Source organism: Marmota monax, unplaced genomic scaffold (assembly GCF_021218885.2).
Source record: "Marmota monax isolate L192 unplaced genomic scaffold, Marmota_monax_Labrador192_F-V1.1 WCK01_AAM20220418_F8-fsc00037, whole genome shotgun sequence".
Lineage (NCBI taxonomy): Eukaryota > Metazoa > Chordata > Mammalia > Rodentia > Sciuridae > Marmota > Marmota monax.
The window spans coordinates 5404271-5476359 of NW_026693245.1; positions in this window are offsets into that span (position 1 = coordinate 5404271).

Here is a 72089-nt window from a genome sequence, read left to right on the forward strand (position 1 = left end):
ATTGCTGGCCTGGGGAAAATAAAATCTTACACAACAACTTGAAATCTGAATTTCACTGGCTTAGGTAGTGGGACAATGTTTTCCCAAGACACTGTTGAAAACAATGAAGCAAAAAGGCAGTAATTAGTATATATTAGTAGGTGGATGTGAGCCAGAAAAGATACAGTCAACAAGATCCCTGTAAACCCAGTTGCATTGAAAGTGACCGTGGACTTACTCGAAGCTGTAGCCTCTAAATAAGACAGATGCAAAGAAATTAACTCATAGACATACTACTATATATAATATAAATGCTGAGAGTCAAAAACCAGGAGTAAATCTTAAATCTTGAGGAAAATCAGAAACTTACTGTAGGATGAAAAATATTCTACTAAAATACTTAAGCCATTTAATAAGCACATAAATGAGCACGTAACTATGAAGAGCTCTTGACAGAGGAGTGGTACCAGTGCCTAGAATTACTATAATATATTGTTTAAATGTCCATTTTGTAACAAAAAGTTATGAGATATGCAAAGAAATAAAAGTATAAACTATGTACCAGAAAAAAAGCAGGCAAAAGAAACTTGTCTTTCAGAGTTAACGGCAAATTTAAAAGAAACAGCTTTCAAAGTATCCACTATCACTATGTTCAAAGTGATAAAGAAATTAATATGCCAATATCACATTATAGAAATATCAATAAAATATGTCATAATAGAGAAGCAACCTATAAATTCTGGATTAAGAAACTGCAAAAACTAAGATAAAAAGTTATTAGATAGGCTCAATGATACATCTTAACTGGTAGAGCAAAGAATTGAACTCAAAGATAGACTGAAAGACAAAGACAAACAAAACTGAAAACAAACTGAAAGACAAACAAAAAGAATAATGAAGAAAAATGAGTAGAGCCCTAGAGAAACACAGAATACTATCAAGCAACCCAACATAGGTACCACATGATTCACAAAAGAAGAGAAAATAGAAAAAGGAGCACAAAATTATCAAAGAACTAATAACTCTTTTCCCAACTCCTTTAAAACACATACACATCCATCTAAGAGTCTTAACAAATTCTAAATAAGATGCAAAGAAAGTAACTCATAGACATACTACTATATATAATATAAATGCTGAGAGTCAAAAACAAGAAGTAAATCTTAAAGCAGAAACAGAAAAATAAACTCATCACTTAACAGGAAACTCCAATATGTCAGTTTTTGTCACTGAGATCAAAATACCTAAAAAGAAAACCTGAGAGGAGGCAAAGTACATTTTGGTTCACTGTTTCAGAGGTTTCAGTCCATGATTAGATGAATTCATTGCTCTGCGCCTAAGAACAGGCAGAGTATAATGGCAGAAGAGCATGGCAAAGAAAAGCTACTGAGTTCAAGATGGCTGGGATAAAGAGAGAAAAAGACAGGGAAAAGATATAGTCTTCAAGGGCATGCTCTCAGAGATCTTCTTACTCTAGGCATACCCTTTCTACCTGGAGTAATCAACAATAGTCCTTTTATTTTTTTTTAAATTTATTTCTTACATACATGACAATAGTGGAGTGCATTACATTCATAATTATCCATTCACAGCACAATTTTTTGTAACTCTGTATATAAAGTTATGTTCATGCCAAATTATGCCATTATATAGGAGCTCTCTTATTTTTTTTGCATACAATTCTTAATACACCTTTATACCACAATTTATCATATCTCTTGTTTGTATATAAGGTATAGTACCTTTAAATTTTAATCCATCAAATAAATTAATCCACTGATGAGGTTGGAGCACTAATCATTGCTTAAAAGCCCCACTTCTGAAACTTGATGCATTGGAAATCATGTTTTAAGACATGAGATTTGGAGTGAGGGGGTCTTTCTGAACTAAACCATAATACCCAACAAGAATAATAGCTGACTTTTCTGCAGAAACAATGGAGACCATAGAGAAGTGCGATAACATATTCAAATGGCTCAAAGGGGAAAAAAAAAAAACAACAACCTAAAAACACAAACAAATGACAACAGCTGTCATTAATATTCTATCCATGAAACTGTCTTTAGAAAAAAAAATACCAAATTAAGCATTCCACAATAAACAAAAGCTGAGAGAACTTGTTTTTAACAGAACAACTTTACAAGAAATACTAAAGAAAGTTCCTCAAGCTAAAAGCAAGTTATTTAAGAAGGTAATTCAATTTGATAGATACACAAAACAAAAACACTAGTAAAGGCAATTATATAATTACAAAGCACATTAGAAATACATTTCTATTTTTTCTTAAGTTATTTTAGAAAGCATTTGTATAAAATAATATGTATACTATGTGCTGTTGGGCCTATAATATATTTAAATGTAATATATTTAAAATATGTTTGTCAATAACAGTACTAAGGAAGTGGGTAGGAAGAAAGCTGTATAGGGCTAGAGAAAATCATAGCAATGTAATATTGAGTTTGTAACATTGATATGTGTTATCTATATAAACATCATGTCTCAAAACTGAGAAAATCAAATAGAGATTTATAAGTATGTTTTTATATCTCTGGAAGTAAACTAGCATAAATATAAACCTGTTTCTGTCAAGTTAAAATATATGTGGTAAGCTTTAGAGCAACCATAGAAAAATAATTTTAAGAATATAGTGAAAAAGTTATTAAAAATTTAAATCCACTATTAGAAAATATTAAGGAAATCAGTAAAGAAGGAATAAAACACAATAAAAACAAGAGATACAGAGAAAATAATAAAATGGAAGACAAACCAAGTTAGAAATGATATTAAACATGAACAGATTATTCACTTAAAAGGAGTTCCCATATTTCAAAGGCAGAACAGTACTCCATGGTGTATATGTACCATGTTTTCTTTATTCTTCTGATGGATAGCCTGATTCCATATCTTTGCTATTGGAAGTGATATTGCAATGAACATGGGAGTACAGGTATCACTTTCCATAATAATTTGAAGTTTTATTAGAATACATACTCCGAAGTAGAATTGCTGAGTTACCTTATAATATATTTTGGCTTTTCAGGAACTTCCATAGGTTTTCCATAATGACAATATTAATTTGTATTTATTTTTTTAAAATTTTTGTTGTTGGTTGTTCAAAACATTACGTAGTTCTTGATATATCATATTTCACATTTTGATTCAAGTGGGTTATGAACTCCCGTTTTTACCCTGTATACAGATTGCAGAATCACATCGGTTGTATTTCTAACAATGGTGATCAAGGGCTTCCTTTACTCTGCCTCTGTTATAAATACTTGTTAACTTTTCCCTTTTTGATTACAACCATTGAACATGTGTGAGAAAATACTTAATTAAAGTGTTAATTTGCATTTTCCCAATTATTAGCATTTTTGTCATTTATCTGTTGCTTATTTGTATATTATCTTTTGAGAAATGGCTGTTCAGGTCCTTTCCCCATGTTGTAAATGAGGATATTTTGCTTTTTATGCTATTGCGTTTTTTAAGTTCCTTGCATATTTTGTCTATTAGCCCTTCACTTGATGTATTACTTGAAAATACATACCATGTTGTTTGCTGTCTCCTCACTTTGTTGGTTCCATTGCTATATAGAAGTTTTAGTTTGATGCAGTAGCATTTGTTTATTTTTGCCTTTACTGTCTTGAGTTTTGTGGTGTCAGACCAATGTCATGTAGTCCTTCTTCTTTGTTTTCTTGTAGTATTTTCATAATTTCACACCTCACATTTAAGACTTTCAACCATTTTGAGTTGATTTAAAAAAAATTAAGTGCTTTAAGCTGGTATACAAAAACAAAATTTGTGCGTATTAATGAACTACAATGTAATATTTTGCTAATATATAGTGTAATGTTTAAGTCACGTTAAGTACATCTATCTCTTCAAAATTTGTTTTAAATTTCTTTGTGGTGAAAATTTTCAAAATTTTTTCTTCCAGTTCTTTTTTTTTTTTTTATATACAGTACATCATTTTGTTATCTATAGTAAGTGCACAGTGCAATAGCATTGTAGAGCTTCTTGTTACCATCTAACTGTAACTTAATCTTTGCTGATCAACTTTCTTTATCCATCTTTCACCCCACTCTACCCAACCTCTGTAACCACCATTTAATTCTCAGCTTCTATAAGATCTTATTTTAAATTCCACATATGATTGAGATCACATGGTACTTGACTTTCTTTGCCTGGCTTTTTTCACTTAACATGGTGATCTTCAGTTCCGTCCATGACAGGATTTCTGTAGATAAGGTTTTAATTTCACTTTTATGCATATATATATATATATATATATATATATATATATATATTGACTATATGTGTGTGTGTATGTATATATATTCAGTTGTCTCAACACTATTCATTGAAAAGACTGTGCTTTCTTCACTATGTATTCCTGTAACATTTGCTTCAAAATCGATTGATTATAAATAAATGTTTGGATTCATTTCCGGATTCTCTTTTGTGTTCAATTGGTCACTGTTCCACTTTATGACAGTATCATGTTATTTTAAGTATTTTAGTTTTGTTGAATAGTTTCAAGTCATATAGTGTTATGCCTCTACCATTGCTATTTTTGCTCACAATTGTATTTGTTATTTGGTATTTTGTAGTTTTGCATAAAGTTTAGGATTATCCCATTTTTGTGAAATAACATTGGAATTTTGATAGGGATTGCATTTAATTTGCAGATTGTATTAGGGAAAAAGGACATTTTCATAATATTAATTCTTCCTATTCATGAACAAAGGATACTTTCCATTTTTTTATGGTTTTTTCAATTTACTTCACTAGTATTTTATAGTTTTCAGCCTACAGATCTTTTACCTTCTTGATTAAATTTATTCCTTCATATTTTACTTTCTTGTGGCTATGGTAAATGGGATTGTTTTCTTTATTTCTTTTATGGATATGTAATTTTTAGTTTAAAGAAATGTTAGCGGACCCACCGGCAGAAGAGGAGCAGCGGCCTGCTGAGAGGCAGAGCCGCCCCCTCCCCCGGCGCCGGCAAGGTAGAGGGAACTGTGATCACCCACAGAGCAGGCCCAGCGGCCTGCTGAGGGGCAGAGCCGCCCCCCACCCCCCGCGCCTGCCAGGTAGGCGGAACTGTGACCACCAACAGAAAAGGCCCAGTGGCCCGCGGAGGGGCAGAGCTTCCAATCACTCCTGCAAGGTAGGCGGGCCTGCGACCCACTGGCAGAAGAGGAGCAGCGGCCTGCTAAGAGGCAGAGCCGCGCCCTCCCCCCGCGCCTGCAAGGTAGACGGAACTGTGACCACCATCAGAACAGGCCAGACCTGCAACCGACAGACAGAACAGGCCCAGTGGCCTGAGGAAGGGTAGAGCCGCCCCCCCCCCCCGTGCCTGCAAGGTAGGCGGACCTGCAACCCACTGGCAGAACAGCCCCAGAGGCCTGCAGAGGGGCAGTGCCGCTGCCTGCGCCTGCAAAGTAGGCAGAACTGCGACCACCGACAGAACAAGCCTAGCGGCCCGCAGAGGGACAGAGCCGCCGCCCACGCCTGCAAGGTAGGCGGACCTGCTACCGACCGGAAGAGCAGGCCCAGCAGCCTGCCGGCGTGGTAGGCACATTGCCCCAATTGGAGGAGGGGCAGAGCCGCCGCCCACGCCTGCGAGGGAGACTTTGCAACTATACAAGACCAATATAAATATATAGGGGGAAAATTCAATAGCACAACAGTTTCACCAAGTAGAAAGGAACGCAAACAGTATGAAGAGACAAGGAAAGAAAGGACCACAAGCAATGCAGTTCAACTCAACGTTAGAAGAGGTAATAGCTGCAGCAGATGGAATGTCAGATAAAGAATTCATGATATACATGCTTCAGATGATCTGGAGTCTCAAGGAAGACATCAGACAGCAAAATCAGACAATGAAAGATCACTTCAACAATGAATTACATAAACAAATCCAAGAAGCAAAAGACCAACTATACAGGGAGATAGAGGTTATAAAAAACAAACAAACAGAAATCCTAGAAATGCAGGAAGCAATAAGCCAACTTAAAAACTCAATTGAGAATACTACCAGCAGAGTAGAACACTTAGAAGATAGAACATCAGACAATGAAGATAAAGTATTTCAACTTGAAAAGAACATAGAGAGCTCAGCAAGACTGTTAAGAAACCATGAGCAGAACATCCAAGAAATATGGGATAACATCAAGAGACCAAATTTAAGAGTCATTGGGATACAGGAAGGGACAGAGTTTCAAACCAAAGGAATGAGCAATCTATTCAATGAAATAATACGAGAAAACTTCCCAGACTTGAAGAATGAGACAGAATCCCAAATCCTAGAAGCCTACAGGACGCCGAATGTGCAAAATCATAAGAGACCCACACCTAGACACATTATAATGAAGATGCCCAACATACAGAATAAGGAGAGAATTTTAAAAGCTACAAGAGAAAGGAAGCAGATCACATTTAGGGGTAAGCCAATCAGGATAACAGCTGATCTTTCAACACAGACTCTGAAAGCTAGAAGATCCTGGAATAACATATTTCAAACACTGGAAGAAAATGGGTTCCAACCAAGAATTGTGTTTCCAGCGAAATTAAGCTTCAGGATGGAAGATGAAATTAAAACCTTCCACGATAAACAAGAGTTAAAAGAATTTGCAGCTAGAAAACCATCTCTTCAAAACATCCTTGGCAAAACATTACAGGAAGAGGAAATGGAAAATAACAATGAAAACCAACAGTGGGAGGTAGGACAGTAAAGGGGGGAAAAATAATCAAAAGGAAAACAAACCATGTTTAGTAACAGAAATAAACAAATATGGCTGGAAGAACAACCCATATCTCAATAATAACCCTAAATGTTAATGGCTTAAACTCACCAATCAAGAGACACAGGCTAGTAGATTGGATCACAAAACAAGACCCAACAATATGCTGCCTACAGGAGAGGCATTTGATAGGAAAAGACATACATAGGCTGAAGGTGAAAGGTTGGGAAAAATCATATCACTCATATGGACTTCGGAAACAAGCAGGAGTGTCCATACTCATATCAAATAAAATAGATTTCAAGCCAAAGTTAATCAAAAGGGATAAAGAGGGACACTACATACTGCTTAAGGGAACCATACACCAACAAGACATAACAATCATAAATATATATGTCCAAAACAATGGTGCAGCTATGTTCATCAAACAAACTCTTCTCAAGTTCAAGAGTCTAATAGACCACCATACAATAATCATGGGAGACTTCAACACACCTCTCTCGCCACTGGACAGATCTTCCAAACAAAAGTTGAATAAGGAAACTATAGAACTCAATAACACAATTAATAACCTAGACTTAATTGACATATATAGAATATACCACCCAACATCAAGCAGTTACACTTTTTTCTCAGCAGCACATGGATCCTTCTCAAAAATAGATCATATATTAGGTCACAGGGCAACTCTTAGACAATATAAAGGAGTAGAGATAATACCATGCATCCTATCTGATCATAATGGAATGGAACTGAAAATCAACGATAAAAGAAGGAAGGAAAAAGAATACATCACTTGGAGAATGAACAATAGGTTACTGAATGATCAATGGGTTATAGAAGACATCAAGGAGGAAATTAAAAAATTCTTAGAGATTAATGAAAACACAGACACAACATATCGGAATCTATGGGACACATTGAAAGCAGTTCTAAGAGGAAAATTAATTGCTTGGAGTTCATTCCTTAAAAAAAGAAAAAACCAACAAATAAATGATCTCATACTTCATCTCAAAATCCTAGAAAAAGAAGAGCAAAACAACAGCAAAAGAAGTAGAAGGCAAGAAGTAATTAAAATCAGAGCTGAAATTAATGAAATCGAAACAAAAGAAACAATTGAAAAAATTGACAAAACTAAAAGTTGGTTCTTTGAAAAAATAAACAAAATCGACAGACCCTTAGCGATGCTAGCGAAGAGAAGAAGAGAGAGAACTCAAATTACTAGCATACGGGATGAAAAAGGCAATATCACAACAGACACTTCAGATATACAGAAGATAATCAAAAATTATTTTGAATCCTTATACTCCAATAAATTAGAAGATAGTGAAGGCATAGATAAATTTCTTAAGTCATATGATCTGCCCAGATTGAGTCAGGAGGATATAGACAACCTAAACAGACCAATATCAATTGAGGAAATAGAAGAAACCATCAAAAGACTACCAACTAAGAAAAGCCCAGGACCGGATGGGTATACAGCAGAGTATTACAAAACCTTTAAAGAGGAACTAATACCAATACTTTTCAAGCTACTTCAGGAAATAGAAAAGGAGGGAGAACTTCCAAATTCATTCTACGAGGCCAACATCACCCTGATACCTAAACCAGACAAAGACACTTCAAAGAAAGAAAACTACAGACCAATATCTCTAATGAACCTAGATGCAAAAATCCTCAATAAAATTCTGGCGAATCGGACACAAATACATATCAAAAAAATTGTGCACCATGATCAAGTAGGATTCATCCCTGGGATGCAAGGCTGGTTCAATATACGGAAATCAATAAATGTTATTCACCACATCAATAGACTTAAAAATAAGAACCATATGATCATCTCGATAGATGCGGAAAAAGCATTTGACAAAGTACAGCATCCCTTTATGTTCAAAACTCTAGAAAAACTAGGGATAACAGGAACATACCTCAATATTGTAAAAGCAATCTATGCTAAGCCTCAGGCTAGCATCATTCTGAATGGAGAAAAATTGAAGGCATTCCCTCTAAAATCTGGAACAAGACAGGGATGCCCTCTCTCACCACTTCTGTTCAACATAGTTCTCGAAACTCTGGCCAGAGCAATTAGACAGACGAAAGAAATTAAAGGCATCAAAATAGGAAAAGAAGAACTTAAATTATCACTATTTGCAGATGACATGATTCTATACCTAGCAGACCCAAAAGGGTCTACAAAGAAATTATTAGAGCTAATAAATGAATTCAGCAAAGTGGCAGGATATAAAATCAACACGCATAAATCAAAGGCATTCCTGTATATCAGCGACAAATCCTCTGAAATGGAAATGAGGACAACGACTCCATTCACAATATCTTCAAAAAAAATAAAATACTTGGGAATGAACCTAACAAAAGAGGTGAAAGACTTATACAATGAAAACTACAGAACCCTAAAGAGAGAAATAGAAGAAGATCTTAGAAGATGGAAAAATATACCCTGTTCATGGATAGGCAGAACTAACATCATCAAAATGGCGATATTACCAAAAGTTCTCTATAGGTTTAATGCAATGCCAATCAAAATCCCAATGGCATTTCTTGTAGAAATAGAGAAAGCAATCATGAAATTCATATGGAAAAATAAAAGACCCAGAATAGCAAAAACAATGCTAAGCAGGAAGTGTGAATCAGGCGGTATAGCGATACCAGACTTCAAACTATACTACAGAGCAATAGTAACAAAAACAGCATGGTACTGGTACCAAAACAGGCGGGTGGACCAATGGTACAGAATAGAGGACACAGAAACCAATCCACAAAACTACAACTACCTTATATTTGATAAAGGGGCTAAAAGCATGCAATGGAGGAAGGATAGCATCTTCAACAAATGGTGCTGGGAAAACTGGAAATCCATATGCAACAAAATGAAACTGAATCCCTTTCTCTCGCCATGCACAAAAGTTAATTCAAAATGGATCAAGGAGCTTGATATCAAATCAGAGACACGCCGTCTGATAGAAGAAAAAGTTGGCTACGATCTACATACTGTGGGGTCGGGCTCCAAATTCCTCAATAGGACACCCATAGCACAAAAGTTAATAACTAGAATCAACAAATGGGACTTATTCAAACTAAAAAGTTTTTTCTCAGCAAAAGAAACAATAAGAGAGGTAAATAGAGAGCCTACATCCTGGGAACAAATCTTTACTCCTCACACTTCAGATAGAGCCCTAATATCCAGAGTATACAAAGAACTCAAAAAATTAGACAATAAGAGAACAAACAACCCAATCAACAAATGGGCCAAGGACCTGAACAGACACTTCTCAGAGGAGGACATACAATCAATCAACAAGTACATGAAAAAATGCTCACCATCTCTAGCAGTCAGAGAAATGCAAATCAAAACCACCCTAAGATACCATCTCACTCCAGTTAGATTGGCAGCCATTATGAAGTCAAACAACAAGAAGTGCTGGCAAGGATGTGGGGAATAGGGTACACTTGTACATTGCTGGTGGGACTGCAAATTGGTGCAGCCAATTTGGAAAGCAGTATGGAGATTTCTTGGAAAGCTGGGAATGGAGCCACCATTTGACCCAGCTATTCCCCTTCTTGGTCTATTCCCTAAAGACCTAAAAAGAGCATGCTACAGGGACACTGCTACATCGATGTTCATAGCAGCACAATTCACAATAGCAAGACTGTGGAACCAACCTAGATGCCCTTCAATAGATGATTGGATAAAAAAAAATGTGGCATTTATACACAATGGAGTATTACTCTGCATTAAAAAATGACAAAATCATAGAATTTACAGGGAAATGGATGGCATTAGAGCAGATTATGCTAAGTGAAGCTAGCCAATCCCTAAAAAACAAATGCCAAATGTCTTCTTTGATATAAGGAGAGTAACTAAGAACAGAGTAGGGACGAAGAGCATGAGAAGAAGATTAACATTAAACAGGGATGAGAGGTGGGAGGGAAAGGGAGAGCGAAGGGAAATTGCATGGAAATGGAAGGAGACCCTCAGAGTTATACAAAAGTACATACAAGAGGAAGTGAGGGGAAAGGGAAAAATAATACAAGGGGGACAAATGAATGTCAGTAGAGGGGGCAGAGAGAGAAGAGGGGAGGGGAGGGGAGGGGAGGGGGGATAGTAGAGGATAGGAAAGGCAGCAGAACACAACAGACACTAGTATGGCAATATGTAAATCAATGGATGTGTAACTGATGTGATTCTGCAATCTGTATATGGGGTAAAAATGGGAGCTCATAACCCACTTGAATCAAAGTGTGAAATATGATATATCAAGAATTATGTAATGTTTTGAACAGCCAACAATAAAAAATTAAAAAAAAAAGAAATGTTAGCAATTTTTGTGTGTTAACTTTTTATCTTCAACTTTACTGTATTTGTTTATTACTTCTCAAGTTTTCTTTTGAGTATAATGTTATCTGTGGATTTTGTGATATATGGCCTATATTGTGTTGAGGTAAAGTCCTATACCTAATTTGTTGAGAGTTTTTGATGAGAAAGAATGTTTAATTTTTTCAAATGCCTTTTCTGAATCAATTGAGATGATCACATTTTCCCCCCTTCATTTTGTAAATCTGGTGAATCATATTTTTAGATTTACATTTGTTGAAATTATCTTTGCATCTAAGGAATAAATCTCACTTGATCATAGGAAATGATACTTTTAACATGCTATTCAGTTAGGGTAGCTAGCATTTTATTGAGTTGTTTTACTTCTGTGTTTAACAGGAATATTGACTTTAATAAAATATTCTTATCTTGTAATGTTATTGGCTGGTTTGGTTTCAAGGTCATGCTGGCTTGATAAAAATAATTCAAAATTACTCCCTTCCCTTTTTTTTATGGAAGGGTTTGAGAAGGTATGGTATTCTTGAAATGTGTGGTAGAATTCACCCCAAAATTTTCAGCTTCCAGGTTTTTTTCTTTTTATTGTAGACTTTAATTATGGATTCATTCTTCTTATTCTTTATTGGTCTCTTTAAGCTACAAATGGTTTGTTATTGATTTAATTTTGGTAAGGTTATATGTGTCTAAAAATTTATCCATTTTTTAAACTTATTCTAATTTTTAATGTTTAGTTATTCATTGTAATCTCTAGTGATCCTTGAATTTCCATGGTAGAAGTTGTGATAGTTCTTTCCTTTTTAGTTTTATTTATTATTGTCTTCTCTTTATTTCTTAATCTAAGTTTGTTGATTTTGTTTATATTTAAAAAAACTTCAGATTTATTGATTTTTTCAATTGATTTTCTATTCTTAATTTCGTATATTTTTGTTTTGGTTATTTATTGTTATATATTATTGTTATTTCCTCCCTTTTGCTAACTTTGGGCTTATCTTACTTTTTTCTTAGTTCCTTAAGGTATAATGTTATATTGTCATACTTGAGATATTTCTTCTTTTTTGTTATAGGCATAAAGTCCCTCTGGGAACTGATTTTGCTGTCTCATACAGTTTAGTATATTGTGTTTCCATTTTATTTGTGTTAATATATGTATTTTTATTTCCATTTTATTTTTTCTTTGATCCAATAGTTGTTTAATTTCTACATATGTGTGAATTTTCCAACATTTTTACTGCTATTAATTTCCAGTTTCATACTAAGTGATCAGAAAATATACTTGATATCATTTCCTTCCTCCTAAATTTGTTCAGACTTGATTTTATGCAATCTGATTTAAATATTACAATGCACCTAGGTATAGAATTTTTGGTATATATCTCAGTTGGTGTGATTGGAGTGTTTGAGATCTGTGGTTTAATGCCTGTTATTAGTTTTGTAAAACTTTCAGCCATTTTTATCTTCAATGTTTATAATACTTTTACTTTTATTTCTTGTAATACTATTATGCATATTTAATACCCTTATTATTTGTTCCACAGTTCTGGGACATTTTAGACTTTTTTTTTTCTTAGTTTAACAGTATTTATGGAAATATCCTTAATCTTGCTAATTCTTTTCTTGGCTATGTTGAGTCTACTGATGAGTCTACTAAACATTCTTCATTTACTTGCAGTGCTTTTGATTTTGGGCTTTTCTTTTTTTTTTTTTTATTCTAAGAGTTTTTTTCTATTAATTCTTTAATGCTGTATGTTTTTTCCACTAAAATCCTTGGCATTATAATTTTTAATTTATTTTTTTTAAATCCTCCACATCTGATTATTCCAAAGCCTCTGCCATAGCTGAGTCTGATTCTGATGCTTAGTATGTAGTTTTTTTTTTTTTTATTTTTTTTTTATTTTTTTATTTTTTTTTTATTTTATTTTTTTTTATTGTTGGTTGTTCAAAACATTACATAGTTCTTGATATATCATCTTTCACACTTTGCTTCAAGTGAGTTATGAACTCCCATTTTTAGCCCATATACAGATTACAGAATCACATCAATTACACATCCATTGATTTACATATTGCCATACTAGTGTCTGTTGTGTTCTGCTGCCTTTCCTATCCTCTACTATCCCCCCTCCCCTCCCCTCCCCACCCTTCTTCTCTCTCTACCCCCCCTATTGACCTTCATTTCTCCCACTTGTATTATTTTTCCCTTTCCCCTCATTCCCTCTTGTATGTTCTTTTGTATAACCCTGAGGGTCTCCTTCCATTTCCATGCAATTTCCCTTTTCTCTCCCTTTCCCTCCCACCTCTCATCTCTGTTTAATGTTAATCTTCTTCTCATGCTCTTCGTCCCTACTCTGTTCTTAGTTACTCTCCTTATATCAAAGGAGACATTTGGCATTTGCTTTTTAGGGATTGGCTAGCTTCACTTAGCATAATCTGCTCTAGTGCCATCCATTTCCCTGCAAATTCTATGATTTTGTCATTTTTTAATGCAGAGTAATACTCCATTGTGTATAAATGCCACATTTTTTTAATCCATTCGTCTATTGAAGGGCATCTGGGTTGGTTCCAAAGTCTTGCTATTGTGAATTGAGCTGCTATGAACATCGATGTAGCAGTGTCCCTGTAGCATGCTCTTTTTAGGTCTTTAGGGAATAGACCAAGAAGGGGAATAGCTGGGTCAAATGGTGGCTCCATTCCCAGCTTTCCAAGAAATCTCCATACTGCTTTCCAAATTGGCTGCACCAATTTGCAGTCCCACCAGCAATGTACAAGTGTACCCTTTTCCCCACATCCTCGCCAGCACTTGTTGTTGTTTGACTTCATGATGGCTGCCAATCTTACTGGAGTGAGATGGTATCTTAGGGTGGTTTTGATTTGCATTTCTCTGACTGCTAGAGATGGTGAGCATTTTTTCATGTACTTGTTGATTGATTGTATGTCCTCCTCTGAGAAGTGTCTGTTCAGGTCCTTGGCCCATTTGTTGATTGGGTTGTTAGTTATCTTATTGTCTAATTTTTGGAGTTCTTTGTATACTCTGGATATTAGGGCTCTGTCTGAAGTGTGAGGAGTAAAGATTTGTTCCCAGGATGTAGGCTCTCTATTTACCTCTCTTATTGTTTCTTTAGCTGAGAAAAAACTTTTTAGTTTGAGTAAGTCCCATTTGTTGATTCTAGTTATTAACTTTTGTGCTATGGGTGTCCTATTGAGGAATTTGGAGCCCGACCCCACAGTATGTAGATCGTAGCCAACTTTTTCTTCTATCAGACGGCGTGTCTCTGATTTGATATCAAGCTCCTTGATCCATTTTGAATTAACTTTTGTGCATGGCGAGAGAAAGGGATTCAGTTTCATTTTGTTGCATATGGATTTCCAGTTTTCCCAGCACCATTTGTTGAAGATGCTATCCTTCCTCCATTGCATGCTTTTAGCCCCTTTATCAAATATAAGATAGTTGTAGTTTTGTGGATTGGTTTCTGTGTCCTCTATTCTGTACCATTGGTCCACCCGCCTGTTTTGGTACCAGTACCATGCTGTTTTTGTTACTATTGCTCTGTAGTATAGTTTGAAGTCTGGTATCGCTATACCGCCTGATTCACACTTCCTGCTTAGCATTGTTTTTGCTATTCTAGGTCTTTTATTTTTCCATATGAATTTCATGATTGCTTTCTCTATTTCTACAAGAAATGCCTTTGGGATTTTGATTGGCATTGCATTAAACCTATAGAGAACTTTTGGTAATATCGCCATTTTGATGATGTTAGTTCTGCCTATCCATGAACAGGGTATATTTTTCCATCTTCTAAGATCTTCTTCTATTTCTCTCTTTAGGGTTCTGTAGTTTTCATTGTATAAGTCTTTCACCTCTTTTGTTAGGTTGATTCCCAAGTATTTTATTTTTTTTGAAGATATTGTGAATGGAGTGGTTGTCCTCATTTCCATTTCAGAGGATTTGTCGCTGATATACAGGAATGCCTTTGATTTATGCGTGTTGATTTTATATCCTGCCACTTTGCTGAATTCATTTATTAGCTCTAATAGTTTCTTTGTAGAGCCTTTTGGGTCTGCTAGGTATAGAATCATATCATCTGCAAATAGTGATAATTTAAGTTCTTCTTTTCCTATTTTTATGCCTTTAATTTCTTTCGTCTGTCTAATTGCTGTGGCCAGTGTTTCGAGAACTATGTTGAACAGAAGTGGTGAGAGAGGGCATCCCTGTCTTGTTCCAGATTTTAGAGGGAATGCCTTCAATTTTTCTCCATTCAGAATGATGCTAGCCTGAGGCTTAGCATAGATTGCTTTTACAATATTGAGGTATGTTCCTGTTATCCCTAGTTTTTCTAGAGTTTTGAACATAAAGGGATGCTGTACTTTGTCGAATGCTTTTTCCGCATCTATCGAGATGATCATATGGTTCTTATTTTTAAGTCTATTGATGTGGTGAATAACATTTATTGATTTCCGTATATTGAACCAGCCTTGCATCCCAGGGATGAATCCTACTTGATCATGGTGCACAATTTTTTTGATATGTTTTTGTATCCGATTCGCCAGAATTTTATTGAGGATTTTTGCATCTAGGTTCATTAGAGATATTGGTCTGAAGTTTTCTTTCTTTGAAGTGTCTTTGTCTGGTTTAGGTATCAGGGTGATGTTGGCCTCGTAGAATGAATTTGGAAGTTCTCCCTCTTTTTCTATTTCCTGAAGTAGCTTGAAAAGTATTGGTATTAGTTCCTCTTTAAAGGTTTTGTAAAATTCTGCTGTATACCCATCCGGTCCTGGGCTTTTCTTAGTTGGTAGTCTTTTGATGGTTTCTTCTATTTCCTCAATTGATATTGGTCTGTTTAGGTTGTCTATATCCTCCTGACTCAATCTGGGCAGATCATATGACTTCAGAAATTTATCGATGCCTTCACTATCTTCTAATTTATTGGAGTATAAGGATTCAAAATAATTTTTGATTATCTTCTGTATTTCTGAAGTGTCTGTTGTGATATTGCCTTTTTCATCCCGTATGCTAGTAATTTGAGTTCTCTCTCTTCTTCTCTTCGCTAGCATCGCTAAGGGTCTGTCGATTTTGTTTATTTTTTCAAAGAACCAACTTTTAGTTTTGTCAATTTTTTCAATTGTTTCTTTTGTTTCGATTTCATTAATTTCAGCTCTGATTTTAATTATTTCTTGCCTTCTACTTCTTTTGCTGTTGTTTTGCTCTTCTTTTTCTAGGATTTTGAGATGAAGCATGAGATCATTTATTTGTTGGTTTTTTCTTTTTTTAAGGAATGAACTCCAAGCAATGAATTTTCCTCTTAGAACTGCTTTCAATGTGTCCCACAGATTCCGATATGTTGTGTCTGTGTTTTCATTAATCTCTAAGAATTTTTTAATTTCCTCCTTGATGTCTTCTATAACCCATTGATCATTCAGTAACCTATTGTTCATTCTCCAAGTGATGTATGCTTTTTCCTTCCTTCTTTTATCGTTGATTTTCAGTTTCATTCCATTATGGTCAGATAGGATGCATGGTATTATCTCTACTCCTTTATATTGTCTAAGCGTTGCCCTGTGACATAATATATGATCTATTTTTGAGAAGGATCCATGTGCTGCTGAGAAAAAAGTGTAACTGCTTGATGTTGGGTGGTATATTCTATATATGTCAATTAAGTCTAGGTTATTAATTGTGTTATTGAGTTCTATAGTTTCCTTATTCAACTTTTGTTTGGAAGATCTGTCCAGTGGCGAGAGAGGTGTGTTGAAGTCTCCCATGATTATTGTATGGTGGTCTATTAGACTCTTGAACTTGAGAAGAGTTTGTTTGATGAACATAGCTGCGCCATTGTTTGGGGCATATATATTTATGATTGTTATGTCTTGTTGGTGTATGGTTCCCTTAAGCAGTATGTAGTGTCCCTCTTTATCCCTTTTGATTAACTTTGGCTTGAAATCTATTTTATTTGATATGAGTATGGACACTCCTGCTTTTTTCCGAAGTCCATATGAGTGATATGATTTTTCCCAACCTTTCACCTTCAGCCTATGTATGTCTTTTCCTATCAAATGCGTCTCCTGTAGGCAGCATATTGTTGGGTCTTGTTTTGAGATCCATTCTACTAGCCTGTGTCTCTTAATTGGTGAGTTTAAGCCATTAACATTTAGGGTTATTATTGAGATATGGGTTGTTGTTCCAGCCATATTTGTTTATTTATGTTACTAAACATGGTTTGTTTTCCTCTTTGATTATTCCCCCCCCTTTACTGTCCTACCTCCCACTGTTGGTTTTCATTGTTATTTTCCATTTCCTCTTCCTGTAATGTTTTGCTGAGGATGTTTTGAAGAGATGGTTTTCTAGCTGCATATTCTTTTAACTTTTGTTTGTCGTGGAAGGTTTTAATTTCATCTTCCATCCTGAAGCTTAATTTCGCTGGATACACAATTCTTGGTTGGAACCCATTTTCTTTCAGTGTTTGAAATATGTTATTCCAGGATCTTCTAGCTTTCAGAGTCTGTGTTGAAAGATCAGCTGTTATCCTGATTGGCTTGCCCCTAAATGTAATCTGCTTCCTTTCTCTTGTAGCTTTTAAAATTCTCTCCTTATTCTGTATGTTGGGCATCTTCATTATAATGTGTCTAGGTGTGGATCTCTTATAATTTTGCACATTCGGCGTCCTGTAGGCTTCTAGAATTTGGGATTCTGTCTCATTCTTCAAGTCTGGGAAGTTTTCTCGTATTATTTCATTAAATAAATTGCTCATTCCTTTGGTATGGAGTTCTATACCTTCCTGTATCCCAATGACTCTTAAGTTTGGTCTCTTAATGTTATCCCATATTTCTTGGATGTTCTGCTCATGGTTTCTTAACAGTCTTGCTGAGCTGTCTATGTTCTTTTCAAGTTGAAATACTTTGTCTTCATTGTCTGATGTTCTATCTTCTAAGTGTTCTACTCTGCTGGTAGTACTCTCAATTGAGTTTTTAAGTTGGTTTATTGCTTCCTGCATTTCTAGGATTTCTGTTTGTTTGTTTTTTATAACCTCTATCTCCCTGTATAGTTGATCCTTTGCTTCCTGGATTTGTTTGTGTAATTCCTTGTCGAAGTGATCTTTCATTGTCTGATTTTGCTGTCTAATTTCTTCCTTGATACTCCAGATCATCTGAAGCATATATATCCTGAATTCTTTATCTGACATTCCATCTGCTGCAGCTGTTACCTCTTCTAAAGTTGAGCTGACCTGCATTGCTTGTAGTCCTTTCTTTCCTTGTCTTTTCATACTGCTTGCGTTTCTTTCTTCTTGGTGAAACTGTTGTGTTTTTGAAATTTTTCCCCCCCCTATATATTTATGTTGCTCTTGTATAGTTGAAAATTCTCCCTTGCAGGTGCGGGCAGGGGCTCTGCTCTGCCCCTCCTCCAATTGGTGTGAGGTGTCTACCACGCCCGCGGACCCCTGGGCCTGATCCGCTGTTCTGTCGCAGGTCTGCCTACCTTGCAGGTGGGGGCGAAGGCTCTGCCCTGCCCCTCCTACCACGCCCGGGGACCGCTAGGCCTGATCTGCAGGTTGGTCGCAGGTCTGCCCACCTTGTGGGCAAGGGTGTCAGTTCCGCTCCGCCCCCACTCCAATTGGGGTCACTTGACCACCACACAGGCGAGCCGCTGGGCCTGATCTGGGCGCGGGCTAAGGCTCTGCTCTGCCCCTACTCCAGTTGGGGTGAAGTGTGTACCACGCTGGCAGGCCGCTGGGCCTGATCCACAGGTCTGTCGCAGGTCTGCTTACCTTGCCAGCGCGGGCGGTGGCTCTGCCCTGCCCCTCTTACCACGCCTGCAGACCGCTGGGCCTGATCTGCAGGTTGGTCGCAGGTCTTCCTACCTTGCGGGAGTGGGCGGCGGCCCCTCTCCTCGCCTCTGGCTCGACGACAAAGCGAGAGAGACTCGGGTATCTGTGACTCACCCTCCCTACCAGGGGACCAACTGTTTCCGTCGCCGCTGGCACCGATGAAGTTTTCTCCTCGGCCGCTCTCCGATGACATCAGATCTCTGCCATGCTGGCATCCCCTGTTCTATGGCTGAATCCCATTTTCTTCTCTTCCAATAGGCGGAGCTGTGCCCTCTGAGCTGAGCTTCTGCCCTCTATGTGCTGACAGAAATCCCTGTACGGTGGCTCCTGGGAGTCTCTCAATCCTGTTAGTCCAGAGCCCTTTCACTTATCCGGCCCCTCCCCCTGTTCCTCCTCCCAGCCAGCCAGCCAGGTCCTGTTCACCAGAGGCGGTTCCCCAAGGATCTGATTACACTTGCAGCCCCACCGCGTGTCCTATATCCCGAACGATGAACACCCTCTCTGTCATTCAATTAAGCCCCAGTGCTGTGGTGGGGTGATCTGGGAACCAACAGTTAAATTTTTCAGGACCCCTTTGGTGGGCACGCCCCCAGAAACTGGCGGCTAAGATCTTGGGTGTCGCCGCTGGTGTTAAGGGGAGGTGGGGATCTGGAGTCCCCTCTGCTTCCCTACAGACACGCCCCCGGTGGTTTCCTGGCTGCTTGTATCTGGAGGGGGTGGGAGTCACACACCTGCTAATGTGGATTCCGCTGGGAAGGAATTCTGTTGGCGGAACTCTGGTGATGTCACCACTCTGCTATGGCAGGCCCCAGGCTCCTTGCTGGAGTGTCCGAAGGGAGGGGTGGGACTGGTCTGTCTCTGGTTGGTTTCAGCTCCCGGTTTGCTATTTCATGAAGGCTTGGCGAGAGACCTCTTCCTAGAGTCCCTGCACCGCTCCTGCTGCGCTGCGCTGCGCCTCGGAGGCTATCCGCCCTGAGCGGGCCGCGTGCAGGCAGCCGACAGTCGCCGAGTCGCGCGGGCAGCGGCTGGCGGGTCTGGACCTCTGCGCTGCGTGGCAGAGATTCACTCGTCTAGCGCAGACTGTCACCTCCAAAAATCCTTCCAATTCCCGGCCGGTCTCTCTTTAGTGGAATTTTGCTAGGAGTTTCTCAGCAGGTCATATCTAAGCGTATCCATGCGTCTCTCTGACCCCTTTGTTGAGGAGGTACTGAAAGCGCTGCCTCCCCTCTCGCCGCCATGTTGGATCCTTCCATCTAGTATGTAGTTTTTAAGTAATTTTTCCCCTTTCTTTTTCTTTCTAACATATCTGGTAATTATTTCTTTGTAGAAACCACACAATATGTACTGGTTAAAGAGAACTGAGTTAGATATGACTTTAGTATACAATTTTACATTTTTCTGGCTAGGAGTTATACTGAGTTGACTATTTGCTGTATCTGTGATGTCAGAAGTTAAAAATTTTGTCTGGTCTTAATTTTTTTTTTTTGTCTGTTTGCTTATCTTTGATTTTTCTAGAGACTCCTTCAATATGACAGACGCTTACAGATTTTCAGGTATATTTTTCCCTTGTTATTATATAAGAGTCTATTGATGAGGTTAAATTTATAGAAACAGAAAAAAATGTTAAGGATTGCCAGGATCTGTGGTACGTGATGAGTAGTGATGACTAATGGATACAAGATTTTTGATAGGTGATTAAAATGCCATGAAATTAGATAAAAGTGATTGCCCAACTCTGAATTTATAGATAATCACTGAATTGTACATTTTAGTGAGATAAATATTTTGGTATTCGAATTAGTCTTCATTAAAACTTTTATTTAAATAAGTGAACTCATTAAATTTGTTAGTAGGGAATATTGGAATTATAATTTTTTCCAACATTATGCATAGTTGGAGAAAATTGAAATATTCTAAATTACATTATACCCAAATTACAAAGTTTTATGCAGTAATTGAGATTAAGTGACCAGCTAGGAACAGTGAGGCATGCCTTTAATTGTTGTGACTCAGAAGGCTAAGGCAGAGGGTCATGAGTTCAAAGCCAGCTCAGCAATATAGGGATGTCCTAAACAACTTAGTGAGACCCTGTTTCAAAATAAATTAAAAATAAAATGGCCTGGGAATATGGCTCAGTTGTTGAGTGCCCCTGGGTTCAATAACTCCTAGTACCAAAAAAAAAAAAAAAAAAAAAAAAAAAAAGATTATGTGTTATGTGACCAAAACACATTGCAAGTTAAGTGAAAAACCCCAAGAACAATTAGATAAAATTAGATACATAAGGTAATTATAAAATACATTTCCTCTATTTGTATATATTTCTGCATCTATATTTAAGTTTTCATATTTCAAAAAGAAAATTGAATAAAATAATTTATCTTCCTTATCCAAATTTTCTCCATTCTTCCCACATTCCCTGCCCCCATTATGGATCAACATCACTTACCAGAGAAAACATTTGGCCTTTGGTTTTGGGGATTTGGATAGGGCAAAGGAGAGAGAGGGGATGGGAGGGGACATGAGGGGAGGAAAGATGGTGGAATAAGACGTACATCATTACCCTAGGTACATGTATGATAACTCGAATGGTGTGACTCTACATGAGAAATTGTGCTCCATTTGTGTACTATGAATAAAAAAATAGGAAAACTATAAAAATATTAGTTCATTCAAAGATTTTATCTTAATGTCAATTGCATTATGTTTTGGCACTGGGGATTTAACCTAGGGGCCCTAAACCACTTGAGTTTTTATTTTTTATTTTGAGACAGGGTCTCACTAAGTTTCTTAGGTCCTCACTAAGTTGCTGAGGATGGTTTTGAATTTGAAATCTCTTGCTTCAGCCTCCCAAGATGGTGGGATTACAGGTAGGCACCACCATGCCTGGCAATAGTGTTTATTTTTGAATGGCAATATTATGAATAATGATGTTCTATTATTTTTCATTATAAATTTTAAAATTTTCCAAATTCTCTATAATGAGTATGCATTGCATTTACAATTATAACACACATATTGATAAAAGATTTTTACTTTTAATTCTGAAATCCATAGAATATGATAAAAAGAAATTAATTATTTGATTAATTATAGTTGATGAATTAATATATATTATCCAATTTTTATTCCACTTAACAAATTCAGTGTTGTTTTTTTCCTCCAATACTGATAGAATGTTCAAGCAAAGGAACATAATGACATATGTGACTTCTGAGTTTGCCTTGTGCAAAATCCATTTGGGATGAGAAGTTTAGCAACACATTACATGGTGAGGCAAGGTAATTTATAGCACACCTTTGAAACTTAATTATACAATCATTTCAGAGGTAACATTTACAAAATTCCATGAAGTCCATTCAACAATTTAAAAAAATGCCCTTTTAGGTGCCTCTTTAGTAACCAATTGCAAGATATATGGTGGTAAGGCAAAATTTATTTGAAAAAAATAGAAAAAAGCTGAAAATTTATGAAAAATTCTGAATAACGATAATAATTATATGTATTCCTCATAATGATTTCACAAAAACCAGAACAGGAAGAGGCAGGACTTATTAAAAGATGCATTAAACAAAGCACTAAATGATTAGACTTGCACACTACCATATCTAGAAGTCTTGTTACCTTGCAGACATGTAAAATATTAAGAAATGTTGATACAAACTTAAGAAACAAAATATTCCACCTGGAACAATTTTCTCAAAAGTTATTTAGACTTTGCTACATGGCTTAAAAGCAGTTCACAGTATGTTAATAGGTCCAAGTAAGCATTTTAGGTTATAGGGCATATGATACGCATAGTGGAGCAGAGGTTGAAATATTTTTAAGCAATTGGTTTTCTTAATTTGTTTTATTGATGACCTAAGTAAGTCCTAATAGCACACTTTTTATAAAAGTAAAACTGCACTTAGAGCTTCTATCAAATATTCTGAATTTCATTATACATTGTTCTTGTTGATTATGTGTTTCTTATTTGAAATGAAGTTCCCCTGTGGAAAGAACTGTGTGTTCCATTTTTTATATAATTTTCCCAAGCACCCAGAACTGTTCTGAGCAATAATTAAAGAATATGTGATCTAATTTTGCAATGTTGGTCTTATTATCTAAAAACCCCTGTTTAATTGGACTCACAGAGTTCCCCCCAAGTAACTGTGAATGTAAGTAATACCTTGTCATATTGTCATATATTTTCTGTAAGTTCCTTTCTTCATCCATCCATTTATTCAACAAACTATTTCAAACAATTTTTCTTTACTACAGGCCTTAAGCACTTTTTTCTCTAGCATTCCAGAAAGCAAGTATTTTAGGCACTGTGCTCCATATGGTCTTTGTAACAGTTACTTGACTCTGCCATTGTAGCAGAAAAGCAGCCAAGAAGGTAGAGAAACAAATGAGTGTGGCTGGGTTCCAGTAAAACTTTATTTATGAAACTGAATCACACGCTGAATTTGGCCATGGGCATAATTTTCAGATTTCTGAAATCTGTCCATTTTCTTTCTCACTCAGAAATTTTCCATATATACATATACATTCAAAGTGCCACAAACTCTTCTAGAAATGATACCACTCTACTAATAATAAATTTTCAGTAGTATTAATGACATTCTTAATTTGATTTTTTAAAAATGTTTTGATTTCTAACATCACTAAACATTTGCTAGTCCACATAAACATGCTAGCTTTGCCTCATGTTCAGAGAAGCTTGAGCCTTTCCCACATATCAGATTTATCTACACCATTTTATTGTTACTAAACTGTCTCTCTATATTTTTTAGGAGCCATTTCTATCAAACTTTGAAAAGCCACTCTTTCCCTGAAAACCTAGAAGATGACTACTTACTAGTGATGTCTATCTATATAATTCATTTATTTGTGTGATTCATTGATCCTTCTGTCTTTATTTTACAGCTTATCTGTTGTTAAGATCAATTTTATTTTAATTCTCTTATTTTATCATCTTGTGTTTCTAATTCAGCTACCAATTCTTTTTTTTTTTTTAAATTTTTTATTGTTGGCTGTTCAAAACATTACATAGTTCTTGATATATCATATTTCACAATTTGATTCAAGTGGGTTATGAGCTCCCATTTTTACCCCATATACAGATTGCAGAATCACATCAGTTACACATCCATTGATTTACATATTGCCATACTAGTGTCTGTTGTATTCTGCTGCCTTTCCTATCCTCTACTATCTCCCCTCCCCTCCCCTCCCCTCCCCTCCCCCTCTTCTCTCTCTACCCCCTCTACTGACATTCGTTTGTCCCCCTTATATTATTTTTCCCCTTCCCCTCACTTCCTCTTGTATGTACTTTTGTATAACTCTGAGGGTCTCCTTCCATTTCCATGCATTTTCCCTTCTCTCTCCCTTTCCCTCCCACCTCTCATCCCTGTTTAATGTTAATCTTCTTCTCATGCTCTTCGACCCTACTCTGTTCTTAGTTACTCTCCTTATATCAAAGAAGACATTTGGCATTTGTTTTTTAGGGATTGGCTAGCTTCACTTAGCATAATCTGCTCTAATGCCATCCATTTCCCTGCAAATTCTATGATTTTGTCATTTTTTAATGCAGAGTAATACTCCATTGTGTATAAATGCCACATTTTTTTTATCCATTCATCCATTGAAGGGCATCTAGGTTGGTTCCACAGTCTAGCTATTGTGAATTGTGCTGCTATGATCATCGATGTAGCAGTGTCCCTGTAGCATGCTCTTTTTAGGTCTTTAGGGAATAGACCGAGAAGGGGAATAGCTGGGTCAAATGGTGGCTCCATTCCCAGCTTTCCAAGAAATCTCCATACTGCTTTCCAAATTGGCTGCACCAATTTGCAGTCCCACCAGCAATGTACAAGAGTACCCTTTTCCCCACATCCTCGCCAGCACTTGTTGTTGTTTGACTTCATAATGGCTGCCAATCTAACTGGAGTGAGATGGTATCTTATCAAAAGACTACCAACTAAGAAAAGCCCAGGACCAGATGGGTATACAGCAGAGTTTTACAAAACCTTTAAAGAGGAACTAATACCAATACTTTTCAAGCTACTTCGGGAAATAGAAAAAGAGGGAGAACTTCCAAATTCATTCTACGAGGCCAACATCACCCTGATACCTAAACCAGACAAAGACACTTCAAAGAAAGAAAACTACAGACCAATATCTCTAATGAACCTAGATGCAAAAATCCTCAATAAAATTCTGGCCACTCGGATACAAAAACTTATCAAAAAAATTGTGCACCATGATCAAGTAGGATTCATCCCTGGGATGCAAGGCTGGTTCAATATACGGAAATCAATAAATGTTATTCACCACATCAATAGACTTAAAAATAAGAACCATATGATCATCTCGATAGATGCAGAAAAAGCATTCGACAAAGTACAGCATCCCTTTATGTTCAAAACTCTAGAAAAACTAGGGATAACAGGAACATACCTCAATATTGTAAAAGCAATCTATGCTAAGCCTCAGGCTAGCATCATTCTGAATGGAGAAAAATTGAAGGCATTCCCTCTAAAATCTGGAACAAGACAGGGATGCCCTCTCTCACCACTTCTGTTCAACATAGTTCTCGAAACACTGGCCAGAGCAATTAGACAGACGAAAGAAATTAAAGGCATCAAAATAGGAAAAGAAGAACTTAAATTATCACTATTTGCAGATGACATGATTCTATACCTAGCAGACCCAAAAGGGTCTACAAAGAAACTATTAGAGCTAATAAATGAATTCAGCAAAGTGGCAGGATATAAAATCAACACGCATAAATCAAAGGCATTCCTGTATATCAGCGACAAAGCCTCTGAAATGGAAATGAGGACAACCACTCCATTCACAATATCTTCAAAAAAAATAAAATACTTGGGAATCAACCTAACAAAAGAGGTGAAAGACTTATACAATGAAAACTACAGAACCCTAAAGAGAGAAATAGAAGAAGATCTTAGAAGATGGACAAATATACCCTGTTCATGGATAGGCAGAACTAACATCATCAAAATGGCGATATTACCAAAAGTTCTCTATAGGTTTAATGCAATGCCAATCAAAATCCCAATGGCGTTTCTTGTAGAAATAGAGAAAGCAATCATGAAATTCATATGGAAAAACAAAAGACCCAGAATAGCAAAAACAATGCTAAGCAGGAAGTGTGAATCAGGCGGTATAGTGATACCAGACTTCAAACTATACTACAGAGCAATAGTAACAAAAACAGCATGGTACTGGTACCAAAACAGGCGGGTGGACCAATGGTACAGAATAGAGGACACAGAAACCAATCCACAAAACTACAACTACCTTATATTTGATAAAGGGGCTAAAAGCATGCAATGGAGGAAGGATAGCATCTTCAACAAATGGTGCTGGGAAAACTGGAAATCCATATGCAACAAAATGAAACTGAATCCCTTTCTCTCGCCATGCACAAAAGTTAATTCAAAATGGATCAAGGAGCTTGATATCAAATCAGAGACACGCCGTCTGATAGAAGAAAAAGTTGGCTAAGATCTACATACTGTGGGGTCGGGCTCCAAATTCCTCAATAGGACACCCATAGCACAAAAGTTAATAACTAGAATCAACAAATGGGACTTACTCAAACTAAAAAGTTTTTTCTCAGCAAAAGATACAATAAGAGAGGTAAATAGAGAGCCTACATCCTGGGAACAAATCTTTACTCCTCACACTTCAGATAGAGCCCTAATATCCAAAGAACTCAAAAAATTAGACAATAAGAGAACAAACAACCCAATCAACAAATGGGCCAAGGACCTGAACAGACACTTCTCAGAGGAGGACATACAATCAATCAACAAGTACATGAAAAAATGCTCACCATCTCTAGCAGTCAGAGAAATGCAAATCAGCTACCAATTCTTAAAGAAATGTGTTAAACTTATAAAATTTTCATCTAACATTTCATCTAACACAGTGATTATCAAATTGTAGATGTTTACTATGTTCAATTTGATGGCTACAACTATGAAGAACTCCCCTCAATAGCATACTCCTTAAAATTTCCCAAGATGATATGGTAGGTGGCAATTGATGATTGAAAAGTTTTTCTGTCTCAGGGAAAATTAAATTTCTGTGGGGTAAACACACAATTTGGGGTAAAATTAACAATTTTAGTAGTACTTCTATTTAATTCTGATTGTGACAAAAATATTAGTACTATACATATAAAATAATTTATCAATAACTATCAATATTATAAATATTTGCTGAAAACTAATAGTATTTGACCTTGTTACCAAGTATTCAACAAAACAATCTTTCAAAGCTTGTAAAAGATAAATAAAAGAAACACATTACATGGTATATAGATATAAATATACCTATGCTTGTTTTTCACTGGAATGAATATATATATATATATATAGTTTTTTTTTCCTTAAAAGGGAAATGAATGAAGTTTCTACATGATGGCTACTTATTTAATGCACAGTCTGAATGTAGAAGGAATATTTTTTTGTGTGTGTGAAATTCCAGTTATTAAAGTAATTCCAGTTATTAAAATAATTTTTTAAATTAGAGCTTTATAGTTACATACAGTCATTGGGTTTATCCTTACAAACTCATGCATGCATGGAAATTGATTTCAGATCATGATTCCCTGCTTTTCCCTCCCTCCCTCACCCCTTCTTCTTCCCCTACTCTATTAGACTTCTACTTCTACTAGACTTCACTGATCTATTTGTATTTGCTGGGTTCTTTCTGTTATCCTATTCTTCCCTCTCCCTTTGTTTTATTATATTCTAATTTTTGCATATGAGAAAAAATTGGACCTTTGAGTTTCTGAGTTTGGTTAATTTCACTTAGCATGATATTCTCTATTTCCATCCATTTACTGGCAAATGCCATAATTTCATTCTTTTTTTTTTATGGATGAGTAAAACTCCATTGTGTGTGTATGAGAGATATGCTATATATGGCATATATACCATATGTGTGTGTGTGTGTGTATATATATATATATATATATATATATATATATATGAATGTGTGTATATATATATATATTCATATATATATGAATGAAACAATTCTTAATATATTCATCTATTGACAGACATCTAAGTTGATTCCATAATTTATTTAATGGGAATTGTGCTGCTATAAACATTGAAGGGCTGTTATCACTACAATATGCTGATTTTATGTCTTTTGAGAAATTACCAACGAACGGGATAGCTGGGTCATGTTTTTTGTAGACTCTCCCTACTGCTTTCCAAAGTGATTATACAAGTTTGCAGTCAACCAACAATATTCAAGTGTACCTTTTTACCCACAACCTCACCAGAATTTATTATTTTTCATATTCTTGATCACTGCCATTCTGACCTGAGTGAGATGAAAACTTATTATAATTTTGATTTGCATTACCTTATTGCTAGAGATGTTGAACATTTTAAAAATATTTTGTTGACCATTTGTGTTTCTTCTTTCAAAAAGTTTCTGTTTGGTTCTTTTTCCCGTTTATTGATTGTCCAAGAGGTAACTGGCCAAGATTTTTTTCCCATTCTGAAGATTCTCTCTTTACACTCTTAATCATTTTCTTTGCTCAGCAGAAACTTTTTACTTTGATGGCACACCATTTATTGATTGTTGGTTTTATTTCATGAGCTTTGAGGATCTTGTTAAGGAAGTCAATGCCAGCATCTTTGTGATGGGTGTTTTTTTAAAATGTCTTTATTTGTTCTTTTAAATTATATATGACAGTAGAATTTGACAGAGCATATATACCTGGAATATATCTTCCCATTTTTGTAGTTGTACATGTTGTGGATTTACAGTGGTTGTGTATTCATATATGCAGAGAGGAAAGTTATATCCTATTCCTTCTACTGTCTTTCCCATTCCCATCTCCCCTTCCTTCCCTCCACACCACCCTGTCTTATCCAGTGAACTCCGCCTGCCCCCATCCCAGTTCCCTGGGATTGTGAGTCAGCATCCACATATCAGGGAGACATTTGGCCTTTGGTTTTTGGAGATTGGCTTATTTCACTTAGTGTGATGGAGTTTGACCCTATGTTTTCTAGCAATTATAAAGTTTGTGGTCTAATTCCTAAGTCTTTGATCTTTTTCAATTTGTATTTTTTGCAGGGTGAGAGATAAGGGTTTAATTTCACTTTCCTACATATAGCTATTCAGTTTTCCCAGCACCATTTGTTAAAAAGGTTGTCTTTTCTCCAAGTTATATTTTTTACAACTTTGCCAAGTGTCAGATGGTTATAGGTATGTGGATTTTTCTCTGTGCTTCTATTCTATTCCATTGGTTTTTGTGTCAATTTTAATGTCAATATCATGCTCTCTTTTTTTTTTTTTGTTTCTAAAGCTCTGTAGTATAACTTCAGATCAGGTATTGTGATGCTTCCTGCTTTACTTTTTTTGCTTTGTATTGCTTTGACTATTCTGGCTCTCTTATTCTTCCAAGTGAATTTAACAATTGTTTTTTCTAATTCTATGAAGAATGTCATTGGTATTTTGATGGGGATTGCATTGAATCTGTATATTGCTTTGGGTAGTATGGCCATTTTGACAATATTATTTCTCTTTATCCAAGAACATGGGATGTCTTTCCATCTTGTAAGGTCTTCTTCAATTTCTTTCTTCAGTGTTCTAAAATTTTCATTGTAGAAGTATTTTACCTCATTGGTTAGATTAATTCCCAAACATCTAAAAATTTTCAGAGGTTATTGTGAATGGGATGGTTTCCTGGTTATTTTCTTGACTGAATCACTGTTAGAGTATAGGAAAGCTATTGTTGATCTTGTATTATGCTACTTTGCTAAACTCATTTATAAGCTCTAGAAGTTTTCTGGTGGAGTTTTTTTTTTTTTTTTTTTTTTTTTTTTTGGAGTCTTCTAGATACAGAATCATATTTTTGGCAAACAAAGATAATTTGGCCTCTTCTTTTCCTATTTGTATCTCTTTGATTTTAAAGCAATAAAACAATGCTTTATAGTTTGCAAAATACACATGGAATTAAATTTCATGACAATAAGAGAAATGTCAGTGAAGAAGGGCAATGAAAATATGAGTGATAGCATTTATTTGATTATAATAAGAATGATAATAAGTCACAAAAGAAAAGCAAAAGAATGGGTAACTCATGAGTTAACAGAAAGTCATAAAAATGTGTCTAATAAGTAGAAAAGGAAGAATAAGGAAACAGAAGTCAGATCAAACAATTAGAAAAAATATACAATGATAATATAGACTAAAATATATCAATACTGTATGAATATAAATTTAATAAAATTTACAGTTAAATGTCTGTGATTTTTCAAGCTGATTAAAAACAACATTATCTGACCAAAGACATACTTACAAAATAAGGACAGAAAGAAAAAGAAAGACAATGTAAACCTTAAGAGAAAGTTGATCTTGCTGTGTTAAAACCTGGAGCATTTGGCTTTTAGGAAGACATATCACTAAATTTAAATAGTAAAATTTCACCATGAATTAAGTGTAAATGCATTAAGGAGAAATTTTACACTGACCTGTACCTAGTAAATGAATAATATCACTCATCTGTGAATTTGCAAATTAGAAAGATTGGAAGAAATATAGGCTACATTTAATTCTCCTAATGAGACTGAAAACTAAGTCTCACCCTCATTTTACAGCTAAGAATTGCAATTCTAAGAGTAATTACCTTGTCCAAAATTACTAATTTTTCCAGAGTAATAAATGACAGCAGAACTAAAATGTAAATTTTGTTGTTGCTATGTTTTTCATGTAAGTCTTACAAATGAGAGAAATAGGACCACAGTCAGAGATGGCAGGAAGGTTGAATGGAGGTTTTTGTTTGGTTTATTTATTTGTTTGTTGTTGCTTATTTATTTATTTATTTATTTTTAATACAGGAACTTGTGAATTAGCCAGTGCAGAGAAAGATATGAAAATTGCCATTTAGACAGAAAGGAAAGAAATAATTGTGGGAACAGAGTTCTATGGAATGAGGGAAGAATAAGTGCTTAATAAAGAAATTTAAACTCTTTCTTTGCTCCTTTAAATAATAGCTCCAAACTAAACTACTTACAGAAGTCAGACTAACAAAGTAGATGTCTGAAGCATGATGGGTATATTAGTTTCCAAGCGCTGACATAACAAATCACTACAATCTGTGTGGCTTAAAATGAGAGAAATTTATTCTCCCAATGTTCTGGAGGCTGGAAGACTGGAACCAAGGTTTCAGTGGGGCCACACTCTGAGGGCTCTAGGGAAGAACTGCTCCTGCTGGTTCCCAGGGGGGTGGTTACCAGCAACCTCTGCTGTTCTTTGGCTCACAGCTGCATCACTCCACCTCTGCTTGTGACGTCATGTGGCCTTCTTCCCTCTGTGGGTATCTGTGTCTTCCCTCTCTTCTGCTGAGAACCATAGTCATTAGACTTAAGGCCTGCCCTGATTCAGAGTGACCTCCTCTGACACCTCTTTTGTTCTTTCATTGTCTAACCATTCACATCTGTAACTATTGTATTTCCAAATAAGTTCCCATTTCAAATTGCTGACAGGACTAGAACATCTTTTCATCTTTTTTGGTGAAATTTTCTACTTTCACTGACTAAGTCTTGTCCTAAACCTGATAAGATTTAATACCTACATATAGCTGTAATATCTGCAGCTGGGAAGTTGCAGGGGTTATTGATTATAAAACTACTCAAATGTTTCAATCTGCAATTCCTAGGTTGGCCAATTTCACTCTGAACATTAAAAAAAATATTGGTGCATTATAATTATACATAATACTGGGATTCATTATGCCATGTTCCCATAGGCACATGACATAATTTACTTGATCTGCCCAAGTACCTTCCCTTCACTTCCCTCCTCCTGTCCTCCCCTGATTTACTTGTTCTAGTCTACTATGACAGTTATCTTCTCCACTATCTTTGCTCCTTCCTTACCATTAGATTACAGATTCTTCTGGAGCAATAAAACATTTTCCTCTCGTCTCCTCTCACTCCCTATTGTACATACTGGTCACTTATGTACAATAGGGAGTGAGAGCTTCAAAATACTTCTTTTAAAATTGAAGTTATTCAATTTTATCACCATAGAACTATTAATATGAAATTATAACAAAACATATTTTTAAGAAAGGACTACATAGGAGAATTAAATTGTTATTAATCATCTACTAAACACCAGGTTAAAGAAAGTGAATTATTTGTGCTTCTGTTGAATTTTATATTACAACTTTTCTAATACTGCCCCTGGAAGGAAATTCATTTATTATTTGATAATTCCCATTTCATGAACTACTGAATGGAGTTTACTTTGAAACTTGGAAGGATTTTTCTCTTACCTGGAGCAATGAAATAAACTTATTATACTTATGTCTTAGAAGAAAAAAGTTACAAATTCTGAAAAGATTTAGCTCTTTGGGGATTGCAATATTTCAATTAATGACACTCCTTCAAATCTCTTAAATCCTGCTTCTTTGCTCAAAATTCTTTCTATTATCATAAATTTATTCTCTTGTGTTAGGACAAGTCTAAACTAGCAAAATGAAGTAGAAAATGGAGCCAATTATTTAGATAATTGTAGTAAAATACTTTTTTATCATTACTGTATATTTCAGATAAAATCTTTTTAAAAACCTGATTATCAGAACTACCCCAGTTCCTTTCTAATAGTTTGTAAGGTTAGATAATATTATTTAAAATTTCTAAGACTTGTGAACTTTTTGACTTTGACAGTCTACGTAGGTAAATAACTCCATTAGCAGGGCTAAAATATGCCTGGGGAATTGAGTTAGAAGTAAAATGTTAGACTTTGATTAATGAGTGTAAGGTATTAGAAAATTTACCCAAATAGACATATGAAATTCTCTTCCTTAGAGTCTATGTCCAAATCAGTGAATAAAATGAAGAATCAAAGTAATTGTCTAAATAAATAAATTACAAAACTAATCTCTTCGTTATAAAGTATAGAAGTTCAAAAAAAATTTATGATTGAAGCATTCAAATTTGCCCCCATTTTACGTACTTTTTTTTTTCATCTAAAACTTTAAGATACAATGATGTTTTCTGGCATGATATAAAGGAGAAAAAACATGATATTTGCTCCTTAAAACTGAAGTCATCTATTAATTATCTAGAATATTATGAACTATATTTTCCCCTTTTATATACTGGAATTATCCTAGTATGTTAGTTTATTTTGGTTTCTAAAATATTCTTTAATTGCCTATCTTATTGTGCTGCTAAAATTTTACCTAGGTCTACATGTATGATGATATGGGTACTGCTAGCTCATTGTACTGAAAAAAGAAGTTTGTTAATTACATAAAAAGGCATATTTAAGGTGAATTAAACAATTAAATGTGCATAAGTAAAAATATAAAGAATAGAACTTTGTGGTGAGGTATTTCTTAAATGAGACACCAAGAGACATACCATACAACAAAAATGAAGAGACTGAACACATCACAATTAAGGACTTCTGTTAATAACTGGACAATGTTGTATCACAATGCATTACTCCCATGTTTGGGGTAATGCGGGCAAAAATAAGCCTACTGTGTTGTCGGACCCATAAAAGTATAGCAACACAATTATGTGTAGTTCCTTATACTTGATAATGATAGTAAATAACTGTGTTCCTGGTTTATATGTTTACTATACTTCATCATTGATTTTGAGTGTACTACTATTTAATAAAACATTTGCTGTAAAAAAAGGCAGCATTGAATATTTGACTAACAGGCTGTGAGAAAACAAGACTTAATACCTACATATAGCTCTTGTAAAACAATAAGATTGAACAAAACATAAAAACGAGAAGAAAAATTATCAGAGGAAAGAAAAAATTCAAATGGCTCACAAATACATGAAAAGAAGATTAATTTCACATCAAGCCAAATAAATGTAAATTAAAACTACAAATAGATATCTATAAGCATCCAACTTTTGAAAATTAGAAATTCAGTATCAATATTGTCCAGGATTTGGGAAAAGACAATTTATTATGCACTATTTTTGCATATAAACTGATGTAATTCTTCACAAGAAATATTTTTCAGGTTTACATGAAATAGTACATATATAATTTATGACCCAATCTCTTATCTAGAAGTAGTAAATTCCACTCCTGGATATTTACCTGAGAGAAATTCTTGCATAGCTCATTGTTGCATTTTTTTTTTGAGCTAACAAGTATATGGAAGCAAATTAGAAGCCTGTCATTATGGAAATGGAAATGCAAAAAGGAGGTAATTGGATATCTCCTATTAGAACACCTCTGTTAAGAGCAATGGGCCTTAAGAGAGCAAGCAGGAGAGTCAGGATATATTCAACAGAGCAAAAGGATAACATTTTCAAGTGCTTTCTTGCTGAGGACTTGCTGTTATCATAGGAACATGTGACATCTTCTTTAGGTCAAATTAATATGTTTTCCTTTAATTGAAAAAGAAACTGAGTAGGATGTTGCCAGTGGAAAGCACATATTGATCCTGGATTTCCATCCCCAATAGAAAATGCCAGGCATCAATTTCCTGCCTCACTGGTGTAGGGCTGGATGTGGCTTATCTAGAGTCAGGACTAGAGTCAACACCACCCAACAGTGATGAGAGCATCTCAATGGTGTCAGTGCAACTCATATTGCAGGAGAAATTGAGAACCTCCTCCCCAATTCACAATAGCTAGACTGTGGAACCAACCTAGATGCCCTTCAATGGATGAATGGATAAAAAAAATGTGGCATTTATACACAATGGAGTATTACTCTGCATTAAAAAATGACAAAATCATAGAATTTACAGGGAAATGGATGGCATTAGGGCAGATTATGCTAAGTGAAGCTAGCCAATCCCTAAAAAACAAATGCCAAATGTCTTCTTTGATATAAGGAGAGTAACTAAGAACAGAGTAGGGTCGAAGAGCATGAGAAGAAGATTAACATTAAACAGGGATGAGAGGTGGGAGGGAAAGGGAGAGAGAAGGGAAAATGCATGGAAATGGAAGGAGACCCTCAGAGTTATACAAAAGTACATACAAGAGGAAGTGAGGGGAAGGGGAAAAATAATATAAGGGGGACAAACGAATGTCAGTAGAGGGGGTAGAGAGAGAAGAGGGGAGGGGAGGGGAGGGGAGGGGAGGGGAAGGGAGGGGAGGGGGGATAGTAGAGGATAGGAAAGGCAGCAGAATACAACAGACACTAGTATGGCAATATGTAAATCAATGGATGTGTAACTGATGTGATTCTGCAATCTGTATATGGGGTAAAAATGGGAGCTCATAACCCACTTGAATCAAATTGTGAAATATGATATATCAAGAACTATGTAATGTTTTGAACAGCCAACAATAAAAAATTAAAAAAAAAAGATTGGAGAGAATAAGTGGAGGCCTGCTGAGGAGCTGGGATCTCTCACTCTGTTAAGCAACAATTAGCAGCTCTCCTCTTGTGGGTATCTGTGGAGGCTGAGAGCTACCAAACTGCTTTGCAACAATTCCCCGGCACTCCTCAGTTCCCCTGCACCTATATTTTAAAGGAAGCCTGCTAAGGTAGATATTTAAAGGGGATCAAGAGTTTCAGAATATACCTCCCCAAATGCTCAGGTTTCAATTTCAATTCACTCACTCTACCATAAATAAGGAAAATCTCAAATGAAATGAGAAAAGAAATAAAAAAGTCAGCACTGAGGGAGGAAAAAAAAAACATGGGCTAGAATGATCTGACAAGTATTTTAAAACAGTTACAATGAGAACATTCATTAAGTAATTAGGCAAGTATCTAAATAGATAAAACAAAGAAAGAAATCCTAGCCAAAAATTAAAATAAGAAAAATAAAAACTCAAAGAAGAACTAAATGAAAATTTTAGAACTGAAAAATACCCAAATAAAACAATACAACAACAAAACTCTTCAGCACATGAAGCTCCATAACTGAATGGAAGGGACAGAAGAAAGAACAATGAACTTGAAGACAGAACAATAGAAATTACTAGATATAAACATCAGAGAAAATACACGGAAACAAAACTGTTCCTCAGGAATGTATTAAACTAATACTGTTGTCCTCAGAGTCCCTAAAGAAGGATAGAAGGGGGTGGCACTGAAAAATGTCAGATAAATAATAGATCAGAATTTTCAAAATTTCCAAAAGGCACAAATCTACAGATCCAACAAACTGAGCGGACACCAAACAAGATAAAAGGAAATAGATGCAAAGTTGCATCGTAATTAAACTTCTGAAAAGTAAAGGAAGAAAATACCTTGAAAGCAGTAAAAGAAAAGTGACCCCCTTTTTTATATAGAAAAGACAATTTGAATGGCATATTTGTCATCAGAAACCATGAGGCTAGAAGGAAATAATGGTACTTGGAATATATTAAAGTGCTGAAAGAAAAGAACTATCAATCCCTATTCCTGAAAATGTTCTTTGGGAATTAAGGAGAAAAGAAAAATCTCAGATAAAATAAAACTAAGAGAATTTATAGGGAGCAAATTAAATTTATCCTGAAAGGGTGGATAAAAAACATCATTTAGTACAAAGAAAATGATCAGAATGATCAGAAAAGCAATACTGAAGCATTAAGAAGAAAGACTAAAGAGTGAAAATATGGATAATTATGATAGATTTTCCTAACTTTTTTGAATTTTTGAATTATTTTGAAAATTATCATATTGTCTGATATGATTCTCAACATATGTAAAGAGTAAAATTACATCTAGGAAAGTAACACTTTTTCCTTTTTTTTTTTTTTAAAAAAAAAAACTTTTTAAAACATAATAAAATGTAGGTAACAACAGAAGTGATGTGTATGTGTGTGTGCCTATGTATAAACACACATAAATATTTACTTATTTATGTATAGCTTTTTACATATTTATGTGTGCATATGTATATATACATTCATATATATCATATGTATACCTATATACATATATTATAGATAAAACATTGTATGTACATATATAAACAATACAAAAAGATGCACTCACCACTTAGATAAATCATAATAAGTCTTAATCAACTTTCAAGCATCTCACAATACAGGAAAAAGAATAAAAAAGTGAAATAACAGAAACCATCCCTAACATATCAATCTTTTTACAAAAGGTAGTTTAAATACAAAATTGAAAGGCAATTGCACATTAGATTTAAAAAGATCACCCAACTTTTTATTATTTATAAGAAAGTTTCTTCAAGTATAATGATATAGGTATGCTGAAAGGACAAGGATGTCTAGTAGATAATACAATGCAAGTATTAACCAAAGAAAGCATGAACAGCTACAATAATGCCAGTTATCATAGGCTTTGAAGCAAAGAAATTAATCAGAGATGGAGACTGATGTTACATAATGATCAAAGTGTCCATCCACCAAGAAGACAAAACTGCCAAATGTATTTGAACCAAACAATATTGCTGCAAAAATATGAAGCAGAAACTGATAGAAATGAAAGCAGAAGCAGACCAATTAGTAATTACAGTTGGAGCCTTCAACATGCCTACTTCAAAATTGGTAATACAACTAGGAAATACCAGGTTTATTGGAAGAGAATACAAAAATTCTAGTGTGGGAGAAAATGTTTGTAAACTATATGAAACATAGGACTCATATCTACAATGTCAAAATATTCTCAAAAGAGAACCTTAGAAAGCAAATAATGCAATTAAAAATTGCTCGAGACATTTTGCCAGAAAAATATATGTATGGTAAATAATCATGTTAAAATATCTTAATAGTCGCCTGTAGGAAAATGAAAATTAACTACAGAATGCTATTATACCTGTGAAAGCAGCAAACATTTGTTAAAAAGTGAAAATATCAAATGCTGGTGAGGATGCACAAAAACCCCTGGATTTTTCAGACATAGTTAAGAGGAATGTAAAATGGTAAAGAAACCCCAGAAAACAATTTGCTTCTTAAAATTTAGATAACCCTAATCTTGGCAGTTCTGGGCATTTACTCCAGAGAAAAGAAAACTTATGTTTATACAAAGTTATGTACATGAATGTTCATAGAAGTGTTATTTAAAATAGCCCCAAACTAAAATAAAACCATCCAAATGTCTTTTCATTGTAACTGTTTAAACTGTGGTATTCCTATACTATGTCACAGTTTAGATCTCAATGGCATTAAACTGAATAAAAAATGGGAATCTCAACGGTCATAGGCTACATAATTCTATTCTTATAACATTCTTGAAATTACAAAATTATGGGCTGGAGATGTGGCTCAAGCCGTAGCGCGCTCGCCTGGCATGCGTATAGCCCGGGTTCGATTTTCAGCACCACATACAAACAAAGATGTTGTGTCTGCAGAATACTAAATATATATATATATATATATATATATATATATATATATATATAAATTACAAAATTATAGAGATGAAGAAAAGATTGGTGATTACCAGGGTCTCAAGATGATGAGGGTAAAAGGGAAAGAGGTGACTGTGAATGTGAAAGGGCATCATGATAAAATTGTTCTGTACCTATCTTCTGTGTGTATGTATGTACTGGAGCTTATACCTAGGGACTCATGCATGCTAAACACACTCTACCACTGAGCTCCACCTCCAGCCACATCCTGTATCTTGATTGTGGTAGTGTATAGCAACCCAAGCATGTGATAAAATACATAGAACTATGCATTTACATTTTGCCAATGTCAATTTCCTGGTTTAGCTGTATAACATAGGTTTAATCATTTGCTATTTAACCATTTGATATCATTACATAAAAGTAAACCTTTGGGGCTCATTGGGTGAAAGGTAGGGGGAATCGATAAACTATCTTCACTATATCCTGTGAATGTTATCATTTTAAAATAAAACTTTGAAAGGAGATCACCCTAGAATATAATACATTCTTTCATTGAAATTTGGTGCATTGTTAATACACATTTCCCATATTGCATACCTTTGAGTATTCAGAAATGTAGTGATTTGTGGTGAGCCGCTTCTGCCGTTTCTGCAGACTATGGTCGCCATTACAAGATGGCGCTGGCTCCGCTGTGGTCTGTGACAAACAACTCCTTATTTGGGAGAGTTGGCGCATGGTTTTTCACCACCCTATGAGAAAGCTCCACGTGGCAGCTTCGCATTGGGGCTTGAGATGCTTTATTAAGGCTGGGAGGGGCATCCGAGGGGGAGAAGAAGAAATATCAAGGGCCTGAATAAACTGCTGAAAGAAGATTCCTGAGTTGCGTCTTCCTTGCGGGCAAGGGGTCGCGACAGTGATTATTTTATATTATGAGTAGGATTATGCAGAAATATTGAACAGTGTATGACCTGTGGTTGGTGAATACCAGAACACTAAGCATTTTTAATAGTTTAGAACACAAAAGTAAGAGAAATTAAGAAAATAAAAATTAATGTAAAAGCATCCTTCAGAAATATATGATAAATTTGATTTTCCTTGTTGTTCTATGAGATATGTTCTCTTATCAGAGTTTTATCCAATTGAATTTGTTTCCTTCCTTTGACAGTTGGCCACTCTCCAATCTAATTTTATCCATTGCTTAGACTTTCTTAAATGACAAATATAACAACTTCTGCCACATATTTATTGTATATTATTTTACCTTAAACATTATTATTTTATTATCTCTTTTAAAACCCAAACAATTATAAAATATATGAATTATAATTGCAAACATAGTAAAGAAATAAAGAAGTTTAATAAACTTATATGATTAAAATCAATTTATTTTTACTTGCAAAGTGAAACTTTGTGTCTATAATCTAAAGAAAAAAAATCTGTATGACAATTCTTAAATATTGATTGGTGCTTACTCTCGAGTTGGTTAATTTGCAGTATTTCAGATATATCTAGTAGTTCTTAGAATAGAACACAAAATTGTGCACTTACTATTATCATGGAAAAACTGACATTTATTGCTAGTAAACATATTTAGTGATATAACATCTTAATGTGCACATTAAATCAAATATTATGATGTCATTCATCTTTTCATGTTTAGAAATTTTAAGAGCATTACATGCAATTTTCTTCTAAAAATTTTTAAAAGATGTTAGATTGACAATTCAGAAGAATATGAAGATGTTCAAGGATATATAAACACCATTTATGAGATGAAACAAAATTGTTGGAAGAGTGTAGTTCATAAAAGACCAAGTTTTGCAAGGGTATTCATCAAGAAAATAGAGCTACAGCAACTTCTTCCCAAGAGAGATGAAGGGCATGTGTCTTCTACACCTCCAGAAGTTTAAGGCATGTGGGTGGTTTAAATTCAGCCTTGCTTTAGGCCAAGCACAGTCATCAGATAATCTCTTAAAATGTATTATTTTAGGGCTGGGGGTGTGGCCCAGTGGTTGAGTGCCCCTGAGTTCAATTCCTGGTACCAATTTTTTTTTTTTTATTATGACTTCTTTTAGTAGACTGAACTAAGGTTTCAGTACATATGTCCCATTACATTAAGTAAAGTAAAACAGAAAATCCAAGTGTGCTTCTGGCAATTACCATGGCTGACTTCATCTCTTTTATAATCTTAATTCTCTTTTTTAATTAAGGATTTATCTTAATGATCAGTTTTAAGAGAATTTAAGCATGGTATTAGTGTATTTACCTCCAACTTCTGTTAAGCAAAGTCAGAGCACAAGGTAATGGTGAGAAAGCACAGCACATTCTCCATTCAGGTTTCCAGCCATAATTTTGTTGTCTACTCTTAGAATACGGCATGTGCAGATCTTTCTATCACTTTCTAAAGCTACCTATGACTGCAAAGTGGACTACAAAGAACACCCACAGTAAAGAAAGTTGATCTACAAGTGTGAGGGTTTCATACTCACTGTTAACTGTTCAGATTAGTTAGTCTAAAATAATGATGCTTAGACCACTAGTTTTGTCTTATTAAAGAGTTTTCTGATGACAAGTATAGATTAACATGATGGAAATTTTTGTTGTTGTTGTTAAAAAAGCATGATAAAGTGCATATTGTTACATAAATCTTGGAACCAATTCTTAACCATTCTTCTACTGCACATAAAAATCGTGTAGTGAGAAATAGGAGGGAAGAATGACTCTTTCTTCATTATTATAGAAGTTGAAATCCCAGGGGGGATTTGTAATTTGTTGAAATGATGTCACTTAGGAAAGAGCGATTGGTTTTGGAGCAAATGCAAAGGGACTGTGGGATATTGGAAATATTGTAGATTTGAAGTTAAGAAAACTGGAATAAACTCTTGGTTCTGCTCATATTAATGAACAAGTTAATCTCTATCTCATTTTTTTCCATTTATGGACTGGGAATAATACTACTTTATGATGAAATAGTTTGTTAATCCACTAAAAAACGAATCTTGATTTTATTGGGTAAGAGGGAAGTTTTTAAGGTTATATGTATTTAATTTTCTTGTCATTAAAATATGAATATATTTCTTATAATAATAATAAAAACAAAGTAGGAAGTCCTTGTTAATGTGGCACAAGGTATGATTCATCAGCATAGTTACTCTTCATATACCAATCAGTAAAAAATTTTCAAAGTTTGGTGTTGCTCAACAATAAGCTTAAACCTCCAAGCCCTCACGTGGACCTGTATTTACACACAGATGCACCCACCTCTCAAAGTAATCAGGTCTAACAAAGCATTGTTTATATGTTTCATGCAAATTGATTTGAAGTGTTGCTTAGACAATCTTATTATGTTTAAGAATAAAAACTTCCATCAAGAAATTGTACAAAAGAAAATGGACACACCAGCTGGATTAATCTATCATATGTAGGGGGTGGGCAAGCACTTTTAATTAGCTGAGTGAATGCAGTTTGCTAAACGCAGAAAGCACAGCCTCAGTCATATTAAAATGTGCCTAATTTTCTGTGAAAAAGTCCCATCTGAACAGGCCTGACCACAGTCAATCATACTAAAAGCCACTGGTGCTTAATTTGATTTACCAATATAAAATGCAAATTAGGTTATTAAGTGGAGTGGTAGACAGAGTAGGGCCCCTTTCAAACCATCAAGTTAAATGCAAGCAGACAGCAAACTGGCTGTGCAAAGAAAATTTTAGCATATTCGTTTGATTAGTGCTACAAAAATTTAATTAGGTTGGCTAATTACTTGACAAATTGCTCTACACCAGAGAAAAGGCAGAGGAGGTTTTTTTTTTTTCCTTCTTTTTCATTGCAAATATCCTGTGTGTATTTTAGCCCAAATGCTATTTGCCAATTTGAAAAAGCCTTATTAAATGAATAGAAGATGGTCTCCAATAGCAAATTGTATAATGCATATAATTAGACAAAACTCACACAACTATATCCATATGCCCATACTCTATCATGACTTAAAGTATATGACACAGTATTTATATGTAACTTTCATCAAAACAATTATTACAAAGCAGTCAGTTCTTAGGAAAGAAAATATTGTGCACGATATAGAAAATAGATATTTGTGAAATTTTTACCTCCTTGGAGGAGTTTGTTGTCAACTATTAAATGAGAGCAATGGTGACATGCTGAGGTTTATCATCACAGGATGGGCCAGTCACCCAAAACTAGCTGGCTGAGGTTGGGGCTAAACTGGAGTGGAGAACATTTTCTTCTTGAGATACATGTGAAATATAAAATCAGCAAAGTAGAGTCGAATGACATTTTACAAAACAAAATTCATTTTTTTCTAAATGCTATTTATTAGCCTTTGTTCCTTCCTCTGTCTTTCATCAATCATAACATAGAATCAAGCATTTATGTTTGGGAAAAACATGCAAGTGTGTGATCACAGAATGGAAGAAAATGTTCAGCTCTTTGTCAATAATTTCTGGAGAGATTGAGAATGGCCTTGAGTAAAGGAAAGTGTCCTTTTCCATTCAAAGAAAAATGTGTTATTTTTTTAAAAAAGAGAAAGCATATATTTACATAAATATTTAAGAGAATAAGAAAAGGTGTTTTTATAAAATCACAGCATTATTTGGAAAATTACAGATTTTTTATTTAGATGCTTGGTTCGGTATTTGTTAATTTTTATCAGAACTAAGAAGCCTGTTCTAACTCATTCACTTTGATTTTACAAATAATCACTTTGCCTGCCCAAGTGGAAAATAAAAGTATCATATTCTATAAACATAACCCTTTGTAATTAGTAATGAGATACTGTACTTAACCTGTTCTAAAGCAACATCTGAGGTAAGCACAAACTCTAAGAAATATTTGTAAGTAATCAAGGCTTAAAACGTCACATATGATGAAGGCTCAATCTTTGTAGCCAAAGAGAGTTTCTATAAAACACCAGAAATGCAAATTTAAATTAAAAAATTCTGTCATATTTTAATATAAGTGAACTATACCAACCACTTGAGTTTTTCCCTTTAATGTATTTACTAATTTCTTTAATCTCTCCCCTGTTTATTTTTATTTTAAATTCAAAATTTAATTGGTGCATAACAATTATACACAATAATGGGATTCATTTTGACATATTCATACATGCACATAACATAAATTGAAATATTTTTAAAAATCTGGCAGACATGATGTCTTAAAAGAGTTGGAATCTGAGACATTTTATTGATAGCATGGGTATAAAATAATAAAAATTACTGTCTTGCAAATATACTTAAGTGTTTTTAATGTGTTAATATTGAATATGATGCTTAAATATTTAATAATTTCTAGTTTTAATTGCTGAGAAAACAAAAAATCTTTGATTTTTTTGTGATTTGCTTGAAATAAATTATATGCATGTATAACAACAGTAGTTCCCTTTTAATGAGCCTCTATTATATGAATTTACAGGTTTGGTGTTTACATATATTTCATCATCAAATTCTAATAAACTTAAGGTGTAAGCATTATTGTCCTCATTTAAGGATGGATGAGATTGAGGCTGAGATAGTTTAAGTAAAGAATTGAGGATCAAAAAATTACCAACTAATAAATATATCTAAATTTAAATAATTTTTTTCTGAATTCTTAAGAATAGATTTGGAAGTGCATTTTTAAATGTGATTTCTTGTATGTATGTTTGTAGGTATGTATACATGATATATAGTTGATGTGTATGTGTATAGTTTGAGATTTACCACTGTAATTGTATACAGTTGAGATTTAAACCACCGTTTGTGATTTCTCTATGTGTGATACATACATCATTATGCTATATATGTCCATTTTATATTTTCTTGCCCTATTATTAAATATAATATTTTAATAAAGCATGATCAAGCATGGCCTTTGATATATTTCAAAACTCCATTGTTCTGATCAGTCTGATTATGGATATTCAGAGTTTCAAATCCCATGGATTTCAGCAGTTTATTATCAACTATAGTGATTCATGCTTATAAAAACCTTTTGAAAAATCTTATTTAATAAATTTGTATAACTGAGGCATATTATCTGCTTACTTAAGTCATCAAAAGAAACACCAAAAAGGAAGATAGGTATGGGATTGGATTAGAAAAATCAAATTTTCCATTTATAATGACAATGGAAAGTATTGGAGAGAAATACACCAGTTTGTAAAAACATAAGCTTAAAATCAGCTTTAGTCTATTAAAAGACTTCATTACCTTTCAGTACTGCTGTTTTGTGAGATTTTTCTTTTCAGTCATATTTGTGGTTAAATTAAAGGCTTGTTTTAAAACTATATGACTATGAATATTAAAGAGTGATCAGTCATCAGTTTTTTCATGTTAGTGACATTCCTGAATTTTTTGTTTCAGAAGCTTGGTAGGCAAGAAATAATTTTTCAAATAGAAATATCATTCCTATTGAACTAGATTTGAATGAATAATAAGAATTCCCAATAATATTGCAGTATAGAAATAACACTTCAGGAAATATCAGTAGAGCAGAGGAAAGGGAACAGGAGGAGGGAAAAAGGGAAGAAAAGGGAAGAAATTGCAGATTGAATCAGAGCGAATATATTTCATGCTTGTATAGTTATGTCAAATGAACCCTAGTAATATGTATAGCAAGAATTAACTAATAAAAAATTGTGAAAATAAAAACAGAAAAAAATAACACTTTATATTTTGAATTGATTGATAATATAAATGATTCTATATTGCACAACATTATGAAAACTTATTTACACATTTTTAAATTTGCTACACTATAAATTGCATGGTGTTAGTTTAGTCATTAATATATAATAAGTCATATAACATAATGAAGAAATATTTTTGTGGGTATAGATGTATCAAATTCATACTTCTGTAGCTAGAAAAAATCTGTTCATTTAAGTTGAAGTTATAGTACTTTAGAATTAATAAGTGATTTAATATTTTAGACTTAATCATTTCCTAGAATCTGGTTGAATTTTTCAAATGCCTAGACTTAGTCAGACAACAAACTCTCATATTATAATGAATACAGCCTTGCCGAGTATGAGCTCCACCATCTATTGTGTCCAAGGAACTTTTCTCTCTGCATTCTGTAAATTTCCCTCCTGGGCAAGTGGCCATTTGTGCATCTGACTTTTCTGAGCATTATAGGGAAAAAAATCAGTCTATGACCTGTTGTTTACTATTACCATGCACGACTATATACATCACTTGGATGCAAAATATAAACATAAATGCTGACACATTGGAGAGAAATAGGTGCCTGTACTTTTGAGTTGCAAATACAGCAGAAGAAAAATGTACAATCTTCCTTGATAATTTTATAACCAGAAAAAAATTTCCCTGAAACACAAATGCATAAATAAAAAGAAAAATAGAGTTGCTATGAAAGTAAATTTTAGACATTACAAATAATCCAGTTAAATGAGGACTAATTTATTTATATTTTCAATCTAGATAAACACAATAAAGCACTCTAACAAAAATGAAAGAAGTAGAATTATTGCAGATCAATTTCAAAACCTCAAATGTTTGAAAATTAAGATTATAATGTAACTGCTAAACATAAAGACATGTTTTATTTGTTGATGGCTGAGTAGATTGGATATCAAGGAGATGAGACAATAACAGATAATTCTGATGTTCTCTAATTATGTGGCTTTAAAATAGTTTACTATACCAGGAACTTCATTTTAACACTTTAACAATTTAATAAACCCTTATACTTTGCATAATAAAAACATGATTTTCTGAACTCCTTATTAGTCAATAGGTATATGTTTAGATTATGAGTGTCTGTGGTTGCTTTTCCATGTGGCATTTATAGTCATAGGTACAATAAGAATTATTGAATATTTGTAAAATTTTAATGTTTTGGAAAGAAATTTTAGACTGGCTTACTTGCTAGCAGAATGGTCAATGTATCCATATTTTTATGTTTTAAATCTAGAATATTTTTGTCTCCCATATACTAAATCACTTTCTGAAAGTATCTGAAACTGTTCTGCGTAGCACTTCATATGCCTGATACTGAGGAAGAGCAGTTAATTTCCTTGCCTTAATTGTCAGTCCTGTTTAGTATTTAAGAGATTTAGATATTAGGAGCAGAAGCCACTAATCTGGATTGTCCAAGTTCAATCCCTAAGAGCATCTCTTTGCTTCACTAGTTGCCATGTTGGTAACAACAACATAAATTAAACTCATGCTAAGTATGTGCAGTGCTCTGAGGAGCTAAGGTACTTGGTAACGTATGATTGAATTGGCTTGGCTGTGCAGTTTAATTTATCACTAAATACTAATTCGTGGGTATGATCAAATGGATAAAAACTGGTTTGGGGAGGGCAAAACTAAAGTATCATTTTCTATTAAAACTCTAAATCCAGCAACATCTTTGTTGCAGAAGAAATAATTTTCCCCGTCCTTTTTCATTTTTTAAATAATCAATTTCCAATAGTAATTGTTTCCTTTTTCCCCCCTAATGCTGGAGAAATTATTGCCTAAGCTTGAATAGTACAATCTGTTCATCTGAAAGGATTATTTTTTCTTTGACAGATCCAAGTATCTTTGAATTTTAGCGAGTTTGTAGATTCCCACGAGGTTTTTGTTGCTTTATGGCTGATTTTGTCTTTGTTTCTCCCAAGATTTAAAAAAGAGTTGGTACTAGTCACATTAACAAAGGTCCGCCTGTACTGAGATGCTAAAGAGAAATCCAGCTAGGTTTACTGTTATCATATAGGGCATGTGTTAATCAGCATGATCTTTCCCTGGCCTGAGAAAACAGCTTTCTTTCTTGAAGGTAATAGCCAAGGACAGAATGTCTTAATGTGACTCATTAGGAAGGTCCCTCTGTAAAACAAAAAATTCACAATCAACTGCAAACTGTCTCTTTTCCTTTAAAAGTAAACTGCTGTAGGAAATACTTGAGGATAATATTGTATATACAACATGTCTTCTATAACCTGATCAATTGTTCACTTCTGAAAATGTAGTCTCCTTACCTGATAAGGTACTGGCTTATTTTATTTCTTAATATTTCCTGAAGTATTGGTTACACATATGTGAAACATTCTTAGTTTATCATGATAGCAGAAGGCTAATATTACAAACTGTGAATATGTTATAGGTACCTGAGAAAACAGGGACAATGTGCTGAAAGACCATTTGACCATCTTGGTCTCAGTAAAGTTTCCGTGTAAAGATAGAAAAAAAAACTTTGAATCTTGCTTTAGAATGCCATCAATTTTTTTCCATTTTCCTTTTATAGGAAAGTGTTATTAAATGTCAAAAAGAAAATAAGTCAAATAATATCAAGATAAAACAAATCAACAGCCTTGCCAAACTTTTGACAATTTAAAACTATTTGATTAAGAAGCTCTTTTCAAAACCAAAATAATCAATCTGCTCTGGCATCAAATTTACACAAAAGCTTAACTCTTCTTTCTCTATTGAGCTGACTAAAGTAATTGTAAATACTAATGTTTTTTAAAGCCTGAAGCTAAATCCTAAATGCATGTTTTCTGTATTTGCTGTATAAAAATGGGTAAGAAGAACTTTTAAAAGTCAAACTTATAATATAATCATAGATCAGTTTTCTCAGTAAACTCTTTATGAATTGTTTTAACTTGTTACCTTGCCTTTTCTTCTAAGGATAATTACTCCGTTTTAATACCTAATTATGAAGATCTTCTCGTATGTTATTCTTATCTGCCACTACAACATATAAGAAATTAGCACAAATTTTAGATATTCAAGGTTTACTTCATTTTATCTAATACATTTGTAGAAAATCAGGTTTGTATATAAAAATATTCTTAAAAAACTTTTCTGATAATCAAATTAATAAATATAATACAAGTTAGAGGAAAATATACAAGAAAAATTATTTAAAATATTATAGGATGGAGATGTCAAGCTTCTAAAAGAATATTTCATTTTAATTTACATTTTTAAATGTTTGTCTTTCACGTATTTTCCCCATTAAAGATAAAGTATTTTTGAGAATCATACATATCCATAGACAAAATGGCTTTTGTGTTCTTTAGTTTAAAGCAGTTGTTTAAATAGTTAAGTACAATAAATAAATAATTAAATGAGAATAAAATACATAAAGTATTAAATAGTGTAAGTAGTTAAGCATTAGGTAAAAAGAAATAGACTATTCCTTTTTATGATCCAACAGTTTCAAAATTCTAAAACTCATTCTCCTTCTATGAAGACATACTTTTGGGAGTCATTTGTAAAAGTTGAATCTTAGGAGAAAAAAGTGGTCAATACATTCAATAATGTTGTTTTTTTGTTTAATTATAGTTCTCTCCCTTATTCTCTCTCTCCATCTATGTATATACATATACATACATATGTATATATGTGTATTATTTTTTTTTCCCAAATGGTGGAATAATTAGACTCTATTTTCCTTACCTTCAAAGGCACTGAATAGAGGGTAATATTGATGTCTTCTATTACCACAAAGTTCCCATTTTTTTCATTATTAATTAATTATTCTTACAAACTTTTATTCATAAATTCATTTATTACAGAACTTTTGTTGAATATATGAGGCAATGGGGAGGTGTTTGGTGAATATTACTATAAAATAGTATAAAAATATGCAGAATTTTAGATTATGCCTAATAAATAGGTAAGAGCAGTAATAAATAGATAATGCAAAAAAGCAGACTAAATAATTCAATTCTGAAGTCTATCTCTTCCAAATATGTGGGTTTACAATGTGTACAATGAGGAACATATAAGAAATACAGGCTATTTCTATGTTGTCAAGGAAATTACATAAAGATTTAGTATTTATCTGGGAAATGTGAATTTTGAGTGGAGACATTTCTGACAGTAAGAAATTGCCCTCCCAGGGGGCAAAGGAAACCAATCTCTAAAGACTTTCTAATCTGGCTTGGGCAGCCTTTGGATTTGCTTGGCCCAGGGACTTCTTGCTCTCAAATACTCCTTGAGCACCCATCAACACAGAGATAGACCTTTATTCCTCAGGTGGTTATATGTTTATTGTTTTAAAACTTCCCTGCAGCAGATAATGAGTACAGCATTAAGCTTCACAGAATTTCTCTTCATAAACACAATAGAGCTGTCAAAAAAGCTATGATTAATATTTCATATGAAAATTCATGGAAAATAACTAGATGCAATTAAAAATACTAAAGAGGAGAACATTATTTCTTGAACACTTAAATAAACAAACACACTTATAGAATAAAAAAATATTTTTGACAATTTGTTTAAAAATAATTAACATATGTAATGTTGCCAGAGGGTGATTATTAGATCTAGTGATGAAAACTAGTGAATACAGAGATACATATTTGTTTAGAAAATTTTTCTTATAGTAGCAGGGAGAAAAGCAGAAGACAGAGTAAAAGAAAGCAAATGCATTTGGTGGGCAGGAGACTATAATTTTGCTGCAAAAAACACATTATGCCATCATAATTACAAACCAGGAATCCAAATTCTATTCCAAATAGAATGAGAATATATCATAGGAACCTTCAATTTACTGTGTCAGAATACATTTAACTACTTCCTTAATTGTGATTGTTTTGCAAATCAGGAATTATTTATATCATTTTCTAGTTTCCTTTTCTCTTGGGATCTTTTCCTCTTCTTGTTTAGTAATAACACACATCTGGGGGAGTGTAAGAGCTATGTGGGTAGGTGTTTAATCTATCATTCCTTCCTTGGGCAGAGGGAAAACACTTGCACACACCGAAAACACACTGCTCTTTTAAAGAGACATGAATCATTTTTCCTTGAAACAACCCTTATTACTTTCCTTCACTTTAGTACCGCACGTGTATCTTTCAGCCTGCTCCTTCGGAACACTGAATAGCTTTTTGATGCTTTTATGACAACAGCTACAAATGAATCATAATTCCAAGTAGATAAGCATCAGTGTTCTTAGGTCAAGACTTGAGTTCAACTGGAGTTATGTACTGGAAGCTCTAAATATGGGCTTCTCTTGTTATATAACTTCACTTTTTCTTCTACTGCTCTATTTGTAGGCTTTTATAAAGCATAGGAAATGGTTACTTTCTGGCGAAGGGGAAGTAACTTTCTCTAATAGAGGACAGACTTTATATATAATCACTCACATTTGAAATGGTTTTGTTTTTTACAATTTTGAATTAATGAATATTTAATTATAGAAACCTGGAAGTAGTAGAAAAATAAAAACCCTGCAAAATTAGAAATAAAAACAAGTAAGTGTCGGGCTGGGGTTGTGACTCAGGGGCTGGGATTGTGGTTCAGTGGTAGAGTGCTTGCCTAGCAAGTTCGGGGCCCTGGGTTAGATCTTCAGCACCACATAAAAATAAATTAAAAATAAAGGTATTGTGTCCAACTACAACTAAAAAATAAAAATAAAAAAAAAACAAATAAGTGTCATTATTCAAAAAGGTTATTAACATTTCCAGATATTTTGTCAATATTGGTGAATTTTCTCCTACTTTTTAATATTTACATCATTTATATGTATATATATCCTGCTTTATTCACATTCATCATGAGCATTGGCCATGTTATCAAATATTTAAAAACATAATTAGTAATGAAAGGATGATATTCAAGAAGTGAAACATCATAATTTAGTTAAACTAGACTTTTTTCAACATTATTCTTTTACAATTATATGAGCATTTATGTGCATAAAGTATTGGGGCCATTTCTGTTTTGTCTTCCAATGGATTTTTATTGAAAATGTGATATATGTTCATGGCACAAAGCATTCCCAAAGACCAAGTAGGTTTAAAGCAAATTGGTGTTTTCTCCTCAACAGATGTCTGGTTTGACTTACAAACATCCCCATTATTAGTAGATCTTAAATGTACTTTTCAGAATATTTTTAAATAAGAACATTTTGTACATGTTGTTCCTGGCTTTTTAAAATTTTCAAAACAAAACATTTTAATCTGTGATGGGAGTTTTTCACATTTGGATACAAGTAGATAATTTAATTTCTATACATGTTTATATAATGTTCTATTTATGCATAGTAGGACTATAATAGTCATTCCTCAGATAGTCATTGAAGTTCATTCCAGTTTTTTAACCTATCAAACCATGCTACAAAAAATAATCTACTGAATGTATCTTTTGTTTGGGGACCAATACCTATAAAATAAATTCCTAAACCATAAGAAAATAGGTATACATTTGAGTGTTTAACAATTTGGTTAATTATTTTAGATCATCCTTAAAATTATGCTAACATACACCTCTGAAAAAGGTAAGAGTAATTTTACACTTTTAAAATTTTTTCCATCTGATACAAATAATTTTTTTAAATAGTGCACTGCTTTAATAATGAATAAGGCTAACCATTTATTTTACATATTTTTTTTGGCTATTTGCTTGCTCTCTGTCCTTCTTTCTTTCTTTGATTTGTGTAACTCAGCTAACATTATCTATGAGCACTTAATTTCTCTGTTGTTCGTGTATGTATATGTATATTAATTTATGTTTAACTACATATACATTTAGATAACATAATAGGCACCAGAAACATTTTAGAAGTAGATGAGTTAATTAAATCCTCTTTTTAATAGTGCATTGTGCCAAAGTTTTAAAATTCACATAAAGACTCATTGGTCAGATTTTTCATTTATGGTATCTGGGTTTCAGGTCATAATTAGAAAAATCCTTTTTTTTTAACCCCCAAGATAATATTTTTTAGTTTGTTTTTAATTCCATAGGCATTTAAACAAATTTCCCCTGTGATTACTATTACATGTACAGTCAAATATATTTTTGGAAATATTCTCATAGGTATCAAAATAATAAACAACTGTAAGAAATCAGGTCAAAATTTGCATGGAAGAAAAAAATCATAGGGGTAAGAACATTTTATCTTTTTTTATCCTTAAAAAGTGGAATCCATTTTCCAAAGGAAGACAAAAATTGAAATTCTGGACCCACTCAAGTTGAGACTTCCTCTCTCTATTCTGCAGGAAACTGGATTGAATTCTGAGCAGAACAGGAAGGAAGGAAAGTCCACAAGGTGTTGTAATGATTAGCCAATCTCTGCAAGGATTTTCCACAAAAGTTTCTCTCTTTCTCTCACCTGATTTGTTTAAAACACCTCATGTCATACATTTGAATTTTTCCCCCAGCTGATACTGACTCCAAGGGCCTAGCATGAGGACACTCAAATGGCTTCTGGAAGAAAGAACCTTCATCCTATGATAAAGTAACTTTGTAAATTAATTGAACTCAATTAAAAAAAAAGAGTTTTAAGCAAATCAGATATGAGGCTTTTCAGACACAGAATAGAAAACTATGCTTACCAGAAAATACATCCAATAACCCAAAAACTATGAGTCTCTATGACATTTGAAAAACAGTCCAACAGAATTCTAGAAACTATAAGAATGAGATAATTGAAATTAAAGTTGTAATGATGATCTGTTTAATAGTATATTAGCTGTTATGGATGATAGATTAATAGAAACCCATTAGAATGCATCACAGAAAAAATAAATATGGAAAACAAAAAAGAGAGATTAATAGATGAGAAGTGTACAGTGAGATATTCTAACAATCTAATCACAATTCAAGAGAGAAGGAGGTGGGGTGTGACAGGGCATGCCTGAAATCCTAGCAGCTCAGGAGGCTGAGGCAGGAGGATTATATATTTAAACCCAGGCTCAGGATGTATAACCAATGTGATCCTGCAATCTGTACACGTGGGAAAATGAGAGTTCATACCCTATTTGAATCAAATGTATGATATGACAAGATCATTGTATTGTTTCGAACAAGTAATAAAAAATAAATAAATAAACCCAGGCTCAGCAACTTAGTGGGGCCCTAAGCAACTTAGCAAGACCATGTCTCTAAATAATAAATATAAAAAAAGGCTGGAGATGTGGCTCAGTGGTTAAGCCTCACTGCGTTCAATTTCCAGTACCAAAAAAAAAAAAAAAGAAGAATGTGAGAGTTAGTATCTCTTCAGTGATAATAACTCAAGAATATTTGTATTATACAAAGCCAAAAATCCCAATTTCCAAAACAAGAAATATAAAAAATGCAGCCTATAGCAAAATACTATAAAATATGAAATAAAAAGAGACATTGAAAATAGCCAGAGAAGATTAATTAACTTCAGAGAAGCAAATTAGACAACAGACTTCTCAACCACTACAATTTAAAAGTAAATGCAGAGTAGCTCATTGCTATAGTGCTTGTTTAGCATGTATAACAGCCTAGGTTCTATCTCCAGCACTGCAAAATAAATAATAAGTAAATAAATAAATAAATAAACAAACAAACAAATAAAAAAATACCAACCTTCAAAATCCCACAATAAACAAAATCATCTTTTAGCAATGAAGACTACATAAAAATTAGTCCACCAATATCCCAGGTATAAGACATTCTCAAGTTTGTACTCCAGGCAGAAGAAACATAAATCCAGATTAAAGTGTGACATATAAAAAGTAGAAAGATAAACAAGTGTCACATGCCTAAATAAAATTTAAAATACAAAATATAACCCACTGAAAGAATAATAATATACAACTACTATAAGAGACAATGACCAAAAATATGCATTTTACCAAAAGGAAATGAAGTTGTGCCCCAATCACATACTATATCAACAAAATAATTACTAATGTATTACCAATATAAACATAAAGGGCAGAACCATTAGAATTTAAGAAATAATTTGGGAGAATAGGTGTTTCATCTCATGATGGCAAAGGATTTCTTAAAATATAATAGGAAGCTTGATAAATTAATAATTTCTATTCATGAAAGTTGACATATATTGAAAATTTGCAAAGTATATAATATTTACAGACTATGTACAATAATTATATTTTTGTATTCAGAATATAAAGAACTATAACATATTAATTCATTTATTAAAAGGCAAAAAATTCAACTTAATATAAAATGTTTATACAAGCATTTAAAAAACAAAAAAAAAATTTGCAGGGAATTTATTTCCTTGGTAATTATAGAAATTAAAAGCCACAGTGATGTATCATTATAAACACCGTTTCTTAGGAAAGAGCAAAACAAACTTGATAGTCCCAGGTACTGGCAAATTGGATATATTATTGTACAACAGAAATTCTCCTACTATTTGTTTGGTAGGAATGTGAATAAGTAAATGTCTTTGGATAGCAGTTTGTTAATATGTAGAATTTTTTCTCTTTCTATACACTCCAGAAAAACCCTTGTCAATGTGGAGATATGAGCAAGAATATTCATGGCAATATTATTCATGATAACCCCAACCTAAAGAAACCCAAATGCTCACAAACGGAATAGACACATAATTTGTGATACATGTACAGGAAGAAATATTATATAGCACATGTTAAGTCTAAGAGCTATGCATACAACAGAAGGGAACTGTAAAAAATATTGTGAAAAAGAAATAATCCATAAACAAATGTATTGTATGATAATAAGTTCATATAGTTCAAAACCATAAAAAGTGACACTATATCTTTTATGATATCCCCCCTCCACATTGTTTTAGTCCATTTTGAATCATAAACAAAACAAGAAAATATCAAAGACTGGGTGGATTATAAAGAAAAAAATATTTTTCACTGTTTTGGATGCTGAGGAGTCTAGGATCAAAGCACAGGTATATTCACTATTGAATGAGAGCCCATTTTCTTGTTCATATATTATGGTTTGGATATGAGATATCTCCCAAAAGCTCCTGTGTTGATGCACACTGTGAAATGATTAGATTTTGTGTGTTATGACCTGATCAGTGGATTATCCTATTTGAGGGATTCATAATTTGATTGTATTACTGAGTGGTAACTGTGTTGGCTGGAGGGAGTAAATCACTGGGGACGTGTTTTGAGGATTTTCTGTTTTGTCACTGCCTCCTTATTCTGGTTCCCTGCTTCCTGGTTGCCATGAGCCAAGGAGATTTCATCTCTAGGTGCTACTGCCATGATACTTAGCCTCAAGTTGGGCCCAGAGCAAGGGAGGCCCAACCATGGAATGAACCTGTGAAACAATGAGCCAAAATAACCTTTTTCTGCTCTAAGTTGTTCTTGTTGGGTATTTTGATCAGAGTGAATAACAACTGATCAATACATCATATGGTACATTTTGTGGTGTACTCACATGGTAGAAAGGGATAGCTAGCTCTTTGGGGTTTCTTTTATAAGAACACTAACCACAATTATGAGGAGTGTGCTTCAATGACCTGAATACTTCTCAAAAGTATTCACTTGTCCCTCCTCCTAATAGCATTTTAACCTTGGGATTTAGGATTTCAATATATGAAATTTAATGGAACATATAAACATTGACAACATAGCATACACTACATATAAGCATACATGTATATGTGCTGTCAAGGTAAATAGCAAAGTTAAGATATAGTAATTACAATATCAGAAGCCTGGATAAGTTTGAGTGATACAGGGGGCTGGGATCATTGTAGGTGAAAGCTGAATTGGCTCTGTGCAACATTCAAGAAATTATTAAAGTTTTAGGTATTTTTGTAACAGGCTGATAATTATAGATAACATAAAATTTTTCATTGTGTATTTGCAACATGAAAATCAACAAGATGTTTCATGTCAGAAACTTTGGGTCACAATTTTTTTTTCTGGAGAACTATTTGATAAGTATTTATGGACAAACTGTTGGGTGATGGGCACTAAGGCTTTTGGTGTAGTTGTTATCTGTTTCTATAATGGATGGTGGATAAACAGGTTCTCATTCTTTATTTTATTTTCAGTGCTGGGGATTGAAGCCAGTGCTTTGCATATGCTAGGTAAGTCCTTGGCCACTGTGTTTCATCCTCAGCCTTAGACTTAAAATTCTCATACATTTTAAATTTTCTTCTAGTATAGAGTACAACAAAACAATGGAAACTCTATGTTACTTCTATGTATAGAGTATAACAAAACAATGGAAACCCTATTAATAATTTCATGTCAGATTTTATGCAAAAATCTGACATATCAAGGATGTATGTTAGTAAAAAGAGCAAAATATGAGATCTAGCATCATGGTTTTCAAAATTGGTCCATGGTCAACCCTGAATTCAGATGCAATATTATCTAATTCAAAGTCTCTGTCCATTTTTTTTTGAAAGCACCCTAAAGCATATTAGGTGGTTTTATGGTTTCCTATTTGTCTCTGTAGTGTCCTGCTGAAAATCTGAAAAAGTTGATGGTATGAATTCACTTTTGCAGTACCATACAAAGATTCTTTTAGCCATCAAGAGGAAGAAATGATTCTAAGAAAGTTTCAAAACACCTAATTCCCAGACAATTTATCCCTCTCAATTTAAAATAAGTAATCTAACAGTATTAAAACTAGCAAGAGATTGGAAAGGTGTATACAAATGGACACATTCTCATGATGCTATTATAGGATCATAATTTCTTAATGTCTTTTGTAAGATTGCCAGAAAAAGTTCTCAGAATCAGAAATGTCTTAGATTGCTATAACTTTTAGGTTTAATGTAATAAGTTGAAAGTAGGTACAAAATAAACATAAATCACTTTATTTTTGCTGATAATTTACTTTTTCTTTATTGACCAATGACACATTATTTCTTTGATTTTTATCTCTGAATAGACATGTGCTCACCAAAAAGTACATTTTTTTTTGCTATTGTAGAAGTATATCTTAGTACAATAATGAACTTAAGACTGCTAATTAAAAGCTTGGTATTTAACACTGCTGGCTTTGACACAAGGTGATTTACAACTTTGTAATTCCCCTTGATGGAACATAATCTTTCTTAGCTTTCTTCTAGGGGGAGATCATGCTATATTAAACAGAGTTCTGATAATGTCACGCTCTTATCATATTACAGAAAGCACTAATCCTTAGGCCATTCGCCTACCTCTCTATTCCTGACGTGATCCACGTTGGTCTTGAACTACTCTCTTGAGAGTTTGCCTTTTTTGAGGATATTGAGATTAGTCTAATTATTGCACAAAGTGATCTTGGTTTTATGCAAAAAAGTCTTGGTTCCAGATGTTAAATTTAAGTTTTATTATTTTTCACTAAAAATGCCAGCAATATGCTTATAAATGTTCTTCATGCTCATTAATTCTCTTTCTTCCAGGGTATTCTGCTGAATTAGTATGAAAGTAGTCACTTTTGATACTTTTAGAAATTGGTGTGGAGAAGTTAGGACAATAAGAAAATAAAAGAGTGAAGAGAACAGAATAAGAAAAATATGGGGCTGGGTTTGTGGCTCAGTGGTAGAGTGTGCAGGGCACTGAGTTCAATCCTCAGCACCACATAAAAAAAAAAATAAAGGTATTGTGTCCAACAAAATATTAAAAAAGAATAAGAAAAATATGTACTAGATTTTTCGCACTGGTGTTTTATCTTCTCAGTTATCACAGATGCTTCAAACTTAAGTATATTTGATATGTAGTATTTCTTATCATCATGAGAAAAAAGTTGTAAGTGAAGGGTACTTAGCTTTTTTCTTTGGAAGAGAATGGAATATTTGTAATAAAGTACATATTTGAGGGAAATTAAATATATGGAAAGGATTTGGATGGAAGAAAGATACCTAAAATTGGTTGTGTCTCAGTGGTAGAGTGCTTGCCCTGCAAGTATGGGGCACTGGGTTCAATCCTCAGAACCACATAAAAAAATAAATAAAATAAAGTTATCATGTCCATCTACAATGAAACACATACACACAGAGATATATATATAAAAGATTAAGAAAAAGCTTGAATAAATGTATCCATTACTACATATGTGACTTATACAATTATTTCTTTAGAAAATATTTTTAGGAGAGGCTGATCTATGGTTGTTGGACTAATGGCTTTGAGTGAATAGAAAATAGAGTTTTGAACAACTAATGTGTAAATATTTATATAGTTCTATTTTAATAACTATCATGGATAATTGTTTAGGACATTTGGTAAGCAGATCAGAATAATTGACAGTTTTATAACATTTTATACAATGTTATACTAATAAACTGTCCTGTATTGATGAGACTTGCATTATTTCCCTGACTTTATGTTTCAGGAAGTCATCACAAAGTTCCTGTTGCTTCCCTGTTAGATAAGATGACAGTGAGTAGTGGTTAGTCATTTCTGTCTATTGTATGAAATACTTTATTTAAAATGGGTTATTGGATTTTCATTACATTGAGTACTGGAAATTTTCTCTCTTTGCTCTTAGAATTTGATTTGCTTCTTTTAGACCTTTGTAAATAGTAGACTTGATCTTAAGCCATCATTTCTGTTTTCCATTCTCTGAAGATTACTTTCTAGGATTAAAAGACAGACAACAAGACTCAAGGAACACAGAATGTGTATGCTGGGAATTGAACCACCATTGGGTTAAAATTGTATTCCATATATAATAAAATAAATACTAATAAGACACTTTCCTTAAAACTTAATAGGGAAAAGTTATTGCAGGATTTTCAAAAAGGATCACATTTAGCAAGTTTGTGTTTAAGGGGTTGCTCCTGAGAAATGCCTTCTATCACAATGGATTAGGGAGAAAGACTAATTATCAAGTGATAAATCAATATTGCTGTTCCCAGTATATGTTTATACTTATTTGTATTTTGGAAAAGTTATGATTTAGTATGAATTTTCTGTTTAATCACACTATTAATAATTGAATTAAACATTCATTGAGAATCTACATACAAGAATTCCACAGGGCTTATGAGAAATTCAGAGATCAACTATGAATATGCCTGGGATCCACTCTCATGAAAGTTCAAATTAAGTACTGGGTAAATGTATAAGTAAATTACTTTAATCCTAGGAAAAATGTGATAAATTTTGTAAAAATTTTATAAATTATCAATTCCTTAAGTATTTGTTAAACTTCTATTTATCATACATAAGTTTGGATATTATAGCATAAAGAGTATGACAATGAATTTATGATCTAAATCTAAAAGGAAAAATTATAGAAAAATCAAGTGGGAAGTCAAGGAGGAGTTAGCATTTTAAATCAGTTGAATATAAAAAGGTAAAATAGTATTAATCAAAAAAGAGATACAACTGCTTCAGTCAATGACAACAACAACAACAACAACACAGTGTTAAATATGCTTGGACATATTAAACCATGATTTAAAATAGTGTTAGTTTATCTAATGTATTCTGATGTGACCAATATTTACCGAGAAATTTTTATGTGCTAATAGAGCTTCTGTCATCAAAACAAAAATGAAGAAGATATCTTCTCCGCTTTCAATGAGATTTCACTTCAATAGATTAGATGAGAAAATGGTGAGAGTTAGAGAAATTTTGTTTTGGCTTTTATCCAAAACATAATCCATAGCTCATCCTTTCTGATATTTAGTGAGGGGACTGATGATAGTCCCTCTCTGCAGCTCTACACGTGATGGCTTGTTATGCTGATTGTGCTCTAGGAAGACTGGGGCTTCCCAAAACCAGGACTTGTGAAGGTCACCCTCACTTATTGGTATACAGCGTATGGGAATGCACTATGACGTAAGATAACTAATTAAGTAAATATGTAGGTTACATCACATATTTTATTCAAGTAACCCTTATATCATGTTCAAGGAGCTTGAAAGATGTTTTTAATAAAACCTCATATTGAAGATATTATGAACCATACAGGCACAAGCAAAAATTCAGAAGATAGCAGCAGTGTGATACTTTGCCTACTCAGCCATATTATGAAGTTAATTAAGAGCCAACTGGAATGATAAGAAGTCAGTAAAAAAGAATGAAATATTTAAGATGACTTGAAATTAAATTTACCCACTAAGGTTACTGATTAATCTTGGCCTCAGTATCAATATGCTTGGAAATTCACTAGTGTTATTATAAATTCATCAGAGCTAATAAATCATAAAATATTACATAGTTTATATTGATTTTATATTTAAACACTGTTACATATATTAAAATATACTTAATATATGAGTAGAGCAACACTTTAATGTACAAAATTAATAACTAAATATTTCTCATGATCAAATGCATTTTATTATTATTCTTTGATTTAAGAAAGTTTTGAAAACATTTCTCTAAATGAAGGTGTTGCAGACTCATGATAGGTTGTGGAAACAGAAAAGAAAGGTGAAATAAGATGAAGTGAAGCTGTAAAAGTAGAAATGGCCTTATTTATTAAATTATTGGACTTGGAGATCAGAGGCTGGGAAGAAACAAAGATGAGACAAAAACTTGGAAAAATGGGAGGATTTTAAAAAAGAACAGTAGGTAACATTTTAGGATTTATGGCAGTGCATGTCTTAAATGTTTTTTGTAGAACACTGTGTTCCACAAGATTAAGAATGCACTTTTCAAAAAAGTCATTGTGTGATTAAACACATGATAGAAAATATGGCTAAAATAACAATCATAATCCTTTTGATTTCCAGACTTTTCCTTAACCTCATTGAAAAGACCTAAAGGTGAGAAACAGTATGCAGAATTTTACTTGACTATCAATCAAGGGGAAGGGTCTCTCTCTCTCTCTCTCTCTCTCTCTCTCTCTCTCTCTCTCTCTCTCTCTCTGTCATACTACTATCTTTAGGTAGATAGATAAAGTTGTAGTCCAAAATAGTAGTAGAACTTTACTTGACTATGGACCAAAGAATAGAACGTGTGTATGTATTCAGAGAGAGGGAAAGAAATCCTATCCTTTGGTCTGTGATCAGATAAATCAACACACTAATTTTTACCATTAGGTCTTTAAGTCTATTTTTAAATTTAGAAGTCTTATATGATCAAAACAAACCCCCCCCCTTATTTTAGCATATTCTCTCTCTCTCTCTCTCTCTCTCTCTATATATATATATATATATATATATATATATATAATGTATGTGTGTGCATACATATATACATACATACACAAATATACACAGTATGTATGTATATACACACAGATATATATTAATCATTAGTGATATGTGTTTATAATTTTAATATATCTCTTAATGTCATATACAAATGAGCTTTGTGAACAGTGCTCAGATGCATTCAGTTAGACATATTTGGCAGCCAACTGCAAAATATGTTCAAGGATATTAGAAGTCTACAGAGAGAATGGAGTGAATTATTAAGAAGTATAAAGATTTAAAATGTGAAAACAAAACTATAAGCAAACTTATGCATGGGTCAAGGGGAAGAGTCAGAAATGCTGAGGAACTGGAAACAAAACAGTTCACTGGAATCACATAAGGAGAGAAACAGGCTAGTTGTCTCTTTCATGTGCCATGGCAGATAAAAGAGGAACATATTGAGCTGCTGCTCTTGAATTTGGTAATGAAAATGCTAATAATGACCTACAGGCAGGCACCTTTGGGCCAATGATGAAAACAGAGACCAGGCAGCACATGGGAGAGGAGACAATGTGTGGTTAGAAAGAAAAAGCAGCAAATGCTAAGTATTCTTAAGTGAAATTGTGCACCGAAGGATGAGAGCAGGGGGTGATGGTTATGAGCAGGGCTGTAAATGTAGGAGAAAGAACCCGGGAGTGGGGGAGTAGATAAAAGGAGAGAGATGCAGATCTAGGGGCAAGTAGTGCTCAGGAAGGAAGCGGGCCACTATTCTTCTGAAAAGAAAAGGAGGTAGAAAAGGGAGGCTGAAGTGCTTTAGGATTATCTTATTTCAGAATTTTGTGAACTCCTACAAAGAAACTCATAAACATTTAATTTCACAGGCAAAATAGCATCTACTGCTGAAATTCTTATGCTAATATTGACTATGTGGCATAGCATTTTTCTTTTCACCAATTATTAATTTGAATAATTGAATTACACATTTAATTTTTGAGTGATGAGAGACACACAAAATGATCAAACATATTTTATCTATATTTAATCTATAATCCACAATTTCAAAGCCCAATTAAAATATTTTACATCATTAAGAAATACAGAAACACAATTAGGGGTTAAAATATCTGGCCTGTATATATCCATCATTCTGCCATTCAGTTTGCAAGTGGAAGTTAATTCAGCTGTTGTTGATACTTTATATTTGTTATCAATATTTTAGTACATTTTAAATAGAAAAACATTAACACACAGGGTCTAGATTTCAAACCTCTTATAAAAGTCACCAATATATTTATTTTAAATTAGGCTATTTAGAATACAAAAAAATGACAACCTTATTTCTTGGGGGTTTGACTGAGTTTTACTCAGACTTAATTTTCTGCAGATATGTTTAGATAATTGTCTAAGAATTTTGATGGAATGATGGACTATTGTTGATAATAAAGAGACCTTATATAGTGTCTATGAAACAACCACTAATTAGCTTCATTACAGCCTGCAGATAATTCTTATGAATAACTTATGTAAATGATGCGACTCTAGTAGGTTTTCTGAATTTCCTGACAATGAGATTTTGAGAGTAATAAGTGTGGCAAATTTCTGACAGCAAATACATTTCTTTGTTGCATTTTAAAAAGAAATAATCCAAATACCAGATTTTATTTAGTGGCAGAGGTTTTTCCTTTTCCAAAAGCTTTAAAGTATAAGCTAAGCAAAGCAGAATAAAAAGAGCTTCAAGTTTGATTTGCATCTTAAGAACAAAGAAATAAATGAAAATGTGACTATTGTCTTTATCTTCACTGTTATTTTGTGCAGTATCCTTCTATAATCTTTTCTTGTAATGAGACTTAATAGCTGCCTTTGAGATATTAATGGAAATTGTCACAGACAAGGGAGATATTACTGCATCTAATGAACTAAAGTAAGACTAAAAGGAAAAGAGAAGGAACAATAAGTAAAATCTGCACAAATAAAAAGAATTTAACTAGTTTCTAAAATTTAACCCTATATTCATGACAGAAATACATTACTAGTCTGCATTTTCAAGTATCATTTGTCAAATAGAAGAGAAAGCATCTTCTTTTATTATTTTGCATTTAAGTAATATATATAAACCTCTTGACTTCAATTTTACACTGTCCTTAAAACAAGAAATCTTATATGGCTCAAAGGGTAAGTTAGATTATTAAGTTTGTTATAGTCAACAAAAGGACAGATTCCAAGGAAGGTGGGGGGGGGGAAACTCAAGCATTCAAGTTAAATAATGGAAATGGAAAAGAATACAAGGAACAACGTGAAAATTACAATAGAATTCATTTGTATATTGAATAGTCGTTTGGAAAATTTCAAGTTTAAATCAGTTTTTTTTTTTTTAATAGTTATTATGCCATTGACTTTGCCCTTTACAGACTTCACCTCTGGATAAAACTAATCCTCCGAAGAGTTGCTTCTTAGGTAATGTGATTTCCCAAATGCAAACTCTTCCCCTTGTTTCTTGAAAGCTGAGTGGTGAGTGGCTGTCATTTATGCAGTGGTGTGTTGCCATCTAATTAAATGAAGGATGTACAGATTGAGCTGTCAGGCAGAGAATTAAGAGGTTAGTGTATAAGTTATGATGATCACCAGACGACTTCTTCTTCTTCTTCTTCTTCTTCTTCTTCTTCTTCTTCTTCTTCTTCTTCTTCTTCTTCTTCTTCTTCTTCTTCTTCTTTCTTCTTCTCCTTCTTCTTCTCCCTCTCCCTCTCCCTCTCCCTCTCCCTCTCCCTCTCCCTCTCCCTCTCCCTCTCCTTCTCCCTCTCCTTCTCCCTCTCCCTCTCCCTCTCCCTCTCCCTCTCCCTCTCCCTCTCCCTCTCCCTCTCCCTTCTTCTTCTTTTTTCTGTAGGGCATTCCTTGAGGAACAAATTGTAAATAACCCCATCCAAACTTCCTGAGAACAAGTTGCATGCCACATTTCTGCTATGATAGCATTTGATGCCTAATTGAGTCTGGGATTGTTAAAAGTGTTTCCTTTTTATAGTCCTGAATATGCAAAGCTGATGAACAGATTCCATTTTAGATTTGAAGCATCAGCTTCCCAGCAAAATTCTTTTATGATTTGGTTTACTAACAAAATAAAAATAAAAACAAACTCTTCTTAGCTTAGCACATGCAGATGTAAGACATTCATTAAAATGTATATGTAAATTGTGCATAGGACATAAACAGTTATTCTTATGGCAGCTAACTGATGAATTGATTGATCCTTAAAAACACATTCCATTTTAATCATATATTTTGGTTCAGGATTGGGGGGGAAAAAAGAAAAAAAAGAAAGAATCTTTGTCCATTACTGTTTTTCTCTGACTTTCAGACATGTAGAAAATTCCCGAAATTTTTAGACAGTGAATGCTTATCCCATGCTTAAAAACAAATACTTATTTTTTTTCCTTCAACTAGGGATATTACAAACAGAGATTATTGGCCCTTCATGTCAGAGCTGTCAGTGTTGAAGTGGTATGAGCTATTAACATTCTATTGTAATTCCTCAGAAGCTTCCTTTGGTTTTTCTACCCAAAGCCCACTAAACCCACAAGTTTGTGCTGTTTTCACTAGGTTAATCCAGTCCTATGCTTTTTGATTGGTTGATGCCATTCAATATAGCAAATTTACTCATGATGCTATGCAACTGCTCAATCTCTTCTGCTTAAAAGAGAAATAAAAGTTCAGCCTTGAATCAGCCTGCAGTCTAATGATGTTGCCATTTGGCTTCTACAGAAATATTTAATTCCAGGAAAAATAAAATGAAACACACAGAATAATTATGAACTACTTTTATCAATCAAATTAGATTAAATATTATGTTAGCTGAGTATCACAATGCTAATGAAAACAGAAGATCATTTATGTAACCAGTAGAACAGTTATACAGAACACCCAACAGGATGGGCAAAGATCTGTCTCTGTGACTCCTTTAGATTGTAAGGTCAGCATGGGCTTTATAATAGCCTTAATGGCAATTGTTTAATGAAGGAATAAAATAAAGATATGCATTTTTTTAACAAGACTATTATCTGTATATTCCTCATCTCCTTGTTCAGTTAATTTATAAAGTACTACATATTTCCCCTCAATTTTCTAAATCTTACAACTATGTATAAGGCTAGAAAAAATAGAAAAAGTTTTCATATATTGAATATATACCTGTGACATGACCTCACTCTTATATGAAAATATATGTTGATGCCTTTTCTAATCAATGAATTAATGAATCTATGAAATAATTATTTTTCCATGCCTATTTTTGGCAGGAATTGTGGTAGACATTTAAGATAAGACAGTGAGAAAATTGGGGAAAAATTCCTACACTGTAGGAAATGCATTATAGAGAGAGAACATAGGAAACAAATAAATTAACTATAGTAATTCTGATGAGGATGAGTACTATGAAAAGCAAAGCAAAGCAAAGCAAAACATAACAAAAACCAAACAAACAAACTAGGAGAAAAGGATTGGATGTGTCCAACAGGGGAGAATAGTGGTAGTGATGGGATCCTGAGGCCAACAGACCTAAAGAATTGATGCTGAGAATATCTATGTAGGATTCACCCATATTTTGTCATACCTTATTCTGAGGAATATTAATTATTTAGTATGAGTCATGCTATTCAATAAGTCAAATTTGGTGTTTTTCTTCACTTTTCTTTCATACTTTTTTTATTTGATAAATATGTAAGGATGATCTAAAGCTGGCACATTCTGACACTGTTAATATAGTGATGTGAATTAGCAAGTGAAATTCTACTGTCTCCTTCAGGGATGACTTTTGAAAACAGGTAAACAATGACCTGGGTTTGTATTAAATTTATTTCCCTCTTGAGTCACAATGATCCCTTAACCTATCTTAATTCTGTGTGTCTAGGATGCATTCCAGCTTCCAGAGAAATATGGGTTGGGCAAGGGAAGAGAGAGTGAAAGAGAGATGCAAAGACAGAGACAAAGAGATGGCATTTTGATTATTATGACTATATTCTTTGAAATACTTAAATTCTAATAAAAATGCAACTCTTCATAGACAAAACTTTCTGCTTGGTATTTCCTTCACTGCAAGCAACTCTGATGAAATAGATTCCATTTAAAAATTAATTTTATTGTGACTAGAAAAAGCTGGTTTGGTGGACTTTGAGGAGCCAGACTAATTGTGACCCAGTTAGAACAGGAAAGCTTTGCTATTATTAAATGGTGTCTGAGGTGAATGTCAGACAGCATAGATCAACCTCTGTCCTCCTCTTGGCTTCTATGGGAGCTGTATGAGTATTCAAAGTGTGAAGTTAGCCCCACAAATCTAACAGACAATAGAATAACTCAGATGGCCCTTTTAGAATCTAGTGATTACTTTTAAAAATTGATTAATCTCTTTTAAAAATTCTGTATCCTTGTTTTAGAATGAGTAAGTGGCTTTCCTTTAGGAATGACAATCTAGCAATTTCCATACACATGTCTGTCAGACAATATTAATATTTTTAATAAGATGCACATTTGAAAATGTTTACAATCATAGCAAATAAAGCCTTAGCATACAATTTTTGATTTGTCTTTCTCAAATTTTAAATTTATAATTATTTATAGTACAAAAATACCTGGGCATTTAAATTTTACTTAGAAATATTTTTTATTGCTAATTAAATAAGTTTTTATAATAATCATCACAACTTCCCAAAACTTATAAATCTCTTAATTTCCTTCTATCTTCAATGGATTAAATCAGTATATAAAATCAAATCAATTTTTCTTCTCATCATAACCAGTTTTATAAAATAGGTTATATGATAACAAAAACAATGATCATAGTGTTAAGATTGGGGAACCTAATACTTAATTCAAGTGTTTGTTCTTTCCCACTGATAGCCAATTTCTAATCCTTATGAATCGATAAATAACCTCATATGAAGTAGGTAAATTTTCTACTATATGGTTGAAGAAAAAAACATTTTATTTGTAATAAAATAGTTTTTAAAAATATTTAATTGCCTCTCTAACTACTTGTTAAATCATCTTTAGCCTCAAATGAAAATAAAAGAAATCACATAATTAATAAGAATATCCTTGGACATTTAAACTATTGATTTAAATAAATATAACCACCATACATATTGAGAACATTTTATTAGATAGTTGAATAATAGTGTTTAAGTATCTCCTCTCCTTTGGTGTAAATAAATATATTTTAATTAAAAAGGTAGTGTAGAGGGCTGGGGTTGTGGCTCAGTGGCAGAGCACTTGCCTAGCACATTTGAGGCACTGGATTTGATCCTCCACACCACATAAAAATAAATAAACAACATAAAGATATTGTGTCCATGTATACTAAAAAAATATATTTAAAAGGCAGTGTAGGGCTGGGATTGTGGCTTAGTGGTAGAGCGCTTGCCTAGCATGGGTGCAACCCAGGTTCGATTCTCAGCACCACATAAATAAATAAATAAATAAATAAAGACATTGTGTTGTGTCCATCTACCAAAAAAAAAAAAAAAAGATTCTCTCTCTCTTTAAAAAAAAGAAAGGCAATGTAGATGCTTCAATAAGTAAGGAAACACAATTAATTTATTCTTGGATTCAACAAACATTAATGGGCTTTAACTTTGTGTTGTAGATATGGGCTAAAAACATGAATGAAGAATTTACTACCTAATGTGAAAGTTAAACAATGAAATTGTAATAAAAATATAATTGTGCGATGGTAGAAATAGGCGTAAGAACGTATGGAAACTTAAAAATGGGACAACTTTGCATTGTGGGTTGAAGAAAGTTGGATAAGAAAGGTAATAGCTAAACTGGACCCTGAAAGATCAATAAAGATTCACCAGGTAGAAAGCTAAGTGAAAGGGTGAGCATGGGAAATATGCCAGACAGGAGGGTTGTATCGGGGGGATAGTAAGGGTGGGAATCTAGATCCAGAAGAGTTAGAAAAATGAGTGTAGGGTAGTTTGATGTAATTGGAAATAGTTTCCTTCTTCAACTGTGATCAGACTTGAGCTGGATCAAAAGGGGCTTGTATTAATTAATTATTAATTCAATCTAGAAAGATTAAGAATTCAGGTAGGTACACCAGAAGTATGTTCTTCATTATGATTATCTTGTGTACCTCAGAATTATACCAAAGTATGCAACAGCTATTCCAGGGCCCCCTAGCCTCCAAGTAGAACAATAATATGTAGATACTATTGATAAGAGGAACTTCGCATTTTTGTTGGTTGCATTGAAAATTCAAAAGTAAAAACATATCACTTAGTGTCTTGTTTTCTTCTGTTACACTTGGTATAACAAGCTATGGAATCTTGAGTGAACACTATAGACAAGAGAAACGTTCAATGACTTTGGTAGGGGTAAGGCATCATCATATTTAAATTCATATCTCTAACTTTTGTGTTGTATTATGATAGAAGTGATGAGGATGATACTTCCTGCCCAGGATTGCAGGAATAGCGTCTGTCATCTTCACTTCTGTCAAAATCACCTGCAAATTGAGCAAGTGCTCCCTAAATTTTTGTTAAATATATTTTTAAAATGTTGGTAGTTATTGATGAAAGAGAGAGAAGCCTCACCCAGGGCAGTGATGATAGGGAGTAGAGAATCAAAGATGAAAAAAAATATATATGTATATGGGTATATATATGTATATATGATATATAAATATATATTATGTATGAATCAATATATATGAATATTTTATGTATATAAAACATATGAATCTCTCTCTCTTTATATATTCATATATATATATGTGTGTATATATATATATATATATATATATATATACACATATATATATGTATATATGAAAATTGTTTAGGAATTGATAGGAATAAAACCTTGTGGTTGATTCTGAAAGGAAGAAAGAACAGAATGTTTCAGGGCTTGAGAGAGGGAAAATTTTGGGTCATATTTTAAAGCTGCCCTACGAGAAACAAAAGTGCAATGTACATATTCTTGTTGTTTAAAAAATTATTTCTAGTCTTGGCTTTTACAGTCCAACATTAGGATTTCAAAGGAGCTACTACTGTTTTCTACCTTTTTCAATATGCATATTATGTCTCCAAAGCAATTGTAAGATTTGCACAGTAGAAATTGAGCCTAATGCCTCTGTATCACCTTCACCTGGTACACAGAATGGCATTTACTAAGTATCTCCCAATCAGTAAGTATTATTATTTCAAGTTAAGTAAGCATAACAAACAGTAGATTTAAAAAAAAAAAATATGTAAATTCTTTTTTTTTTTTTTGTACCAGAGTTTGAACCAAGGGGCACTTAATTACTGAGTCACATCCCCAGCACCACTCCCCCCTGCCACCCCCATTTTATTTGTATTTTCTTTAGAGACAGGATTGCGCTGAGTTGCTTAGGGCCTTGCTAAATTGCTTTGAACTAGAGATTCTCCTGCCTTAGCCTCCTGAGGTACTGAGATTGCAGGCATTTGTCGTGGTTCCCAGCTTAAAAAACATGGAATGATACATTCTAAGATTCTCTCCAAAACATTATCCTTGACATTCATCACATGGGAACAAGATAGAGTTGAAACTTTTTAAAACATTCCTTTTGGTATTTTGGTACTTCATCCTCATTGATTAGTGCTGAACTGGGATCCACAAGAATGGTGATGAGTGCATTTTCCTTGCCCTACATTACTGATTCCAGATTTGTACATGGAGAATCCAATTTCTGGATCTAGAACGGTCCTTCCTGTTTTTTAATCTGGTTATATGTTTATTATTCTGTTTAGTGGTCTCCAGCTTTCCATAGTAACTTGATACTCTACATTCAGGGTTGTTTAAAAATATATTTTCAATATATTTTAAAGATCCTATTAATTTATTTAAGTACATGTGATTATTTGGGCATAATTGATAGTATAGAAACATTCATTTCTCCTTAAGAGGAATGATAAGTAAATATAATTCAGGAAAAATATGGTTTTACATTCATTATTAAATTGTGTGTGTTTCTTGGTATAAAGTTTAAACTTGAGTTTAGTTACCTTAATGCATTATGTAAAGGATTCACGCAAACTAATAAGAGGAATTTTAAAGGTGACAACATTAGTATATATCAATAGTTTATAAATATTAATTTGTCTGTAAATGATTATTTTAATAGTAATAAATACTTTTTTATTACTTTTGCTAATAGAAACAAAGTATATTGAGGAAAGCTTAAAGAAGGAAAAGAGCCACATAACTACTTCATGGTAAATTTGGTTATTAAAACATTTAAAATTTATTGCTTTAATTAACTGAATGTAGTCTTGTTTTTGTTACTATTAGCCAGCTGAGATTCTGATGGAAACAAACTCACATTGAATGAGAATGTCCCAATATCAAAAAATCAGTAGTAAACCCTAGTCTCATAACAGTAAGCAATTTAATGTGTTCAGCTTAGGTGAGTTTTTTAGATCTATACTATTTTTGTATGTTTTAAAAAATGGAAAAAAAGCCTGTATGCATTTAAGCCTTACTATTTAGAGGTTGCTGATGAATATGTAATTAATTAATATAAAATCTATTTCTTATTTTCAAAACAAGTTAAAATTCTGTTGTGTAGATGGGAAAGATATAAATTCTAAATAATTATGAATGAATGACTCAGCAAATAAAAAGGATTTGATGTGACCAATATATGCTTTCAACATACACACAAAAATTAAGTTTTTAAACTATAAATGTTGAAGACCTTAAAAACCTATTTTCAGCCACAGTGGCATACACCTACAATTTCAGAGTGTAAGAGGCAGGAGGAGCACAAATTCAAGGCCAGCCTCAGCAATTTAGAGAGGCCCTAAGCAACTTAGTAACACACTGTCTCAAAATTTAAAAAAAAAAATTAAATGGGCTAGGGATGTAGCTCAGTGGTAAAGCATCCCTGGGTTCAATCCCTAGTACCAACAGAACAAAACAAAATAAAAACAACAAAAATAAATCAACAAGGAAACCTATCTTCAAAATGTATAGATTTATACAGCTATTTGAAAATCTCACATTAGTAATAGCTTTCTTAAGAACTATGATTTGTTCTAGAAAGTTTTCTTCATCATTTGAAATACATATTGAAGAATACTTTTCAAATATTGTAAGTAAGAAAAGAACTATAACAATGTGAAAAAGGATAATTCTTAATGAGAATCTCAAAATCAGATTCATTCTTTATGAAGGAAGAAGGTAGACAAGAAGATTAAGTATGAGAAGGATCTTTTTTGCCTTGGAAGTTGTGATTATAGACTCAAATATTTCTAATTGTATAACTTGGCTATGTGTTGAGTAGAACATCACTCAGATGGCCTTGTCCTGGGCATTGTATTTTTTTTTAAAATATGAGTTTCCTTTAAAAGCTTTCAGGAATGAGCCTTTGTATAGTAAATCAAGTCTACCTGAGTGTACATTAAAACTCCTTAATCCGTGAAAACGATACTCTTGTTTGTTTTGTGATATTTGATTCCTTGTTAAATATTTTAAAATGGAGACTTTGGTTTGGCCATGTGGGGTAAGGGTACTTAATATCTAAGAAGATTCACTTGTCATCAATATATTTAAAGGGTCTTAAAATAGTTCTTTGGGATGGAGACATTTTGAAGAGTATTCTATTCATTACCTATCTCTAAAAAAGTAAAAGTTGGCAATTACAAAGTATCACAGGGAAAATATTTCTTCTCTTTTTGTCTAGTTCAAGTATGGGAATGCACTGAAATAGAATGAGGAGAGAATGAGGGAAAAAAAATAGAGGCATATTGTCAACTAGATTTTAGGTAATTGCAATTGACCATCTCATTAGATTTTTTGGAATTCTTTCATTAGGCAAAATACATCCACTCAAAATTTTCTTCCATAAGTATGTTATAAAGAGAAAAGGGGTGTAAGCTGAAGATATATGTAGGATCAATAAAGGATTTTTTGTTTGTTTATTTGTTTGTACTGGGGATTGGTGCTTGCTAGGCAAGTGCTCTAACACTAAGCTACATCCCAAGCCCAATATTCTTTTAGTTAAGAATTGTAAAAATATATATATATAAATTGAATAAATATAACAGTGGCAGACTGGTTGAAAGATCTTCTAGAAGTGAAAAATATGAAGACACAATTCTTACTGTCTTGAATAATATGAGAGAAAATAATCTAACAAC